The sequence below is a fragment of the Lampetra fluviatilis genome, chromosome 24, assembly GCF_964198595.1.
Source record: "Lampetra fluviatilis chromosome 24, kcLamFluv1.1, whole genome shotgun sequence".
NCBI lineage: Eukaryota > Metazoa > Chordata > Hyperoartia > Petromyzontiformes > Petromyzontidae > Lampetra > Lampetra fluviatilis.
In genome coordinates, this window is record NC_136298.1 from 3038030 (window position 1) to 3110118 (window position 72089).

Genomic DNA, 72089 nt, shown 5'->3' on the forward strand with positions numbered 1-72089 from the left:
TACACACATACACAGTACACACATACACAGTACACACACACAGTACGCACACACACACAGTACACACATACACAGTACACACATATACAGTACACACATACACAGTAGACACACATACACAGTACACACACAGTACACACACAATACACCCATACACAGTACACACATACACAGTACACACATACATTACACACACACACAGTACACACACAGTACACACATACACAGTACACACACACAGTACGCACACACACACAGTACACACATACACAGTACACACATACACAGTACACACATACACAGTACCCACACACAGTACACACACACAGTACACACACGCACAGTACACACATACACAGTACACACACGCACAGTACACATACACAGTAAACACACACAGTACACACATGCACAGTACACACACACAGTACGCACACACACAGTACACACATACACAGTACACACATACACAGTACACACATACACAGTACCCACACACATAGTACACACACACAGTACACACAGTCACAGTACACACATGCACAGTACACACACGCACAGTACACACATACACAGTACACACACGCACAGTACACATACACAGTACACACACAGTACACACACACACAGTACACACATGCACAGTACACACACGCACAGTACACACACGCACAGCACACACACACACAGTACACACACACAGTACACACATACACAGTACACACATAGTACACACACACACAGTACACACACAGTACACACATACGCAGTACACACACAGTACACACACAGTACACACATTCACAGTAAACACACACAGTACACACACGCACAGTACACACACACAGTACACACACGCACAGTACACACACAGTACACACACACAGTACACACACAGTACACACACAGTACACACACACAGTACACACATACACAGTACACATATACACAGTACACACACAGTACACACATACACAGTACACACACGCACAGTACACACATACACAGTACACACATATACAGTACACACACAGTACACACACAGTACACACACAGTACACACATTCACAGTAAACACACACAGTACACACACGCACAGTACACACACACAGTACACACACACAGTACACACACAGTACACACACACAGTACACACACAGTACACACATACACAGTACACATATACACAGTACACACATACACAGTACACATATACACAGTACACACACAGTACACACATACACAGTACACACATACACAGTACACACACAGTACACACACACACAGTACACACATACACAGTACACACACAGTACACACATGCACAGTACACACACAGTACACACACAGTACACACATACACAATACACACACACCGTATACACACGCACAGTACACACACACAATACACACACACAGTACACACATACACAGTACACACACAGAGAACACACACACACAGTACACACACAGTAAACACATATACAGTCCACACATACACAGTACACACACACAGTACACACACACACAGTACACCCATACACAGTAAACACATACACACTACACAGTACACACACAGTAAACACATATACAGTACACACACACAGTAAACACACACACAGTACACACATACACAGTACACACATACACAGCATACAGTACACACACAGTACACACATACACAGTACACACATATAGTCTGTGGGATTACTTACGCATACACACAAATACAAATTCAACAACATAGGACTGAGCGCTGTTTTGGAAACCTATGATTCCATAATAATACATTTTATTATTCGTATTATTATTTAAAGTCCATTGTCAATCCGCTGCTATATGAAGGCCTCCTCCCCACGCTGCGTCGGTCGTAGAGGGTTGCTTGACCATACTTCACCACTGTGGTCAGTACGGGTTCGTGAAGGGAGAGAGAGACCCATCGAACAAAGACGGGCACTGCATCGCGTGCTCTCAGATGCACTTCCGTGGCCGTCTGGAACGTTCTTCCTTCCAATAATAGGAAGCCGCTGGAGCGATGCACTTTTAAATTGTCTCGATTGAAAGCTCATTTCTTTAGAACTTATTTTTGTGTTCAGCTTATTGTATTTCACCCCGCACATCCGATTAGCACGGTTGTCTACGTACGGTGCGAAAGAAGTCCAACATACATCCGTATGTACATTCACCTGAGTTCGATTCCAGAGCCACGGCTATTATCAGTGGCGAGTGATGGAGATCGATCTGAACCGGTCCACCGCCCCCCGGCACCTTCACCAAACCGCATTGACCAGCGTGGTGAAGTATGGTCAAACACCCCTCCTGCCCCGCCAAGCCAGTGACCAACAGCATCCAAGAGTGAATTGACGAAAGGGGGCTACGAGAAATAAATTCGTATTATTGTTATAAATTATATAAATATATCAACCAAAAAAAAGGAGCCCTTTCAACTGCCAGGCGATATATTGTCGGGGATAATAGAGCTGGCTTCACGGCGAATTCTTCCTCTATTCAGAGGCGGCGAAGGGTAAAGCACACAGTGGGGCTGCCCTTACACAAACACCGAGCCTGCGATCACACCCCGAACGCTCCGGGTAATGAGCATAGGACCAGGCCCGCTCATTGCAGGCTGAACAGACCTACGGGGCGACAAGAGTAGGTGCGGGGATAGCAGATGTTATCCATGTACCGCGCCGCTCCCCGACCGCCTTTGTCTCTCCAGTTGGCTACTAGTGTTCGTACAGCACCAGCTACTTGACTGAAGGCTGAGTCGACCTCGGAGATTGCCCGGAACAATGTTCGTATACGACGTTCCACTGCACCACCGATCACCATACAAAATACAAAGATCCCCCATATAAACTTTAACAGACTGTTGGGGCAAGTGCTGTTAGCGATCACCTATTAAGGGTGGCCTGCACCACTCCCGACCGCCTTTGTCTCCCCAATTGCTGACGTGTATATCCACACACACAGCATCAGGTAATAATTTAAGGCCGAGTAGACCTAGTGGGAGCCCATGACCGGTTCAAATATTCGGCCAATGTTATCGGTCGTGAGCGTGCATCAATCTCGGGTCGCTGGGTGCGCTAACCACTGCGCCACCTATCACCATACAAAGATCCCCGATGTAGTCTTCAACAGACATTCGGGGGGCAAGTGCTGTTAGCGAGCACATTATCACCATACAAAGACAAAGATCCCTCGTAAAGCCTTGGCATACGTTCGGGGCAAGTGCGGTGAGTCGCACTCACACCTAGACGCGCACACTCCGTGCGACACCGCCGCTTTCTCGCAGGACATCGCGGTGGTGGCATTGCGCTCTGAACCCGCGTGGGGAGGCCCTCATCCAGCAGTGGATTGGCCACGGGCAGCAAGCTCTAAGTACCTCTAAGCAAAAGACGGAGGCGAAGATCTCCCGTTAAAACGCACAGGCTACCGGGGCAAGTGCTGTTAGCGAGCACCTATGAAGGCCGCCACGGCGCGAGAGGGAGTTGCCTGGCCGTCTTTGTCTCCCCAGTTCCGGTATTCGCAGCCTCCACCAGCTACCGCTCGCTGAAGCCGTGTTCGGTGATAGCTAGAACCCGTTCAGATATTCGCGCCCGAGGTTAGCCGAAACGAACTCGTCGGAGGGCAGTGCGCTAACCGCTGCGCCACCGCTCCCCCACACATACCCCTCCACACGCGCACGCAAAGAGACATACAAAGATCCCCCATATAGTCTCAACAAAGACAAAGATCCCCCATATAGTCTCAACAAAGACAAAGATCCCCCATATAGTCTCAACAGACTGTTGGGGCAAGTGCTGTTAGCGAGCACATAGGCCGGCACGGCACACGAGTGGGTGGGTCGCAAGCACTACGCCCGGCCGCCTTTGGCGATATATACGCATCGCTCCAGGTACTATTTTGAGTCTGAGTCGACCTAGGGGAGGCCCAGGACCGGTTCAGATAATCGTCACCGGCATTGACCGTGAGCGGGAATCTAACCCGGATAGCCGGGTTCGTAGCGCAGCACGTCAACTGCTACACTACCGCTCCCCGCACACACACAGACACGCACACACACAAAAACACACACACACAGACACGCACACACACAAACACACACACACACAGACACGCACACACACAAGCACACACACACACACACGTGTACGTACCTGTATCCATACCTATGGCTCGGAGCGGTAGGGCAGGGAGCACCGAGTGCTTCAATCATCCGCCCCGGCCCGCGTCTCCCACTCCCCGTGAGTCGTTTGGACGCTCAACGTTCGGTTTGTTGCGTCCACGAATGGGGCGACGGGTGTCCGCGCAAAGACAAAGATCCCCCGTATAGCCTTCACATACTTTCGAGGGCAAAGTGCTGTTAGCCAGCACCTACACGAGGGGGGGGGGGGGGGGTGGCCAGCACCACGCCCGGTCGCTTTCGTCTTCCCAGTGGCAATGTTGACACACCGCACCAGGTACTCATTTGAGGCTGAGTCGACCTTAGCGGAGGCCCCGGACCGGTTCAGATATGCGACACTGTTATTGGTCGTGAGCGGGCATTGATCTCGGGTCGTCGTGTTTGTAGCGCCGTGCGCTAACCACTCCGCTCATTATACCGGTGTACACATTGATCATCAGCCATGGTCAATCCACTGCTGGATGAAACCCTCCGCCAAGCCGCAGCCACCTCTCACGATCTTGCGACGCCGCAAGTTCCACTCAGGATCTGCACACGAACTGAGTTCATCACTCCATCTCCTCGGTGGAAGTTCTCTCTCTGGAAGAGTTCCATTCCTTGACAGGGCTCTCCGTTTTTCATCATGAGCATTGTCAATCATCCCTTCTTCTATACGTGACGTGTTCTGCCCATGCTCACTTAATGTGCTTAATAGGTGAGCGTATTTACGTATATGTATACACGTAAGATAATTACTGCTGAGTGATATAGCAACCTAATTAACAACGCTACATTTTACGTAAATAGTGTCTATGTGCGCCGTGGAAGTTATACACTTTCATAGGCGTAAGTGATATTACATGTCTAAGAGAGCCGTATCAAGTCTAAATACGAACACAGTGTGGGATACATATTTATATAATGGAGCTCTAGATCAAGAATAGCTCGATGAGTCTCAAGACTCGCGCTCAGGAGGGCCCTGCTACACTGGGATGTCTGGCTGTGAAATCCCATGCGTGAGAATTTGACGTCGAATTGGGAAGAGACCGGAAAAAATAACGCTTAAAAAAAAACTCTGCACAGATGGAATCAATAAACAAAAAATTCTGCACTGCCACCTTCTGACCACCTCGCTGGCCAAGTCTATAACACCGGGGAAGTACTGTACTGTGTGCCCATGTTGGTTGTAAGCCAGGCCCAACACTGCTTAGCTTCAGAGACCGGGCGCGTACAGACAGAGAGATTGATCGGCGCGCCTCGGCTTCCGTCACGGAACGATTTCAAGCACGCACGCGAACATTACATCCACGCTCATTTGAAATTATCGCTGTGCCAATCCACTGCTGGATTAAGGGCTCCCCACGCCGCGTCGGTCACGGTGTGGGGGCGGGAGGGAAGCTGTCTGACCATACCTCACCACTTTGTGGTCAGTTCCGGTCCCGTGCGGCCCGGTTCCGAATAACAAACGCCACGCCGATGATAGCGGTGACCGAGAATCGAGCCGAGGTTTACCGGGGATATGACGCAGCTCTGCACAGACCAAGATAACCTCGCGGACGAGACACGTCCACTTCACGTATCCCGTCTCTCTACACCAAAGATAATTAAAATGCCTCTGTCATATGCAACCCATCAGCCGCGCGGCCTTCTGAGAGCGCTCAATTTCAACAGCATTGACTCAAGACAAGCAACACTCTGGACCGGATTCGACATCCAGTGGTCTCTTCAGCAGTCAGGCTCGCTTGAATAAAACGCTGAAGTGCCGATCGTACTGGCAAGGAGCCTCCCTGCACGATACAGGATGACAATCGCTCTGCCGATAGTACTCCTGATTATTGTATCAATTTACGCAGTACTGTGTAAAATAGAAAAATAGAAAAAAACTAGCTTCAATTTAATAGAATCACATTCCTCGTTAGGTGTCCGCTTGACGTGTATGTTCGCTGATTTGGTAACAGTCGCGTAACAGACGCCTGGTGATGACAGTAAATAATCCGGCATTGTATTAATCACAGCTGGTATATTCACGTGACGTTGTACAACACGTGCAAGGGATACTGCCGGTAACGCCAACTACTCAAATTCGCTGGTAGTCAGTTTACAATGTGTGCGTACACATGCCAGTGATGTCTACCCATCCAACAGTGGGTCTAGCAACGGAGCCGTCAGTGATTGTCACTATGATTTAATTATGCAACGTCCTGTTGACTAAACTAAGACGTCATCAGACGAGGCATCTGTATGGGATGAGATGAGACGAGGGGTCTATATCGGATTGGATACGGGTTCTGGATTGGATCAGATGAGGCGACGATTCCATATCGGATTGGATGCGGGCTTCTGGATTGGATCGAATGATGCTATATATTCTGCGGTCGGACGACTGGATATAGATGTGCGCTCATTGTTGATATCATGATTTGATCACCCTTCTCAGTGACCTATTCTCACTCTATCAATAATGCAGCTGAATGCTTTGTTGGTTGTAGCTGATCCAGGCGGGTAATCTACACATCTGCGCCGCGGCTAAAGGCGCGCTTATGCACGAGCAAGTTCATTGTCCCATGCTCGCGGGGTCTGCATTGTACATCGTCGGTGCCATACTGGGCGCAATCGACGTGCAATTAACATTGACGCTCTGCAATTAACCCTAATTGATACCGATCACGTTCACGCAATTGCGAGTCGCAGTGTGCGCGCGTTGTTTACACACACGCGCATGCACACATAAACACAGGCAGATATATACAACAAGACAACAATCCCCCAGATGGCTTTAAAAGACTGTTGGGCCAAGTGTTGTCAGCGAGCACCTATTGAAGGCCGACACGGCACACGAGCGGGTGGGTGGCCAACACCACGCCCGGCCGCCTTTGTCTCCCCAGTGGCGATGTTTACACGCTGCACCAGGTACTCATTTGAGGCTGAGTCGACTTAGAGGAGGCCGGTTCAGATAATCGTCACTGGTGTTGGTGGCCGTGAACGGGGATCGAACTCTGGTGGCCGGGTTCGTAGCGCCACGTGGTACCCACCGCTCCACATGTATGAACACGCTGATACTTGGACACGGAAACAACATGCACACCGATACAAATGCACGCAGATTGAACGTTGTGTAAACACGGAAAATTGCGCATGTAGGCACTATACATGCAGCTTACGTGAGCATGTACACACGTGCGAATGTGCGTTTTATGGGATATTGTATGTGCATCGATATTTAATTTATACGCAATGTAGAAATGTGTGTGTAGCTTTTGTTCGCAGCGCTATTGTCATTGCCGCTTGAATTGTCAATGTACTTATGTACTTTATGAATGTAGTTTCTGAATGTACTTTGTGAATGTACTTTGTGAATGTACATATGCATGCCTAGCAGGGATGGCATTCGAATTGATTTAGGATTTATAGGGGAAATTCGGGAAATATTTTGACGGAGTTACTCTTTCGGATTACGCAGATGCACGTGTTTGTGCTCACAAAGCGACGTCACTCGACGCCACGTGACATTTTTTGGCGGGAACAGAGCGGAAGAAAAGCTGCGTTTGTGACATCACTTCAGTTTCCGAATCGCAAATTTCGGACGATCCGATCATTGCGATAAGGCAAGTGACATCACGACTCAGACGTCCGTTGTATTGTCGCCTCGCTAAAACCGTGGTCTCGAGTTGTGTGAATGTGTGAATATTTGGACACACATGTAGGGTGGACAACAACAGTAACTTTGAAAGTGTTGTTGTTTGGAAAAAATGGAAGGAACCGGGAAGAGCAGAAGACCTCGCAGAGAATGGCTTAAAGACGATGACATAAGAAGATATTGTTGTTAGGAAGATGTGGCCGCTGCTTTAGTACATTGGCACTTCAAGACGGAGAGGAAAGTCTAAATAAATGACGAAATGTTGCAGTGGACACCTACGGGGCTATCTGCCCCATGGATCGTGGTGATGATGATGACGGATGGCAGAGGTCATAAATCCGACTGTGTTCAATCCGACACTCATCGCTAACGTGTGTGCGTGTGTGTGTGCCGCTCCGTCACCTGGGTGATCTCCACCGACCCGTGCGATGTCCCCTCTCTCTCCGTGTCGCCGTGGATGCCGAGTGATGATCACCCCGCTCGGGTCTCAGACCCCCTCTCCCCGCGCGCCGCCCCGGTCCACGTTGACTCACGACTGCGTCTGCCTCGTTTGTCTGTCCGTCCTTTCTCACCCCCCCCCCCCCACCTCGGCTGCTCGGTAAAACGTTGCGTCGACGTTGAGCCAACGCTGCCCTGTGGTTAGGACCATTGGTCCAACGCTGGCAAAAGTTTAGCCCGCAGGCATTGATCATAGTCGGAGAGTTTAAACAATAGCAACGTGCACCCAGCCCCCCCCCCTCCTCAAGTGTCTGTAAACCCCAGAATAATGATGATGATGATGACTGCGGCTTGACAAGCCACTGAAGGCCTCTCCCTCCCTCCGGCGCTATCGGTCGCGGCGGTTGTGTTGACCATACTTCATCACGCTGCTCAGTGGCTAAGGCTGTCACCGGCGTGCCTGCAGACTATTTTAGGCGTCACTCGCCAGCGGAATAGACTTCACATCGCCCGAGTTCACAGCGCGAATCGCGCTAACCACTGCGCCACCGCTCCACCGCGACCAGCGAAGGCCGCCAAATAGGACCCCGGGTCTCCGCGCGTCCGCTCTCTGTATCCCGCAGCAAATGCCGCAGCCTCCCCAGTTTTCCCTGCCGAATAAATAAAAGAACCCCGGGTCTCCAAGTGCGCGTTGTGTCCTGCGGCTGCCTGCTGCGCTTCGCTCTGACGGACGGAGGCAGCGAAGTCCGTATCGAGTCTCGTCTCTCTCCCGATGAGAACTCCCTCTTCTTCAAAGCTAATGTTTGCGAGAGGCATCGATTTGGTAGGCGCGCGCACGCGTGTGTGTGTGTGTACAATACACACACACACACGCGCGCGCGCGTGCACGCATACACACACAAGGAGCGGTGGGCGCCCGGTTAGCGCCATTGCGCTACCAACCCTGCTACCATCTCAGTTAGATTCCCGGCCCATGGCTGACAAGAACGGCGGTGATACGTCTGAACCGGTTCATGGGTAGAGTTAGCCGCCTTTGAGTACCCCGTGGTGAGGAGTGTAAAACTTCAGCACTGGGGGAGACAAAGGCGGCCCGAAGTGGTGCTCGTCACACGATCCCTTCTTGTTCCAGCCTCGGTAGTTGTTTGCTAACAGCCCTTGCCCCAACAGTCTGCTACAGGTTATACGGGGAATCTTTGTCTTTGCATAACATTGAGAGTCGGATAGTGTCCATGACTTACGCAACAGCATTTGCTATAGCCATGTTTTAGTCATAGGCACAACATGCACGTGTGTTTGTATGTTCTATAGGATATCCGGTACTATATAATGCACAATTATGGTCTTTGTTTATACCCTGAGTCTCAAGACTCTTTTTCAGGAATGTCCTGCATTGCGGGGCATTTGTGGCCAATTCATCCCAACGTTGATTTGAAAATACTGCAGATTAATGTCGTAATTGTTATACTGTATATGTATCCACACTGCATTACTCGGCCACGAGTCGCTGTCGGCTGTCCCATGGCGGTGTATAGTGGCCGAGCCTGGCTTGCTGATGAGACCTAAAGAAGGTGAAACGCATTCCGTTGCTTCCATAGGAATTACCCCTCGGGCAATGGCAAATCTCACCGCGATATTTGTCAAGTAACTTAGCTTAACACATTTTTACGAGGGATGATCCGCACTTTTGCTTACAGTGGCGAGATGTTAACTACTTCGCCTGCTACGCAGGAGGTCGTTGGTTCGATCCCGACCCTGACGCCTGCTGTATATTTTTGGAGTTTGCGTGTCTCTTTCGCTGTAGTCGCGTAGGTTTTTTTCTCCTGGTCCTCCGTGCTTTTCCCTCCGCATTTAGAATCAACGTCACGCGTTTAGAGTATTTGGCTGCGAAACATGTCCACACGATAAGCCACTTCATTGAGTTATAATTTGTGATAGTCAATGTCGCTTCTGATAAAAAAAAATCTATATAGCTCAGTGAGCATTACCTGGTCAAATAAAAATGTGTTTAGTTTGACTACGTACGGTGCGAAATAAGTTCAACATACATAGATAATAATACCACTTTAATAACAGCACGGAAATAATGTGCATCGCGAGTTGGGTTCAGACATACTGAGTCGGTGACGCTGTTGATGCTGCTACTGCGTTGGCAGTCGCAGAGTTAACAACACAAACTCAACACGTTGCGTAAACAACAATGCGTGGTCTCAAAATTAGTTTATATTATAGGCGACGTTTCCGCCAATGATCCTTCTTCGCGATATCTTAATACAAAGGCATTCCTGTATAAGCGAGGGCATTATTTTTATTGTAGAGTATAGCCTATGGCCCCTCTTCACGGCATGATAAAGGACCATTGTCCAAAAACTTCGCCTAGTATATGTTTTAGGGCGGTGATTTTTTTTTATTCGATGAAAGTAAATGACTGTTAATAAACGCATACTCTAAAATGTTGTGCCGTGATAGACTCAGTGTGCCTCATCCTGCTGATGTTCCAAACCATCCTATTTGCTGGCCAACGGAAAACATTACAAAAAAATGGAAGTTTAAACAAATACATTTCACGTCGAAAACCCCCGAGAAATTCTCAACATAGATCCAGAGGAATCTGACACCCCCCTCACCCCATTCATATTCACAGAACCCTGGATCCCCGTGTCTCTTCCATAACTCCAGAAGCACCTCGCTGACCTTGTCAAGGAGCACAAACCACCATCGCACAAACTCCGGTCATCCTCGCAGCAGAAGGGGATTGCTCGACCATACTTCACCACTGTGGTCACTACGGGTTAGAGGCCCATCGAACAAAGACGGTCACTGCATCGCGTGCTCTTAGATGCGCTTCCGCGGCCGTCTGGAACGCTCTTCCTTCCGATATTAGGAAGCCACTGGAGCTATGCAATTTTAAATAATCTGGATTAAAAAACGAATTTATTTAGAACTTATTTTTGGGGGTTTTAGTTTGTTGTCCTTCCCCCGCACCTCCGATTAGCAGGGTTGACTACATACGGTGCGAAAGAAGTTCAACATACATACATACATACACATACACCTGTGTTCGAATCGGGGGCCACGGCTAACACCAGTGGCGAGTGATAGATATCGATCTGAATCGGTCCTCTACTGTTCACCTTCCCCCTCCACCTTAACCAACCCGCAATGACCAGCGAGGTGAAGTATGGTCAAACATCCGCCCCCCCCCCAATGGACGAAGGGGGGTATGAGAAATCAATTCATGTTATTATTGGCATTATATAAACACATAAGTACAACGTACATACGTGCACAGCAAAAGCGATGTTCTCAGTGAAGATGAAGCGACGTGAGCCGTGAGCTCCGAGTGGTTTGAGGAGCGAGACGGAGTTGTTAAACAAAGCCCCTTGGGACGCCGACGCTGCTGATGATTACGACGACGACGGTGACGAGCGGTGCGAGTGCAGAACTGAAACTTCTTCTTTCTCGGCCCACCGTGCAAGGGGAAATCATTCGGCTGCACGGACGAGGCTCCCGGGTGTGAACAACACACGGGGTGCTCTCACTCGACTCCCTTCCCGCTGCCGCTCGTCTTGTTACCCGTGAGTCGTGCGCCAGTGCCCGCAGCTGCGGTGGACGACGTGAGCGCGTGAGTCTTCGTGGCCACCGTCGCCCCCGTTGACGTTGGGCGCGCACCGCGTGCGTTCGCGTGAGCGCAGAGGCATGGGAAGATGCATTTGTTCACGGTCTCCGAAATGCGATGTTGTTGCCGCTATGATTTGCCTCTCTTAATAATAATAAAATGTTCAACACATTTGCCCGTAATGTTGTCCTAAAAAGGAGATTTACATAATAGACAACGTTTTGGGCAATCGCCCTTTTTCAGAAGATGTATGTGTTCTGGACAAGGGCAGTATGTGCATGATATGAAGCACAGACATGCTGTGAGGATGGGCCGTTACCCGAAACGTCGCCTATTTTTTTTTCTTTCAGGGCCATATAGTTATTGGCGAATGTGTTATGTGTGCTTTGGCACTACTACCAACGCAGCAATAGCAGCAAATAGCCTATTAATATAATTGTTTTAGTGGGGTATTTGTAAATTGTTGGCCGGGTAAACTTTATATGTACCGTATCATCCGGATTATTAGACGCTTTGGAAAGTAAGACGCAGCCAAAACTTGTGTTATGCAAACCTGGTCTCCCTTAATCACAACAACAACAACAGCCCCGCCATTCGACGTCACCACGGCGCCTTGTGCCAGGCCAGGTGCACTTTGAGGCTACGTGAAGTGTCGATGGCTCGCTGGCAGCAGGTCACGGGACGGGCCCAGGTGGCACGGGTTCACTCCACTCCTCACTCGCGTGTACACTTACACAACCTACAGGAGTTTCAGACGCACCCGATAATTCAGGATGAAAAAAAAGGTGCGTCTTATTGTAACGATCCAGAGAATACGGTAATGTGTGTACGTGCTAAACTGACGCTGGGTTTGACAGCCGGGCTGTTACTCGAGCGCGCACTCACACTCATTAATTTTCCATTACATTCCGAGCCCGTGTAACACCACCGCCCTCCTATTGTATATGATGAGGGCGTAATAGCGATGTTGAAATATATTTAATTGCCTTTTATATCCTTTGTCTCCCTTAAAAGCGTTTCCTTCACGTGCCCGAGCTGCTCGCACACGGCGCCGTCGTTTAAATGAACCGCGCAACGGCGCACGGAAATACGGGGCTCTGCCATGGGAATGTGGAATTTCCAACCCACGGACGGATGTGTGGATGGATGAAAGAATCTGGGGGAGACAACGTTGGGATAACTAACGCCCCCATCTGCGAGGGTGGAGCGGTGGCGCTTTGGTTAGCGCACCGAGCTACAGGATACGCGGCGTCCCCGAGTTCGATTCCCGACCACGGCCAGCATCAGTGGCGAGTGATATCCCACCCCTCCCCACTGGTGAAGTATGGAACAAACGATCCCCCACGTGGCGAGACCATCCAGCAGTGGATCGACAAAGGACCGTGAATGAGTTTTATGGGTAGTCGTAATACAGTTAATACAACATTAATTTGCATATAAATGCATTTTGGATTACATTGTTAATTGTCATTGCTGCCAATTATCCGCTAATGAACAGTTAATGTCTGCTTGGCGTGCGTGTGATTATTAGGCGACGATTGTTCATGCAAGCGCCATTAACGAGCACCTATTAAGGGCTTGCTGCGCGTACATTGTACAATCGTACCATGGGATACGCGTGCGCACACACGAGCACTCGTCCGCACGCGTATAAGACAAAGATCCCCCGTGTAGCCTTAACAGACTGTTGGGACAAGTGCTGTCAGTAGCGAGCAGCACCAATGAAGGCCGGCACGGCACACGAGGGGATGGATTGGGCATCACCACGCCCGGCCGCATTTGTCTCCTTTGTTGCGATGTTTTCACCAGGTACTCATTTGAGGCTGAGTGGATCTAGGGGAGGCCCAGAATCGATTCAGATAATCGTCACCGTTGTTGGCCGTGAGCGGACATCGAATTCGGTTCGCCGGGGTTAGTCGCGCAATGCGCTAACCACTGCGCCACCGCTCACCCCCTCCAGCACACACACGTGAGCCATATGAAGGGGCAGTACCTGCAGACCGCTGTGTTTAGTATTTTTGATTACGCGACGATGTACGCGCGCGTATTTATGTAGGTATCTCGTATTTAAGTGTGCGTGTATGTGTGTATATATACGAGTATGCGGGTGTGTATGTGCTACAGGGGATCTAATGTGTGTGTGCGTGCGTATGGGTGTGATACTGACCACCCACCCCCACGTGTGACCTGCCGGCCTTAATCTGTGCTCGCTAACTGCACTTGCACCAAAAGTATGGTACGAATATACGGGGGGGGGGGTCTGTGTGTGTGCTTGTGTCTACGTGCGTGTCTTTGTACAAACAAATATACAAATTCATATATGTACTGTGTATGTTACGTGTCAACGTATGTTTATGTTACGTATATGTGCATGCCTTAGCAATGTATGTACCCATCACGTGTGTGTGGTACGTGAGTATAATGGCGCACATGTATTAAAAACATAAACGTGCGTATGTGTGAGCTTACGCATGTACGTATCAGTGTACACATGTGTCGGTGGATGATACATATTTGTGTATATATAGTGTACGCGTACATGCGCGTACGTTCGTGTGTATCAACACACGTGATGTGTGTTTCTACGAATGTATGAATATGTGCTGTGTATGTGTCAGTGTACAATATGTTATCCATGTTTAGTACAAATGTATGCATGTGGTATACGTGTGTGTGTGTACAGCATAGAATGAGTACCTGGTGCGGTGTGTAAAACATTGGCACTAGGGAGACAAAGGCGGCCGGGCGTGGTGCTGGTCACCCACCCCCACGTGTGACGTGCCTGCCTTAATAGGTGCTCGCTAACGACACTTGCCCCAACAGTCCGCTAAAGGCTATACGGGGGATCTGTATCTGTCGTTCTGTATGCACACGTGTGTACTTTACATTGCCACGTAATTTTGCAATTTAGTTAAATTGCAATCTAGCAACACATTCATATAAATAAATAAACGCGCGCCGCTCGCGTTAGCGACACGTGCATTAGCATTCACTCATTCGGTCACTTGTATTCAGATATGTATTATTATTCTAATTGCAAATTATTATTATTACTACTTGAAACTTCGTCGGTTCACGGGGCCGACCAATCTGGTGGGCCCTCTAACGAGGACCCGGGGCCTCGCCAATCGCCGTCCACCCCCTCCCCGCGAGCTCCCGGGGCAGCCCGATGCTTTTGCAGGGAGGGGTGGTGGTGGTGGTTGGTGGTGGTGGGGGTGGTGGCCGGGATTCGTAACACAACAGAATGAATTGAAAGTAAAAGAGCTGCGCAAACTCGTGGGCTCCGGCGAGAGGTGTGCGAGAGGGAGCGAGCGATAGAGAGAGAGACAGAGAGACACACACACACGGGGAGAGAACGAGGACGAGAGATACACACACACAGACAGACACGCACACAGACACGCACACACACGCGCGCGCGCGCACGTTCACCACTGCGCAGGGCGCATCCAAGGGAAGAAAAAAAAACTTTGCGCGGTTCAAGAGTGCTCAGCAGAATGTAGCGATCGCAGTCATCATCGGCCGATACTGTCGACTGCGTGCGCATTGTTTTCGTCGTCTACTCGACCATCATCAACAGCATCGTCTACGACATCGTTAGAAGTAGCAGCAGCAGCATCCACATCGTCTTCAACGTAAGTAGTCGTCATCAGCAGCAACACCCATCTGTTACTGTTAACTGCGTAATCATAGATTTGTCTTTTGGCTGTTACCTTCATCATTCTTATCATCAGCTGCAGCTACTGCTGCTTCCTCCTCTTCATCGTCAGCACATCATCAGCAGTACCCATTTGCTCCTGTTAACTGCGTAATCATAGTTTTGTCTTGAACCTTCATTACCATCAGCAACAGCAGCTGCTCCCTACTCTTCATCATGAGTACCACCACCACCATCATCATCATCTCGTGATACTACTTTATCGTAATCCACACGTTCGTAATCATCATCATCATCATCACCACCATGCGTCGCGTGGCATGTGCATCGTCGTGACGACGCCGTCTATCGCGATGATGAGAGCGGGCGACGTCTCCTGCTCCACGTGCACGCGCCTGGCGAACGGAGCGCGCGCGTGGCGATGCGCGGAGATAGGCGAGCGCAGAGTGCGGGATTTTCTATCGATTAATCTCGCTCGTAAACAGTTGCCTGGAGATTACAGCATTCGTGTGTATATATAGTACTCGTTCACGTTTCGTTTTAATTCGTTGTGTGTGGTCGTTTTGTCTGTATGTTGAACTTCTTTCGCTAATCGGAGTTGGGGGACAACAAACCAAACACAATCAGTTCTAAAGAAATGTGTGTTCAATCGAGATGATTTAAAAGTGCATTGCTCCGGTGGCTTCCTCATATCGGAAGGAAGATCGTTCCAGACGGCCGCAGAACGAACTCTTTAAAGTGAAACAAATGATGTGGTGCTGATGTTGCGTTGGGCACTGCCTGTGCACAAGTAGAGTCAACAAAAATAACCCAACACATCTGACAGTCACATACATTGGGCGACGGTTCGGGCAATAACCCTTATTCATAGAACGAACTTCTTTAAAAGGCTTAGAACAGAAGAGAACTCCGGTAAGTTGCATTTGTAACAACGGATCAAGCTGGGATTTTTAATTAATAATCATGTTCATAATCATCACGTGCTAATAATGCGCGTGTACGTGTGTATTTGTGTTTAACTATAGATTTAGAATTACGGTCTAGACCAGACCTTTGGAAGTCTATCGCGAGTCCGTGGTACGCGCACGGTGAACATCACCACCCCACTGCACGTCGCGAGTTCGCTCAGCATCAGGGTCCCCGATACACACGGGGCCACGTGTTCGTTTGCGGCAGTCAACAAAGATATATATATATAAATACACATTTTGGGGAAATGTAAAACAGAAACGAATTATCACTCGCATACCAGAGGCGAACTTAGAAGGTTAGAACTACGTAGGGGTGGCGGTGTGAGAGAAGTGTCAAGCTCGCAATCCCACATTTGTCGCGTGGAGTTAATTCACTCGGTTGGTTTACCGCGTGAATGTATGAAACGTGCGGGCAGTACAACTTATACCTGAGTTGGTTGTAGTAGGGAGCGCTAGGAAGTGAAACTTACGCGTTCAACTTGCAGCGTTAATATGTTTATCAAAGGAAAAGCATGGAGTAGTATGTAGGATAACTATCACACGGCAGATCATTGAACACGCGAACACAACGCTATTCTTCTTAGCCAAGTGTTGTTAGCGAGCACCCATTCATACACACACACATACACAGGGACATAAATCAATTCCATACACGTACAGGCATATTAAAGCTTACATGAACATAGTTTTTTGTTTTACATAGATACACACATACAGACAGTACTCTAGACACAAACACACGCAAAGACAAAAATCCCCCGTACAGCCTGAACAGACTGTTGGGGCAAGTCCTCTTAGCAAGCACCTACACACACACAAAACAAAGACAAAGATCCCCCGTATAGCCTCAACAGACTGTAGGGGCAAGTGCTGTTAGCGAGCACCTACACACACTCACAGAGCCATCGACCCCACAACTCACCTCTGGGGACATCTCCGCCAGTCAAACCCACACGGCGCATCTCTCGCCTCCTAGGTGCTGCACTATGGACGGCCGGCCTGACCTGCAAACTCCGGTGTCGGCCGCCGCAGCAGCCGCGGCCGCCGCTGCCGGGCTGCCTTTGTCTCTCCTGAGCCGAGGCCCGCCGCACAGCCTCCTGCTGAGAGCCGCCGACAAGTACCAGCGCACGCCCAAGTGCGCCAGGTGCCGCAACCACGGCGTCGTGTCGGCGCTGAAGGGCCACAAACGCTACTGCCGCTGGAGGGACTGCCTCTGCGCCAAGTGCACCCTCATCGCCGAGCGCCAGCGGGTGATGGCCGCGCAGGTGGCGCTCCGGCGTCAGCAGGCACAGGAGGAGAGCGAGGTGCGAGAGTTGCAGCTCTTCTATGGGCCCGCCGAGGGTCTGGCCATCGCGGCCGCGAACGGCATCCTGGCGCCGAGACCCGCGTACGAGCTGTTCGGGCAGCAGCAGCAACAGCAGCAGCAGCAGCAGCAGGATGGAGGGGTGTTGGAGCCAGGTGAGTGTGCGGAGTTTGCAGGGAGCTGTGTTGCAGTTCCACTTTGGGAGTAGAGGCATTGCCGGCATAAGGCACTACAACGAGAGTACACGTCGCGCCTGTCTGTGATAGCGCTGTACGTTTTGTATTTAGATGTATAACATTGTACACGATATTCCTAGACGCATATGTATGTTGAACTTCTTTCGCACCCTACGTAGCCAACTGCGCTAGTTAGAGGTACGGGGGTGGGGAAAGATAACAAACTAAACACGCAAAATCACGCTGGGTGTGACGCGTTGCGATGCCATCGCTCTTGCGAAGTTCATCCGCGTCTCTAAAGTGAACAGCGGCAGTGCGCGCGAGACTCGCTCTGTCACTGGGAGTTGGGGGTGGTGGTGGTACAACGACTGTCAAGAAGACGACACAACGTGAATGAAACTTCACCACAGAGTGCACCTTGCTATTAGCTGCAGGGAAAAATCTTGATTTGAAGCTTTTGTGACTGCAGGAATCCATACTCCTTGGTTCTTTCAGTAAAGTCAAGTAGGTAGAAAAATTTAACAAAATAAAAATAATAAATCACGACGTTTCGATGACAACACAAGCGGTCGTTCTAGGGAAGATGAATTAATCGAGCAGTGAAATGTTTCTACCTACGTGGCTTTACCGAAAAAACCAAAGAGTTTAGCTGCAGGGATTCGCCCTACAGCGACAATATCCCAAACACCTGCAGAGACACGAACTCGGAAGCGCAATGCAATGAAAAAACAAAGATTCCTTTGCAAATACGCCTAAAGAGCAATCAACGGCCGGCTTACGTGCTGCCGATGAAATGCTTCCTCCGCTCGGCATCAGGCGACGAAAGCCTTCCCGGTGTGAGCGCGAGTTGGACGGGGAACGCCGTGGGTCTCGCGTCACCCCACGCGTCTTCGTGGTGCTTCCCGAACGCGTCGGTTACGGGTTGTGACGGCGCGTTCGGGTTCGTCTGAGATCGATTGGTAGCTCGGTGGTTCGGCTACCTCCTTGCAGGATGAGTTCGATTCCAGGCCACGGCTAACATCAGTGGCGAGTGATATCTGAACTGGAGCTGCATTCACCTCCCCCCCCACCACCACCACTGCCCCCACCAAAACAACCTTGTGATGAACGTGGCGGAGAATAGTCAAACAACCCCTCCTGCCTATGACCGACACGGCGTAGAGGAATTAATCCAGCAGTGGATTGAGATTTTTAAAAAAATACATAAACAGGGAAGTGATGATGTACAAACAAAATGTGACTAAACGCATTCGTCAATAACACTGCGGCCTTAAACCAAATGTTTAAATAGGCAACGTTATGGGCAATGGCCCTTCTACGAAGCACAAACTGCAGCGATGCGCCCGTGACGCCGTGACACGTGCCGCCTCCTGTGGCTGCCACTCCGTGGGTTGTCTCCACGACCGAGCGTGACATCTTTGTGGCCACGCTGTCCCAGCCCAAGCCCGCACTCGCTTGACCGGTTTGAATAACACACCTAACCTGCTGGGTGTGTTCTCGAATCCACGCGCTCTTCATTCTGTCCCTCAATGTAGTTCCAAGTGCGCATACACATCATGCGATTTGATCACCCCCCCCCCGCTGGCCCCCACCCTCTCTTTGCATTTAATTTCCGTAAAATTCTAAGGTTTTCAAAACATCCTGGGGAAAGTGTGAGTGGAGTGCTGGGATACAGAGTGGAAGTCGACGTGATGAGATAATATATATTTATACAGTGGTAGAATGTCTTACATGGAGGGCGTTATGGTGGGAAATCCAGGTCAGATCGCTTCACGTTTTAACCCGTGAAAAACACGACGCACAGATTGAAAACTTTCCGCAATTTGCTGCACGATTGCGAGGTTGCTTCTCGTGATCAAGTTGCTCCGCCAAATCACTCGTGCCCTGCTGTTGCTCTGCGTCTATTTCGCCACGAGTGGGATGAGACGGTGGGGCTAGTTTATTGTCATCCCAATAAATGTGATTAAATGTAATTGAGGTGACATGCGATAGACAGTATTAATCTTTCGTTCAGGAAGAGCCACTGATTGACAAAAATATGGGACTCTTAATCGAGGGTTTATATATGACAACCATATCAAAAGGTGTAATGACATGACGATGTTCTTTTTAAAAATATATGATAATCAAAATATAAGATTGATATGGGATGAGATGGGATAGATAATATTGGATGGAAGCGAGATGGATTTAGGCCAGATGGGATGTGACAGATAACATGATGCTGATGGGATAAAAACAGATGGAGTGACGTGAGATTATGCTAATGAGACAATGATGACGATGGGATAATTGAGATGAAGTTGGAATACGCTGTGATGATGTACGGTGCAATCAAATGAGATGCAATGGAAAGAGGTGAGATAACTGAGAGTGATGATGGTGATGATGGGTAGAATTAGATGCTCCAGCGTGAGATGATGATGATGATGATGACGATGGTGATTACTGATTGAGATGATATCGATGGAGTGACGGTGAGATGGAGCGAAATTAGATGTGATTGGGTGGGTAATGATGGACGTGAGATTATGATGATGGTGGTGATGATGGCATGAGACGGGGATGGGAGGTGATGGAGATGCGATGGTGATGATGGGATGAGACGGGGATGGGAGGTGATGGAGATGCGATGGTGATGATGGGATGAGACGGGGATGGGAGGTGATGGAGATGCGATGGTGATGATGGGATGAGACGGGGATGGGAGGTGATGGAGATGCGATGGTGATGATGGGATAAGACGGGGATGGGGACGCATGTAATCCCACCTGGTTCTCGCGCTCCCGTGATCTCGGGACGGCGCGAACCGTCACGTGTCACGCGCGACCCACGGAGAGTTGCGGCATCGCCAGATATCACATCACAAAAACTGCGTCGCACCGACGCGCACAGACGTGACTCGACATGCAACAACAACGTGGCATTGTTACGCGCTCACATGGACTGCCATGGGAGCGGCGGCGCAGTGGTTAGTGCCCTGCGCTACGATCCTAGGAACACCCCTTCCCCCCCCCCGCGGCGAACGCGGGGTTCGACTCCCGCTCGCGGTCAACGTCGGTGACGAATATTTGAATCATTCCTGGGTTTCCCCTAGGTAGACTCAGCCTTACAAATTAACACCTGGTGCGGTGTGTATATATAAATATGTCTCCCCAGTGTGTGTGTATATATATATACACACTGGGGAGACAAAGGCGGCCGGGCGTGGTGGTGCTGGCCACCCACCCCCTCGTGTGCCGTGCCGGCATTCATAGGTGCTATTCGCAAACAGCACTTGCCCCAACAGTCCGGTAAGGCTACACGGGGGATCTTTGTCGTTGTGGTCTCCGATGAACCAACAATGAAAAAGCACACAAATGTGATTAATTTAAAGTCCTCTGTCAATCTACTGCTGGATGGAGACTTTCCCTGGACGAAATCTGATGTGCTGCGTCGATGCAGTCCAATGCTCGATGAAGCGTGTATCTATTTGTATCTATTTGTATCTATTTGTATGTATTTGTTTATGTTTTTGCCTGTTTAGTATTTGTGTATCTGCGTACGTATTTTTGATTTGTGTGATAAATTTGTGTAATCGTATTTCTGTATGTATATACATCAAATGCGTATACTAAACGACACGCAGTATTATTATAAAGCATTGATGTACTGTCTGTGACTTTGTGTTTTGTTACATTATCCGTGGATTTATGTAATTTACAGTACATGCAGGTAAGACATTTATTATAATTATCATAATCATGTGAAATGTTATGTATTTACGCGTGCATGTATGTATGGTGTGTGGTTTGTTGTGAGCGGTAGGGCAGTGGTTCGCCGTTTGGTAGTGGTTAGGGGTAAGGTTAGCGATAGGCTAGTGGTGTGAGTAATGTTATTACTCGTGTAAATGGGTCCTTTCAAAACATATACATTTTATTATTCTAGTAATAATTACTTAAGTCATTATACACGTTTAAGCACTTACAGACACCCCACTAAAATAACACTGAAGCGATAAAAAAATATTTTGGTTAAACCACATTTTTATTTCTAGATTTTAAGCTTTCGTGACTGCAAGGATTCATACTCTTTGTTTTTTTCGATAAAGTCACGTAGGTAACAAATTTAATAAATAAATAAAAACAACTACATTAATTCACGACGTTTCGGGCGCAACACAAGCGTCCTTCTTCAGCGGTTGTGCTATCGTCTCTCCACCGACCTCAGTAAACTTTGTTCAATCTCCAATCCCTCTCCTCTGAAAGATACGAAGCCATTGCGAACACACCGTTCAATCAGCCGTTGAACAGAAAGTCAGACTGATCAGACATCAGCGGGCTTTCTGTAAAGGGATAACCATGTACACATCTGTGTACTGCTGCGTGCATGCAGGTTGCTGGGGGTTCGCTCCACTGCGTTTAGACCGATAACGACGATTTTTTTTTACCGTTCCTGGACCTCGCCTAGATCGATTCAGCCTTAAATGAATATAGTATTGTACCCTGGTGTGGATAATGCATTGGCACTGGGAAGACAAAGGTGGCCTTGAGTGGCGCTGGTATCACCACCCCCTCGTACGCCGTTCCGGCCTTCATATATATGTGCTTGCTAACAGCACTTGCCACAACAGTCTGTTAAAGGCTATAAAGGGGATCTTTATATTTCACTCCGTATTTAATTATTATGCTATAATAACTCGTTGACATAGTATAGTGTAGCACGTTCAAGCTAGACATTTTAGAATTATTAAAGGCCATATGTATGACGGTATATTTTTCTACGTATGTACTGTATATTTACATGTGTGTGATGCATTAACTCGTACTAAATATAAGCAAATGCAGTTGAGATATATATTAAAACCACATAACGCATTATGTATATATCCAGCAGTGGATCGACAATGTACAAGATAATGATCATGTATAAATAGAATGTTTAAATACATTTAACTTTGACATGCATGTTATGTGAGACTAATCTCTGTATATGCTGTGTATGTATGTTTTCTCACGCGTGTCAGTCGAATAAGTCAAAGTGATGTTCTTCTGCTCAAATGAGCATTGAGGCTTTGGTGCTCATGTCCCGTTTACAGCCCTGAGCCATTGGTGGAAATTCCTCATTCCTATGGCGGGGGCAAGTCTATCCATAGGACAGCCACTGTTGACTTCCCTACAAAGTGGTACATATTTTATCGACCCCCACCCCCCCCTGAGCGAAAAATAACATGCGTGTTTATAATGATATCACGTATGTTTGCACTGTTCATGCATGTATTTCTGTGAGCTTATATATATTTTAATGTTATGTTCCCATTCGTTTAATTGACTTAAATAGTTTCATGTATTTACTCCGATAGAGCATAATCTAGTGTATTACGTGATATAGTTTGTATTTATTTATAGGGATTTTGAATGTAAGTATGAACGTACGGTGGTTTAATCAATACAGAAGGATTATAATGAAGGTCCGTGTGTATGCGTGAATATTCTACAATAAGCAGACTTAATATGAATACTGTGGTAATAATATTATGAGTAAGATGATTATCATATATTATAATATCGTGATATAAACTATAGTTGATTGTATTATAACATATTTTAGACTATTGATAATCGTGGTACTATGCACTATATATGTTCCACTTGCTTGCATACATTAATTCATACACGTGCTTTATATGTATCATGTCAATCGATATATTGGGCATTAATACGTGAGTAGCATTCAAATGTTTGCTATAGAATTATTTGTGTGTTACGCACTACTGCAAATAAGTAACATCGAATTAATATAATTATCATCATCATTATCATCATTATCATCATTATCATCAGCCATGGTCAATACACTGCTCGAAGATGAAGACCTCCTCTGCCTCAGTAGATTAACGTACCTATCACACGCGATGCACGTGTTACATGCGAATTAAATCGCCAGTTAATTCACCCGTTCATACGTGCATCAATACGTGCATCTATTAATACAACTAACTCTCGTATGGCACGCGTTCTACCGTATCTATTTTATAGCAAACGTTGGGTGTGCGTCTTATAATCCGGTGGGAGTCCGTGAGTTTGATCAGATTTGTATACCTTTATTGAGTGCGTCTTACAATCCGGTAGGTATCCGTGAGTTTGATCAGATTTGTATAACTTTATTGAGTACGTCCTATAATCCGGTGGGTGCCCGTGAGTTTCATCAGATTTGTATAACTTTATTGGGTGCGTCTTATAATCCGGTATGTGTCTGTGTGTGTGCGCGACCAGCTCTATGTCACTGTATTGGCACTAGGAACACAGTTGAGGATGATGCGTTATGCTTTCAGGAGCGTCTTACGATCCAGACGATATGGTATGAAGTGCGTTATATATATAGATATGTAACGTACACGGTTGCTTAATTTAGGACATTGAATGAATACGCGGGTTACACGATGCAGTATATATGTGTATGTGTGTGCGCGCGTGTCCGTACCGATAGGCAAATATAACAACAACACACACACTTGGCATGCAGTGAACTCTACAGTGTACATCACAATTACGTCAACTTGTTTATGTATGATCACTCGTTAATTGGCTGAAGACACCTTCTTAATATATAGAGGAACGCAGAGCTTGGACAATTGTCGGTGACACCGGCTCATCGCCGCGAGCCACGCCACCACTGCCTGAAACGTTGCCAGTTAAATACAGGGTGCTTCAAAAACATGTTAACATTTTCGCGAATTTGCAACAATACCACGAGAAATTTGCCTCCGAGCTCTGGTGACCACCTAGAGAATATTCCAAGTATGTGTTGACAATGATGGCGAACAAATAGAGACTTTTTTACTTTTTTAAGCTATTAACATACATTTGTTATCACGTTACAGTGTATTATCCGTTCCTTTTCCATAAAAAAACGATAGTCGAATATAAGTGTAAATATTTTGAAGCACCCTGTACGTTATGTTTTAATTCAAAGATAAGAGTGTTATTGACGCAATGTGTTCAGTGATTTTTTAATTATTATTGCGTGCCCGTGATTGGATGGATGCTGTCACGTGGGGCCTATTTCGATTTAAACCTCACTGATTCTAATTAATTCGTTAATGCCCCCATCGCACCTCCTGCCTTTGACATCTCCTCCCCTTCCTCGAAGACACTGAGTGCAGTGGCCATCGACCGCATGAGAACATCACCAACAGGCTACATCCCCTTCGTAAATGGAAAATTAAGGACACGAGTCGCACTACTGAGGAGAAGGAACAGCATAACTACACGAGCTCTGTCTCTCTCCTGAAGCCCTCTAGCCGTGGCCACCAGCGTGCCTCGACATTGCCATCCGGCTCCTGAACACATTTCCATCGCAAGCACAGTTAGAATAGAATTCTCCCGTAGTATTAACCGGGGCGGCCTACGGCGTTCGAACGGCGGGAGAAAAAAAAACTCTGCAACAAGCGGCGAACGCGTGGGTGGATGTCATGTGGGGTGGGCAGCGGTGTTGAAGTGCTTCACAGCTCTACTGCTGTGAAGCCGGCGACTCCGAGTTCGATCACGGGCCACGGCGGCTGATATCAGTGGTGAGTGATGTCCTTTCATCCCGACCGGCACCGAGACCCCTGCGACTCCCGTGACTGACGCGGCGTGGGGAGGCGTTCATCCAGCAGTCAAATATGATTAGAAGTGTTAATGTTGTGAATACGTGCATACATTGTGTTGTATTATATAGTGGCGTGATTCACATTGTTTGGAGTTGGGGGAGACAAAGGCGACCAGTCACGCGTGCGGCGTGCCAGCATTAATAGGTGCTCGCAGAAATCACTTACTCACGGAGTCTATACGATGAAGCAGACGATACGTGTGTGTATATATATATACACACACACACACGATTGTACGTGTGCGCCTCTGTATCTGCGTGTGTGTCTGTGTGTGTCCTGGCCTCTGTATCTGCGAGTATCTATACATTTATGTATCTTCCGCACAAGGATATCCTGTACTTCTGTTCGTGTGTGTGTGTGTCTGAATGTGTGCTTTTGTGTGTGTCTGGACGTATGTGCATTGGTGTAATTTTGTGTGTCACTGCATATAAAAACATCCGTGTGTGTGTGTGTTTGTGGGTATATATCTATGCGTCTATGTATATGTTAATGTGTGTCTGTACGCATGTGAGTATATTGTGTACTTGTTTTTGCGTGTCTGTATGTACTCGTATCTGTATCTATATGTGTCTGTATTATATGTATCACTGATGTTGGTCGTGAGCCGGAATCGAACTCGGGCCGCCGAGGTTATCGCGCAGTGCGCTAACCACTGCGCTACCTCTCCCTGTTGTACCTGTCTTGGGTTGACTGAGCCTTAAACGAGTCCCTGGGGCTGTGTGTAAACATCAGCAGCGGGGAGACAAAGGCGTCCTGGCGCGACGCTATCCACGCCAGCACTTGCCCCAACAGTCTGAAGGCTATACGGGGGATCTTTGTCTTTGTGTGAGTCTGTGTGTGTGTGACGCATTAGTTTCGCTTGTTTATAGTGGCACGCGTCACGCTTGGCTGAGTGGAAGGAACGTGTCTGTGTGTGTGTCTGTGTGTGTGTGTGTCTGTGTGTGTGTGTGTCTGTGTGTGTGTCTGTGTGTGTGTCTGTGTGTGTCTGTGTGGGTAGCGGTAGTACAGCGGTTCGTGCGCTGCGCTACAAAACTTGCGACCCGATTTCGATTCCCGCTCACGGATAAAAACAGTGGCGGGTATTTGAACCGGTCCTGGGGCTCCACTAGGTCTACTCAGTCTCAAATTAGTATCTGGTGTGATGTGGAAACATCGCAACTAGGGAGACAAAGGCGGCCGGGCGTGGTCCTGGCCACCCACTCCCTCGTGTGCCGTGCCGGCCTTCATAGGTGCTTGCTAACACTTGCTCCTACAGCATGTTAAGGCTATACGCGGGATCTTTGTCTTGTGTGTCTATATCTGTGCGTGTCTCTAATTGTCGATGTGTGTGTGTATCTTCGTCACTTTCGGTCTCTGTGTCTATCTCTGAGTGTCTGTGTGTCTCTGCGTGTGTGTGTCTCTGTGTGTACACAGAGGCGTTTATCGTCTTATTCTTTGCGCGTACGTGTTTGTAACAAATACAAAGATCCCTCGTATAGGCTTCAACAGACTGTCGGGGCAAGTGCATTCAGTGAACACCTAATGAAGTGTGTACACAGTGTGTACATATCAAACAAAGACAAAGACCCCCGTACCGCCTTAACAGACTGTTCGGGCAAGTGCTGTTAGCGAGCGCCTCTGAAGGCCGGGACGGTACACGAGGGGGTGGGTGGCCAGCACCACGCCGGGCCACCTTTGTCTCTCCAGTGGTGATGTTTACACACCGCACCAGGTACTCAATTAAGGCTGAGTCGACTTAGGGGATCGGTGCAAAAAAAACCCGTCTCCGTTGTTAGTGGCCGTGAGCGGGAATCTAACTTGTGTGGCTGCGCTGGGCTTGTGGCGCAGTGCGCCAACCACAGCGCCACCGCTCCCCACACTCACCCACATACATTGCGTGTTCGCAACGTACACTACGTACAATGTATACTCATCACTCGGTGAACAAACTATTCGGGTGTGAAATACAATTACGACATTTTTTTAAAAACGAAATCATGGTTATTTGTTGTATTATGACGTTGATTTAAACGGAGCCTAGTTGAACTATTTAATTATATTTTACCGGGTAAGGCCCACTTAGCTACGTAACTCTTTTTCAGAAGCGACCTGGCCACCACAAATGATAGTTCAACCAAGTGGCTCATCCTCGTGTGGAAATTCATGATCGCCAAATGCTCTAAACGCAAATTTCTAAATGTGAAGGGTATCACCGGAGGACCCGGAGAAGAATCCACGCGACCACGGAGAAAACACGCAAACTCCAAATATACAGCAGGCGTCAGGTTCTAGAACGAACACACGACGTCCTGTATACCAGGCGAGGTAATTCACATCTCGTCACCCCCCGGCGTCTTGGTTATAATTTTCTAAAGTTGATAAATCCGCCCCCCCCCACCCACGCCTCGACTGTGAGACGTTGGCAGAACCCTCCTGAAAAATAGTCTTGAGACTCAGCTAGGCTCTCCTTGTGCGCCACGGTGGCGAGATGTTAACTACCTCGCCTGGTGTGCAGGAGGTCGTGGGTTCGATCCCGATCCTGACGCCTGCTGCTGTATATTTGGAGTTTGCGTGTTTTCCCCGTGGTCGCGTGGATTCTTCTCCGGGTCCTCCGGTGATACCGTCGACATTTGGAAACTTGCGTTTAGAGCATTTGGCGATCATGAATTTCCACACGAGGATGGGCAACTTCGTTAAGCCGTCATTTGTGGTGGCCAGATCGCTTCTGAAAAAGAGTTACGTAGCTAAGTGGGCCTCACCCGGTAAAAAAAAAAAGTTTAGTTCATAGTTTACACAATGGCCTGCATCTTGCGAATGGCGCCACGGGGCTCTTTAACGCGGTGCACTGCGGTTACATCAGACAGCGCGTTTTATGTTGTACTGGTTTCATAGTTTTCACTCGCAATCTTAATTACGCACGGCCCTTGTGCAGGATTCGAACAGCGAACCTCTGCAAAACAAAAGGGCGAACGCGTCTACCATGGAAATGTAAATATAGATGTACAGTGCTGTGTCGTCCCTCCTTTACTTAATCAGGGGAAGGTCCGTTGTACTGGACATCTGTTAAAAAGATAGCTCATCGGATTCCTCCAGGATAGATGCATATTTTGAGTCTGATTCTGAATTCCTTATTATCACGAGGACGCGAGTGTGCGTAATCACGCAGCTTGTCACTATTGAAGCATTGCCCACTCTATGCACCGTTGCACACTCGAGGAATGAGAATGTTGGTAAGATTATAATAACGTCGTTAATTTACAGAGGAAATACATTGCACGTCCAACACTCTTCCAAACACATCTGACCCACGTGGAAGAGTAGACCAAACACCTTCTGAAATTCGCTATAGAGGTTGCCCGTTCCACCACCAGTGGTGTGAGCGAGCAATTTCAGGGCTGCGCCTTTATTATTATTTTTATGGAATTTGCCTACCTGAGCGGCTGCAGTAGGAATGGAACGTATGCTTAAGTGGTTGAGTTGAATGCGTTGTCCAACCACCTAACTACTACATTTATTATAAGCCGCTTATGTAAAGAACCGCGAGCGGGGTCTGCGCGCTTCCTATCGGCTTTAGCGTCACACTCCACGGGAGGCGAATCACTGGGTTCACTGATGATGATGATGCAGCTCGTGCGTGTGTGACGAGCGTTCGGCGTCAGCTGCGGGGTGGAACTTTGGTCTCAGCCTGCCGCGTGTGAGTGAGACGGGACATCTGTGAAAGAAAGAGCTTCACGGCTCATCGGATTCCTCCAGTGTAAATAAATGCATTTTGTGCTCATTAAAACAATCAACTGTCCGAACCGTAACTTTTGGCACGCAAATTCGAAAGTGTAGGTTTAAAATTGTTATCGTTATAGCCTCGGCTACGTGTGCACTAAATGCGCAAGATGTCTCGTCCCGATACACCACCACCAGCATCTCCTTTGATCCCTCCTAGGAAATGTCATTATCATTCATTTTCTAAAACATCTTACGATACGGAGAAGCGTAGAACTTGGGCAATTGTTGGTTCGGGAGCGCCGGATCACCTCCTGCCTTTCCCCGCTCGCCTGCAGTGCCTCCTCGCGTCTCAGAGTCGTCCTTTCTCTCTCTCTCTCTACGAGAATGAACGCTCCAAATTGATATCACTATTGATGATGATGATATTACACGTGTGTATTACCTAGAGTGCTCTATGTGTGTGTACATTAGGGCAACGACCCGTGTTCGATTCACGCTCACGGCCAACACCAGTGACGATTATCTGAACCGATCCTAGGCCTCCCCTAGGTCGACTCAGCCTCAAATCAGTACCTGGTGCGATGTGTAAACATCACCACTATCAAGGAGACAAAGGCGGCCAGGCGTAGTGCTGGCCTCCCACCCCATCGTGTGCCGTGCCGGCATTCATAGCCGCTAATCGCTAACAGCACTTGCCCCAAAAGCCTGTGAAGGCTATACGGGGGATATTTACCTTTGTACATTATATATAATCAGTCGCCCAGTCTCAACGGTTGTGCTATCACATGCTATATATATACGACGATGTAATTGCTCCGATTGATTCTGCTAATGCCCCTCTTGTCATTATCCCTGATGCGAGCTCATATTTTCCACTCTCGTCACACGTGTGGACGCCGCACCGGGTGCACATTCATGGCTGAGTCAACCTAGGGGAGGACAGTGGCTGGGTTCAAATATTCGCCACCGTCGTGAGCGGGAATTTGAACTCGAGACTTCGGGTTCGTAGCAAGCGCAGGGCTCGTAGCGCCACCGCTCCCCACTGTTCCACATCTACCGTATGCGCGCTTACATCCACGCATGCATAGACTACATTAAAGGTCCCCCGTACAGCATTGCACAGACCGTTGGGGCAAGTGCAGTTAGCGAGGCCGGCACGGCACACAAAAAGGTGGGTGACCAGCACAACACCCGGCCGCCTTTGTCTCCCTAAGTGGCGATGTTTTCACACACCTCACCAGGTCCTCATTTGAGGTTGAATCGACCTAGGGGAGGCGCCGGTCCGGTTGAGATAATCGTCACCGGTGTTGGTGACCGTGAGCAAGAATTGAGCTCGGGTCGCTTGGTTCGTAGCGTAGCTGGTGCTGTGTGTAAAGATCGCCACTGGGGAGACAAAGGCGGTCGGGCGTGGTGCTGGCCACCCACCCCCTCGTGTACCGTTCCGGCCTTCAGAGGCGCTCGCTAACATCACTTGCCCGAACAGTCTGTTAAGGCTATACGGGGGTCTTTGTCTTTGTTTGATATGTACACACTGTGTACACACACACGTGTGAGCTGATCCTATCGCTCCATCTCCCCATGGGTCGTCCTCTGAGACGCGTTCCCTCCTTCAGCTGCCATTCCGTGACCAGTCTCAAATGTAGGATAATGTGAATACAATTCTCTACGTTAAAATGATTTATTTTAATGCATTTATTGTGTGGACATGCAATCGTGTTTATGTATTAATTATTCCCAACTATATCTATAGTAATATTACGTTATCTACAACACGATAACAACAAATGTAACAGTGATATCCTTGAAACGTATCACCGTATACGGATTTTTATGAATGCGTAAAAAATATAAAAGATAATAAATAATCAATAGACAGTGGGGAGTGGTGATGGCGTTGACACCGATTCACCCAGCAGGGGCCAGATCACTCCTGGTAATGCATAACACAACATCAGGGCGTTGATCAGCTAAAGTGAACTTATTTAGATTCTCAGCCGTCAAATTCAACGACCTAAATTAGTCCGAAGACTAATCGCGTCTCGTTAATTTCATCGTTGCAATCCCTGCTCTGAATTTGGGGACAAATGAGCGAATACGCTGTGATTAGTGACACTACAAAGTCTCGGTGGTCACGAATGAGCAATGACCGAGTCGGCACAAATCATCGTTTAAATAAAAACAACAGCTGTGCACACTCGTCAACAACACCGCCTTACGTGGAAATAAATATATTCGGGAACGTTTCGGGCAATGGACCTACCTCATAGTCCATGGAATAAAGTGATGGGACTTGTTCACTGAGCGCTTACATGGACGTGAAATACCGCGATCGTGGAATGATGCCTCAATCAGTCCCGGACCCCACAAGGGCGATGGATCCGACTTGAAGGACTCGAGTCCCGCGAGCCCAATGACGCGACTCACGGATGCCTCCACCCACGTTGACGACTCCGCCTCCCATGTCTGGCTGTCTCGTCTCATCCACACTGTCATCAACCACCACCACACTGTGTTCAACCACCACCACCACAGAGTGTTCAACCACCATCACCACCACAGTGTTCAACCACCACCACAGTGTTCAACCACCACCACCACAGAGTGTTCAACCACCACCACTGTGATCAACCACCACCATCACCACCACAGTGATCAACCACCACTGTGTTCAACCACCATCACCACCACAGAGTGTTCAACCACCACCATCACACTGTCTTCAACCAACACCACCACCACCACCACAGTGTTCAACCACCACCATCACCACCACAGTGTTCAACCACCACCATCACACTGTCTTCAACCAACACCACCACCACAGTGTTCAACCACCACCACCACCACCACAGTGTTCAACCACCACCATCACACTGTCTTCAACCAACACCACCACAGTGTTCAACCACCACCAACCACATTGTGTTCAACCACCACCACAACCACCAACCACACTGTGTTCAACCACCACCACTGTGTTCAACCACCACCACTGTGATCAACCACCACCATCACCATCACAGTGTACAACCACCACCACCACCACACTGTCTTCAACCAACACCACCACACTGTCTTCAACCACCACCACCACACTGTCTTCAACCAACACCACTACCACCACCACAGTGTTCAACCACCACCACACTGCAGGTCACAACACTTCTCTTACTGCTCGACTTTTAGAATTCCCTCTCGTCGACTCTGTTCCCAACATCCATGTAGTAACCCGCGCTCGAAGGTCGAGAAAACTCAGCGCAATCGTCAATACCATCGCGTGGGGTCTGAAACGGAAACTAAATGTATATTAATAGACGTTTCGGGCAATGGCCCTTCTACGTCACTGCCGACGTATCTATCAGCAGCAGCAGTTTCACTCGAACAACGTTGGCCAATTGCAGAAACGTGCTTCACGACAGTCTCTCACAACTTAAGTCGTGCTGTTTGTTGCTGGCTGCATGGCGTTTCGGCTCTTTGGGCTCCTGTGCTCAGCCCGACTGTTATGTAACAAGTAAATACGCAAACAGCGCAGAGAAAGTGTCTCATTCACGCACGGCGCTTCCCGGAGCAGCAAGTTTGCGTCTGATTAATGCGTCGAAGCCAGATCGTGAGTTTATGGACGTGCCGTCCTCCTAGTCACGCGTCCGACAATGCAAACGACGTCGGTTTAAATCGGTGTATATTAGGTATGTAAAGAAAGGCATCATCTTAATGCGAAACGACATATTTGCCAACACGTTTGCGTTAAACTATACACCAACTTCGCACAATTCACTCGTTACAGTCGAATTTTTTTTATAGATTTAAGAATCTGAGGTTAAACTTAAATGGTTGCAGGGCAGAACACGCATGCAGTGGTAACGATGGTTGCGCTTTACGATCTTTAATGAGGATGATTGCTCATTACGATCTTTAATTACGATGTTGCTAGTTCCGATCTTTAATTACGATGATTGCTCACTACGATATTTAATTGCGATGTTGCTAATTCCGATCTTTTATTTGGAACTGAGAACTATACCAACTCTACTTAGACTCTATAACACTGTTAACTCTTGCTACGCGATGTTGTTCATATTTACCTACCAGGGTTTTTTTTTTACTTGTTGCACTTTAAAATGTGTTCTGTTCTTAAATACAGTTATTTGATGAGGCTGCGTTGGCTTTGGTGCACAAGCAATAACTCTTCTTTTCTCTGGACCTCTGTTTGTGTGCTTTGAATTCGGGCCATTACCTGAAACGTCGCCTTCTTGTGTACACGGTTTTTAAAAATATTTTTTTAAAGCCACAGTGTAATTGCAGAATGTGAGTTCCCCCCTTCGTTTTAATGGTGATCACTGTATAGAATAATTGGTTAAATATGTGTAATTATTAATTATAGTGAATACCTTGTTATTAATTACGTATCGTATCTTACGTTATATCACTAATATGTTTTACTGTTATTACGTGCGATGTTAAGATGTTTAACTCTGTAATATGTTATATATGTGTGCATACATATCAACACATGTATGTGCCTATGTAATGTGGGTATGTGCGTATCACATGTGTGTACATGTTTAAATGTAATGTATGCAACATGTGTATATATGTATGGATGTGCTGCACGTAACGTGTATGTATACGTACATACGCATCTGTACACCACGTATATGCGTGTGTATATGTATACCTTGTGGGCACTTGTGTTGTGTATGAATGTTATAAACATACACACATACACGTGTATGTTTATAACATGTATGTGTGTATGTATGAGGACACGTGCGAACCGAGTTCGATTCCCGCTCACGGCCAACACCAGTGACGATTATCTGAACCGGTCTTGAGCCTCCCCTAGGTCGACTCAGCCTCAAATCAGTACCTGGTGCGGTGTGTAAACATCGCCACTGGGGAGACAAAGGCGGCCGGGGGTGGTGCCGGCCACCCACCACCTCGTGTGCCGTGTCGGCCTTCATAGGTGCTCGCTAACAGCGATTGCCCCAACAGTCTGTTAAGGCTACACGGGGGGGGGGGGGTCTTTGTATTTGTCTTTTTATGCGTGTACGTAACGTGTCCGTGTGTTTCAAAATTGATTTTCGGGTGAGATCGCATGAGCCAAATGTGTGTCGTACACCCTCCTCCACCCGACAGCCTCATTGATACTGTCACGTGATCAACGCACGTGCCAATTCATGACCGCTTCAGCAGCACCGCTGGTGGTGTTTTTGCTGTTGTTTTTGGAGTCCGACGTTTCGCTCATAGTTCCAAACAGCATTATCAGACGGTTACCAAAATTGTTCTCGCAACTGCCTGGCGATGCTTTATTAATGTGGCTGTGTCGGGTGGGGAAGGGTGTAAAACACATTTAATGCACGCAGTTAACCCACACGAAATGTATTATGACTCATAATATTGGACGCGAAGGCCTAGGTGTTGGATGTGCGTGCGTGCGCACAACACGTAGAAATCATTTGTGTATGCATACATGGTAGAGCATATGAATCGTGTATGGGCATCTATAATTGTACATCGAAGAATAATGTTAAAATATAAGCATAGTTGGATACCATATGACCGTGATGACATTCAAGTGTGTATCGTAAAGTCTTGGGACCAGCGGGCCAAATAACGAGAAGAGCTGCTATTTTAGAATTCGGTAATAAAAACGCATCATTTCAAGAGCCTCAATGCACGTGAATGAGAGCCGGTGGCCCTTAATGAATCACGGTCACGAAGCAGTTCCCTTGAAGAGCCGCAGGTGGCCGACCCCTTGACTCGAGTTGGTATCAATTAGCGGTGCAGGTTCGTGACTGTGGCGGGGCTAGACCGGTTCAGTTGTCACTCTGTGCCCGGCGTGAGCCGTGGCCAAGTCTGGAACTCGCCTCGGTGCGCTAACCGCTGCGCCACCGCTCCACGATAAAATAGCAACGAAACATTTGGCATCGCGACTCGCACGCTTGTACGTTGATGTCGACATTCATGCGTCTGTCACTCACAAAGACGATGTTCCCCCGTATAGCCTCAGCAGACTGTTGGCCTATGTCACACGAGGAGTGTGTGGCCAATACATTACCCGGCCGCCTTTTTCTTCCCCAGTGCTAATGTTTATACTCCACACCAGATACTCATGTGAGGTTCAGTCGACCTGGAGGAGGCTAAGGACCCGTTAAATATTCGCCGCTGTTATTGGCTGAGCGGTAATAGAACTCGGGTATCGCTGTTCCTAGCGCAGTGAGCTAAACCACTGCACCACCACTCACACACTTGCGTACACAGTACACACACGGTGTATATGTACGACTTGCTAATACACTCCTGCAATATTGATGCATGGCTATACATTGATAGACGTTGCGTGAACGTGTGTGTGCGCGTTTGGTCGATCCGGCAATAATGCACGTTGCTGAGACTTTAAACAATCCTTGTGTACATACTATTTGAGAAAAAAAAGTTTGACTGGCTGGCTGGAGAGACAGACGGACGACTGCGTCCCAAGGACGAACTGGGTGCTAGTGTCTGAAAAAAAAAACAACAACACGGATCGTGAATTGACCAAACGCAGCCGATATTAGAAACGGTGCCAGCCTCCATAACAGATGTGACATCTACAACCGGAATCAAGTGACATAAAGCGGCAATGTAGCAGTGGCGAAGCTCGTAGCAAGTTCTTATTCTCAATGTAGCTCTTGTTTAACCCGGTCACTCACACGGCTGTACGACCCCAGTGGCAATGATCTGTGTTTGACAGAGCAGCAGTGGAGTAGCAACTGCATTGTTAGCTCAGGGGGTGCGGCGATCGGTTATGTGGGGCCCCCCAATATTTGATTAGTCTCTCATGGTGGTTGTCAAAGGGGGCCTCAACTCGTAGCTTTGGGGACCAGGGGGAGGGGGGTGGCAAGGCCCCCCCTGCCCCCACGCTAATGACGCTACCACAGAGCAGACTCGCCTCGTTACTCTGGTGTGGCGCTTTACACGCGATGAGTGGCTCGCATCGTCGAATGCCACCTCAACGCGTGGGAGCGGGGCGCCCCCTTAAGTGGCAGCTGTCCCCGCGCGGCACACGCAAAGCGATTCGGCACGTGGCCTGCGAGGGAGCACTGGTCCTGTCAGTCTGGGGGCCACGATCACTCTGCTAAGTGGTTTCAATGTTGTTATTTGGCCGGCACACAATTTCGAATGCAGCGGTGGTGGTTGTGGGGGGGGGGGTTACTTGACAACTCACTGTGACGCAGCCGGCACGTGGTAGTAGCAGTCGCATCATCGTTATGGTTAATACACGCCACAGTATTAACGAGGGCTGGCCGCCGCATTTGAACCGCGAACCTCCAAAACAAGCGGGCAACACGCTACGGCTGGGCCCTGCATGTGTAAGAGGCTTAACCCTTCACTTACTCGGAGTTGTTTTTATACAATTCTGATGCTGGTTTCTTGGTATGAATTATTGTTTTACTTAAAACAACATATTGTATAAAGAAATGACGAAACACTCAACACGTTTGTCTATAACACTATGTGGCCTGAAAATATCATTGTATATAACAGGCGACGTTTCGGGCAATAAACCTTCTTCATAGCACATAGAGAGGCCACGAGAGACGTAGGTTAATTTTTATGACATAAAAATTACTCTGATGATCAGCTTTGTAAATTGGATCATGAATTGTTACACAAATAGTTGCTATTAAGCAATAGGAAACCCCTTAGATCGTAAAAAAAATACTCCGAAAGAATAAACTCATGTAAAAAATGTAATTGACAAAATGTTGCTGACACATTTCGTTGTGGGAAGCATAATAATAATAGTAGTCGTAGTCAGAATTTCCCTCGACTTCCGAGTAACCAGGAGCAGGCGAAGGTGGCTTTTGAGCGACTTTAGCGTCACACTCATGTTATAAACACCCCACCCCCCAAAAGAAATGCCTACGTTAGAAAAGTTCGATCTCACCCGTGACAACCTCTGATTATGCTGCCATCCAGTGGTGGCAAGATAGCATAGGGCAGTGTGATGCTTTAAGAAAGTGCATTTTTTTTATGTGGAATGCTACACGCGAAGTTGCACTCTATGGTTGCGATTAATCTTGCTGAAAATCATCTCGCTTTTTAAAAAAATATCATGACCGCCCATCCTCCTCTCCCCGCATCCAGCCAGCCAGCAAAACTTGTTTAATCGCATAGTACGATTTTAACTTGAAGCACGCCACTTGCACGAGATTCACTCGCGGGGAGGAACCACAGGCGGACGGGAAGGCAGCCAGGCAGTGAGCCGGCGCTACCAACCATGCCCCAAGCTCTGCGGTTCTCTATGTATCCGGGTGTTCTCGGCCACTTAATGAGTGTTTATAGGTGTAGGAGGGAACCGGAGCACCTGGAGGAAGCCCACGTGTGCGCGGAGGGCAACACTCTATCCAATGTAGATGGAAACAGATAGCGATTAGTTGACTTTGCTGTCCTGCCTTCTATTTGTTGTTTCACCTGGTGAAGCCCACTGAGCTGTACAGCTCTTTTGCAGAAGCCACCTGGCCACAAATGATAGCTCAACGAAGTGGCTTGTCATCATGTGGAAATTTCTAGCAGCCGATTACTCTAAACGAGTGTTGATTTTAAACGTGGAAGGAAAACAGCGGAGGACCCGGACAAAAACCCGCGCCACCATAGAGCAGGCGTGAAGGTCGGGATCGAACCCACGACCTCCTGTATACCAGGCGAGGTAGTTAACATCTTCTAGCCACCGTGATGATGATGAGCGAGAGAAACACGCATACTCCAAATATACAGCAGGCTTCAGGGTCGAGATCGAACCCACGACCTCCTGTAGACCAGGCGAGGTAGTTAATATCTTCTAGCCACCGTGATGATGATGAGTGAGAGAGACACGCAAACTCTAAATATACAGCAGGCATCGTCAGGGTCGGGATCGATCCCACGACCTCCTGTAGACCAGGCGAGGTAGTGAACATCTCCTAGCCACCGTGGCGATCGAGGGGCAAGGCACGTCTCCGACGCTCACGGAAGGGGAAACATTTTGCAACATCTGTGTGTGCGGTGTTCCACCAACTCTCACTGCTGCCTCCAACTGTGCTGGACTAGGGACCACGTGCGGCACTGCCGCCGTCTTATTTCCCAATAATAATCGATAGTATGTGATGTGACAATGTCTAAGAGATAGGATCAGGGACATTTCGACTACCGGGTGGCCACGCAGTGTTTATCACAGCTGTTGTAATGCTCAAGATTTGGCCCGAGGTTCACGTGTATGGATGGTCACGCTGACGAGTCCAAATGCTTCTGCATTCACTGCCGTGACTCGAGTTGACATAAAGATACTAGACAAGGATCGCCTGGGAGAGCCCTGCAGCCTGGCCGCTGTTAGCGAGCACTATTGAAGCCGACACGGCGCACGAGGGAGTGGTTGGCCAGCGCCACGCCCGGCCGCCTTTGTATTCCTTGTGTTTATACACGACATCTGTTACTCATTTAAGGCTGATTCTACGTGGAATAGGCCCACGGCCGGTTCAGATATTCGTCTATGATGTTGGCCCGGCCACCTTTGTCATCCTAGTAGTGGTCATGTTTACACACCGCACCAGGTACTGATTTGAGACTGAGTCGACCTAGGGGTGGCCCAGGACCGGTTCAGATAATCGTCACCGGTGTTGGTTGGTGGCCGTGAGCGGGAATCGAACGCAGGTTGATCTTCGGGTTCGTGTGGCACTCCACTGCACGTCCAGGATGTCATTCTCCCATCTCTTCCAAGACACTTGGCCAGCGTGGAAGAGTAGGCCAAATACCCATTTATACCCCTCTCTCTCTATATTGGTTGATTCTGCTGAAATCTCTAAATAATTGACTTCATTTGATTGATTATTCACTGTTTTTGCTTTTGGCGTTTTGCTGACAGTCCGGGGCATGTCACTCTTGCGAAAGAGGCTCCTGCCGAGGCCTCGCCACTCGCCACTTGGTTCCACAGAGGGGTGGGGACGCTCCACCAGAGCCCATTGCCACCCCTTATGCAGACAAGAGTACGTGGAGCACGTGGAGTCACGCACTTGTCACTGTCCATGCATTGTCCCCTGTGTGTGTGTGTGTGCGTCCCATCGTGGGGAGCGGTGGTGTAGCGGTTAGCGCGCTGCGCTATAAACCTGGCGATCCGGGATCGATTCCCGCTCACGGCCAACACCGGTGACGATAATCTGAACCGGTCCTGGGCCTCCCCTAGGTCGACTCAGCCTCAAATGAGTACCTGGTGCGGTGAGTAAACATCGCCACTGGGGAGACAAAGGCGGTCGGGCGTGGTACTGGCCACCTACCCCTTCGTGTGCCGTTCCGGCCTTCATAGGTGCTCGCTAACAGCACTTGCCCTTATACAGTCTGTTAAGGCTATACGGGGGATCTTTGTTATTTTTTTCTTTGTACCATCGCGAACGCAGAGGAGAATATTGACAAAACGATAATGCCGTTTCGTTTACGGAAGAAATACATTGTGTCATCAACACTCTTCCTAAAACGTCTGGCCAACGTGGAAGAGTAGACCAAATACCATCTGGAGTTCGGTACAGAGGAGGCCCCTTCCAACAGCAGCGGCGTGAGGAAGGAATTGCAGCCCTGCGCCTTCATCTCTTTTTAAAATGGAAATTCCCTACCCTGAGCGGCTGCAGCAGGAATGGAACTTGCGACCTCAAGGTGCTCAGTGGTTGAGTTTGACGTACTGCTCAGCCACCTGACTACCTTTTTTTTTAATCATAAATAAATATATATATAAGCCGCTTATTTAAAGGACCGCTCGCGGAGTTTGCTCGCACCCTACCGGCTTCAGCGTCACACTCCGCGGGAGGCGAATTACTCGGTTCGCTGACGAATTTGCAGGGTCTGCGCCTTTGCCCTGTGAGTAGATGCACAGGCGCGCACAGTCCTCTACCCCCCACCCCATCCCAACCGCGCAGGAGGTATAAACACAAATTATAAATAAATACAAATAGCGTCGGGGGTTGATCCGTCGAGATTAGCCTGCCCGTGGCAACGCAGACGCGAGAGGCCGTCGTCAATTTTGCCATCGCTAAATGCGCCGTGGCCTTGGGACCGCGCGCTGTGGCGAAGGGCGACAATGGCCTGACGCTTGCCAGTCGAGTGGTGATATCGGGATCGCTAATGATGGTGGGTGGGGAGCGGTGGCGCAGCGGTTAGCGCGATGCAATGGCTTTCAGCAGCTTCATATCCACCAGCAACCACCCGCACCGCAGATTCCATTGCGATTGACGGTGCTTTGATAATCCACTGCTGGATGAACGCAACCCACCACCAACCACCAACAACCACCACCACTCCCCCCCCCCCCCATACTTCACCACGCCGGTCAATGCGGGTTGGTGAAGGGGAGGCCCAAGTCGGGTCTAGATGCCACGCTGTGAACCCGCGGATCTGCGCTCAACCCCTGGGCATGGGTGGCATCCACGGCGTTTGAACTGCACCATAAGAACCCCTCTCTGTCACCAACCCGCACTGACCAGCGTGGTGAAGTATGGGGGGGAAGTGGTGGTGGTGGTGGGGGATGGTGGCGTTCATCCAACAGTGGATTATCAAAGGGGCCGTCCATAAATGACGTCACGCGATTTTTGACGATTTTTGACCCCCCCCCCATCGTCACACGGCGTCACAAAGTCAGAACCCCCCTCAAATATGACGTCACAAAGCTCTGCCCCCCCCCCTAAAAATAATATATAAAACATGCTTCAAATCGCTTTAAACTATTGTCATTGTAGTGCGTATTTAATGTGGCGCTGCACTCTGATGTTGTAGGAGAAAACATTTATTAAAAAGTCTATTTAATTAAGTAGAACGTGTTGTCTATATTTATTTAAAGTTGCGTGACGTCATTTATGGACGGCCCCAAAGCAATGCAAATCGTAATTAAGTTCCGGTGCGGGTTGCTGAATATGAAACTGCTGAAGTGACTCGTGGGGGGGGGGGAGGGAGGGGGGTTACTTGACCATACTTCACCAACACTGCTGGTGAGAGCCGACGGGTGAAGGCGGCAGGGATCACAGCAGACGCGTTGGGGGTGGGTGGGTGGGTGGGGTGGGGGGTGTCAGATAGAAGCGCAGTCCGGTCCAGTCCAGCAGTGGATCTTTATCTGCAGCGCCCTCTACAGGCCCAGGACGTAGCGCAGCCGAGCGTGAAAACAAAGGCGCTTCAGTGGCGGTCGCCCATCCGATCGCCTGTCCAGGCTCCAAACGAAATCCGCCGCTTCGCTGCCAAGACACCGGAGGAGACGTGGGGAGGGACGCGTTCCGGCCGAGTTGACCCATAGGCCTGGAGAGGATCAGCTGCTCTGTAGACGCGTGGTGCCACCACCACCACCCCCGGCCCGACACCAGAGGCGCGGTGGTTTGCGTTGGGGGCTGTGATTTCGTCGCCAACTTCTCTTGCTGCGGTTGATTCGCTGACGACGGAAAAAGAGCGGCCAGCCACTTGGAATTGTTACGCGAAATCACTGCGAGCGATAACAGATCAGAGGAGGGGATTGACATTGTTGTTGTTATTGTCGTTGTTGTTACCTGCCGCATCCCTAGTAGACGTCTGTCGAAAAGAGCTTCAGAGCTCTTCGGATTAACTCCTGCAGTCTAAAATAAAAATTCTGATAAAAAAGATTCTGAGATCCAGAGGTCCGGGGCACGGGCTGTGAAGGAGGATGGTGATGGGTTCCAGAGTTTGGCGGCACGGGGTAGCTGCGATATGGCAGTTTAGAAAGTGGGTTTCGTGAATCCATCTGTCTGGATCTCTAGAATGGTATTCCCTCTTGCTAAGGGGCTGGCTTTTATCTGGGAGCCCTGGGCCCCTTCCCCACGTGCGAGTCGGTGAATAGGAATAAGCCACGCATCCCAACGCAGGATCCCTACAAAACAACAACACAAGTTTTCTAATACCCAACAACACAGAAAGCTAACTCCAGAGAGAACAGCGCGGAGTCTCGAGACTCCTTTGCGGGAGAATCCTGCCTAGGGATATTTTGGCCTTTCATGTGTGTCGCCATGCTTTGTGTGTGTGGTGTGTGTGTGTCACCATGCTTTGTGTGTGTGTCGCCATGCTTTGTGTGTGTGGTGTGTGTGTGTCACCATCCTTTGTGTGTGTGTCGCCATGCTTTGTGTGTGTGGTGTGTGTGTGTCACCATGCTTTGTGTGTGTGTCGCCATGCTTTGTGTGTGTGGTGTGTGTGTGTCGCCATGCTTTGTGTGTGGGGGAGGAGGGGGGAAATGGAGTGCCTGGAGAAAACCCACGACGCATTTAAAGGGGACAGTCACCGCACTCACACATATAGCCTGCACACAAACCTAGTTGCTGTACTGCCTGCTGCGGCACGTCTCCCACTGCCGGTGTGTGTGTCTGTACGCGTGTAGAGCATCTGCCAGTAATCGCACTCATGTCTGTTCCGTGACCTCCTGCCAACGAGCCTTCGATACGTCGCGTGACGGCCTCAAAGTGCACCGAGCCTGGCACAAGCGCCGTGGTGACGTCAGCGCCGCTTAGTGCCGAATGGCGGCTGCTGTTGTTGTTGGTGCCGAATTCGCCGCACACAGCAGTGGGGAGCAGGGGTGGTGCATCTGTCAATCATCTGTCAATCATCAGTCGTCTGTCAATCATCTCAGTCAGTCCACACGTAGCACCTGGATTTGTTCCGTCACCTCCCGCCAGCAGCGAACCTTCCGCACTCCACGTGACGGCCTCAAGGTACACCTAGCCTGGCACAAGGGAGCTGCGGCGACGTCAACGCCGCTCAGTTGCGCACTCCGTGACTCCATCTTTGAGTGATCCACCAATCCCAACAAATGCGCATCGTCGCTCGACCTGCGAAATGAAACACGGTTCTTAGGAATTCAAACTTTGCTGCGTGGGGGGACTGGGGATCAATAGACACGCCACAGGGGGCGGTCGGTGAGCCGCACTGCGCCCTGAAGCCGGAGTTTGACTCTCCACCCTGGCCAACATCAGCGGCAGTGTTCGGTCTGAACCGGGGCTCTGCCCTCCTTGCTTTGCCAAACTATTAAACTAAACATTTTCATTTTGATTTTAAGCTTTCGTGACTGCAGGGATTCATATTCTTGGTTCTTTCGGTAAAGTCACGTAGAAGGGAACTATAAAAATAAAAAAATTGTATTGTTATTTATTGTTTTATATTAATATTATTTTATTATTTTCCTTCTAAGTGACTTCGCCGAAAGAACCAAGAATATAAACATTTTCATGTTTTAATTTTACCAGGAAAGGCCCACTAAGCTATATAGTTATTTTTTTCCAGAAAGGACCTGACCACAAATTATAGCTCAACCACGTGGCTTATCACGTGGAAATGCATAGCAGCCGAATACTCTGAAGGCGTGTTTCTAATTGTGGAGGGAAAAACCGGAGGACCCGGAGAAAAATCCACGCGACCATGGGGAGAGAGACACGCAAACTCCAAATGTACAGCAGCAGGCGTCAGGGTCGGGATTGAATCCACGACCTCCTGTATACCAGGCGAAGTAGTTAACATCTCCTAGCCACCGCAGTGAAGTATGGTCAAACAACCCTCACGACTGACACGGTTGTGTGGGGAGGTCCACATACGGCAGTGGATTGACGATTGGCTGTAAATTATTACTACAGAAATATAGTTGCTGTTGAGTAATAGGTCTTGCCTAATTTTATGATTCGTAATGTCGTATGGATGGATCTGCATCGGCGCGGAATGGCGTTGTTGTTGTTCGTGTTACACAATGCAGCCGTGTGCGTTGTAATTATAATTATTGAGCTCGTTTGTCCAGGAGAGCCTCAGGAGGATCCTGCCAAGCGTTCGCAGTCGAATGGGGGTTGTGGAGGGCGATGGTTGCTGTGTAACATCCCAAATGAGTAAATGTTTCCGGTTAAACTGTTCAAACGTTGACTGCGTGCTTCTGGCACGCAACGACCGCAAACTCTTGCGGATGGCGTCACGGGCTCTTTAACGACCACTGCGAGTGAGGCGGGCGGCGCGTAGTATGGCGTCAATATGGTTAATACACTCCGCAGTGTTAATCAGGGCGGCCGTTATGATCGAACCGCGAAACCTCTGCAACAACGAGCGGCGAATGCGCCACTTTCTAGGCCCGCGCCCGAGTGATTTTATGCTCGAATGAGGCATCGGTGCTCGGCTCGTGTTTACTACAGCCCTGAGCTGGTAGCTACAATTCCACATTCCTATGGCGGGAGGCGAGTCTGTCCACAGGACAATCGCTGTTGACTTCCCCGGCAAAGTGACTAATAATTTTATCGCCCCCGCCGAAGGGATGATGGGTTGAGTCAACCCCCACCCGGGATGTGAACTCGCAACCTTCCCGACATGCGAGCCGCTCGCTGGGCCACGTACGTGGGTACGTTTTGGTGAACTTCTTTCGCACCGTACGTAGCCAACCGTGCTGATTGGGGGTGCTGGGGAAGGACAACAAACTAAACACAAAAAGCAGTTCTAAAGAAATACGTTTTCAATCTAGATTATGTCAAAGTGGATAGCTCCAGGAGCTTCCTTATATCGGAAGGAAGAGCGTTCCAGACGGCCTTAGTTAGGCATCTGAAAGGGCGGCTGTGTGTACTAGTGTGAATACGTGCCGGCCTACATAGGTGCTAATCGCTAAACAGCATTTGCCCCCGCACAGTACGTAGCCAACCGTGTTAATCGGAGGCGCGGGAGCGACAGCAAACTGAGCACGTGACCGGCGGGACAGGCGGCATCACCTGGCATTGCTCAGATTGTGGAGGGCAACCGAACAACAACAAACAACAACAACAACAAACAGATGTTAGTGTGTAGCTGTAACACACAACCCCCGGGGGCTGCTTGCCTCCGAGGTGTGTGAGTGCACTCCCGACCCGAGCTCGACTACCGCTCACGGTCACCAACACCAGTGGCGATTATCTGAACCGGTCCTGGGCCTCACGTAGTGAGTCGACTCAGCCTTAAATGAGCGCCTGGTGCGGTGTGTAAAACATCGCCACTGGGAAGACAAAGGCGGTCGGGCGTGGTGATGGCCACCGCGCTCCCTCGAGTGCCATGCCGACTTTCATAGGTGCTACTCGCTAACAGCACTTGTCCCAACATTCTGTTAAGGCTATACCGGGGAACTTTGTCTTTGTGGGTGGGTGGGGAGTGATGGCACAGTGGTTCGTGCACTGCACTGCGAACCAGGCAACCTCAGTCAAATTAGATTCCCGGCCACGGCTAACAGCAGTGGCGAGTGATATCCGAGCTTGTTTCGTATATGAAGATATGTCAGCGATCCATCCGTGCGAGGAGACGTGTGTTTTTTGTTCTATTAGCCATTTGAAAATGTGCCTTTCATGAAGTCACAATTATTATCTCAGTTTGTGTTGCTCGATCTTTCTGCCGCGCTTGACACTGCGGGCCGATGGGGTCGCGTTCGAGAGACGAGAGAAAATTACTTTGGCATCACCGACATTGGCCCAGCGGTAGGGCAGCGTGTTGCAGAGATCCGCAGGTTCGAACCCTGTGGCACTCCCTGATTAATACTGCGGTCCATGTGTATCGGCCAGACAATATATACTACACGCCGTCTGATTCACTCACAGCGGACACTACTAGATCCCGTGACGCCATTCCAAAGGGTAGACCATTGTGTGCCGGCGTGATTGGCCCGACGTTGCCACATTTGAAAAGATTACAAATACTGAATTGGGATTTTGCACAGAGATCATCGCCACCCCCCACCTCCCACCCTCCCCTAGCCGCGAAAACGTGGCAGGACGCTGCAAAAAAGAGGCATGATGTGTAAACGAGCGGAATAAATAAATCACCATTTATTTACAGGTGATTTTTTTTGTATTGAATCAGATCGCGTAACTAGAATGTCGCGTCATAAACCCTCCATCCACACGACGCAATAAAGTCGTCACGTGATGAACACACGTGACAGCTAATTAGTGCTTCAGCAGCACCACCCGGCAGCGTTGGTGGAACGCGATCGAACGACGCCGAGATGGTCATTGCGGCAGCTGCCTGGTGATGCTGGTTGCAACGAGCAGCAGTGCGTTGGACTGTTGTGACATCGCTCTCCAAACACAAGCGGTGTCCTGCGATGATTGTTTTTTACATTTCTCGAGCCAGCTGGGCCAGGATTGGGCGAAGACTTAGCCCACTTTTAATTCAGACAACTGGAGATCAGCAGAGACTAATCGTTACTAACTTAACATTAAAAATATACGAAATAACATATTCAATTATCACAGTCAAGAGACAAAAAAACCCATGTCTACTATTAAAAAGGAGTATGAAATATAATTTCTAACTTAAAAATCTCATCAACGGTATTCAAACTATCCGGGACACTGTTCCAGTGACATACCAGGCTGCTATTATTATTGCATTTAAAATACCGTGATCATTAACTCAACGCCGCGAGGAAAATTTTACGTTTGCAATTTAAAAGCAGAGTATTTGTTTTTGCCAAACTTCCCTATTGTCAATTATATGAGCTCCAGCCGATTCACAATGCTGCAAAGACAAAAAGACCCCCCCACCCCCAGTATTGCCCCTAACAGACTGTTGGGGCAAGGGCTGTTAGCGAGGGCACTTCTGATAGCCAGAACGCCACGCGAGGTGGTGGTGTGTCCACCATCCGTGCCCGGGCACCTTTGTCTCTCCAACGCTGATTCTTCACTCACCGCACCAAGTCATCAGCTGCAGCCACACAGATGCCACTCAAGTCACAGCTTAAACCTCCCCGCCAGTATCCTGCTACAATCAATATACTTTTTTTTTTAATAAAACATTCTGCTTACTGTGAAGCTTTTTTTCAGAAGCGACCTGACCACAAATGAATGCTCAACGAAGGGGCTTATCACGTGACCATTTATAGTAGTAGCAAAATACACGACACACTGTTGACAGCCTTCTGCTCCTAGTGCCACCGTGAGTGCAGTGAACGCTGAATGTTTTGGTGATTCCTTGAAGTCGACGGGTGTATGTGTGTGTGTATGTTGAACTTCTTTCGCACCATAGGTAGCCAACCGTAATAATCGGAGAGGTGCGGGGTCTGATCAGGAGATGGCAAAGGATTGGAGTTGGAATGTTTCCTGCAGCTGGAAATCTCGTCATGAGTCACAATAGCGATTGCTGCTGGCACAATCAATCTGCTTGTTGGCACAACGAATCAATCAATCTGCTGGTGGCACAATCAATCTGCTTGCTGGCACAACGAATCAATCAAGCTGCTGGTGGCACAATCAATCTGCTTGCTGGCACAACGAATCAATCAATTTGCTGATGGCACAATCAATCTGCTTGCTGGCACAATTAATCAATCAAGCTGCTGCTGGCACAATCAATCTGCTGTAGGCACAGTGAATCAATCAATCTGCTGCTGGCACAATCAATCTGCCGTAGGCACAGTGAATCAATAAATCTGCTGCTGGCACAGTGAATCAATCAATCTGCTGCTGGCACAATCAATCTGCTGTAGGCACAGTGAATCAATCAATCTGCTGCTGGCACAATCAATCTGCCGTAGGCACAGTGAATCAATAAATCTGCTGCTGGCACAATCAAATTTGCTGTAGGCACAGCGAATCAATCAATCTGCTGCTGGCACAATCAATCTGCTGTTGGCACAGTGAATCAATCAATCTGCTGCTGGCACAATCATTCTGCTTGCTGGCACAACGAATCAATCAATCTGCTGCTGGCACAATCAATCTGCTTGCTGGCACAACGAATCAATCAATCTGCTGCTGGCACAATCAAGCTGCTTGCTGGCATAACGAATCAATCAATCTGCTGCTGGCACAATCAACCTGCTGTAGGCACAGCGAATCAGTAAATCTGCTGGTGGCACAAGCAATCTGCTGGTGGCACAATCAATCTGCTGGTGGCATAATAAATGTTCCGGCTGGCACAATCTGCTTGCTGGCTCAATCAATATTCCTACTGTCATAATCAGTCCTCTTCAGGCACAGTCAATGCACTGCTGGCACAATCAATATGCTGCTGGCACGATTAAAATAATCTCAGCAAAAATGTATTTCAAAACAGTATTGAGTAGGCTTACAATTGACAAACAAGGAAGGTCCCAACACGTGGAAGCGAAACGTCGGACATCGTGCCGGGCAAACACTGTGGCGCGACACCGGAAGTGGCAGCGGGGAGCATCGACAGTTTGGGGAGTTTAGCTTCTCCTTTTTTTTATCGTAAAGCCACCCCCCAACCCCGGGATAAAGGCGCTCATCGTTAACACTGACCCCCCCCCCCTCTAACGGCGAGGGGTAAGGGGAGGCACGCGGGTGCCCAGATGGAAATGCTGGTTGCAGCGGTCAGCGCACGGCACCGAAACCGTGAACCCGGTGACCGCTGACTTCGATTCCCAAGCCGCGGCTAATCGTGTCACATCCAGCGGCGCGGCGCGCGACATCTACATCGCTCGAACCAGGGGGTCGGCAACCCGCGGCTCCGGAGCCGCATGCGGTGGCTCTTTAAGGACCGCTTCGTGACCGTTGTTCACATTGCGTTGCGGCTCTTGAAATATTGATGGGGGTTTTTTTACCGAATTAAAAAAAAGACTGTTCTTGTCACATTGGTGGCCCACCCCTGGCCCAACCGCTTCTTCCCCACTTCACCAATCCCACACTTCTGACCAGCGCAGGGAAGTATTGTCAAACAAACCCCCATGACCAGCACGGCCTATGGAGGCCTCCATCTACAGTAGCAGTGGATTGACAAAGGGCTGTAAAATGTTATAGTTAATAATAATAAAATGTATAACAGATCTACTTGTATAGGAGAATAATGGTACGTACGGGTTTGCCCCATCATCTCCAACGCGCTTTAAAATCTCATCTTGACCATTCGAAAGCTGTAGAATGAGGACCTCCTGATGTCCGGTCTGAACGTGAAGCGGAGAGGGAAGTGTTGTGACCTGCAGTGTGGTGAGTGGCTGAGTGTGTTAGTGAGTGGCTGAGTGAGTAGCTGAGTGTGTTAGTCAGTGGCTGAGTGTGTTCGTGAGTGGCTGAGTGAGTGTGTTAGTGAGTGGCTGAGTGAGTGTGTTAGTGAGTGGCTGAGTGAGTGTGTTAGTGAGTGGCTGAGTGAGTGTGTTAGTGAGTGGCTGAGTGAGTGTGTTAGTGATTGGCTGAGTGAGTGTGTTAGTGAGTGGCTGAGTGAGTGTGTAAGTGAGTGGCTGAGTGAGTGTGTTAGTGAGTGGCTGAGTGAGTGTGTTAGTGAGTGGATGAATGAGTGTGTTAGTGAGTGGCTGAGTGAGTGTTAGTGAGTGGCTGAGTGAGTGTGTGAGTGAGTGGCTGAGTGAATGTGTTAGTGAGTGAATGAGTGAGTGTGTTAGTGAGTGGCTGAGTGAGTGTGTTAGTGAGTGGCTGAGTGAGTGTGTTAGTCAGTGGCTGAGTGAGTGTGTTAGTGATTGGCTGAGTGAGTGTGTTAGTGAGTGGCTGAGTGAGTGTGTTAGTGAGTGGCTGAGTGAGTGTGTGAGTGAGTGGCTGAGTGAGTGTGTTAGTCAGTGGCTGAGTGAGTGGCTGAGTGAGTGGCTGAGTGAGTGTGTTAGTGAGTGGCTGAGTGAGTGTGTTAGTGAGTGGCTGAGTGAGTGTGTTAGTGAGTGGCTGAGTGAGTGTGTTAGTGAGTGGCTGAGTGAGTGTGTGAGTGAGTGGCTGAGTGAGTGTGTTAGTGAGTGGCTGAGTGAGTGTGTGAGTGAGTGGCTGTGTGAGTGTGTTAGTGAGTGGCTGAGTGAATGGCTGAGTGAGTGTGTTAGTGATTGGCTGAGTGAGTGTGTTAGTGAGTGGCTGAGTGAGTGTGTTAGTGAGTGGCTGAGTGAGTGTGTTAGTGAGTGACTGAGTGAGTGTGTTAGTGATTGGCTGAGTGAGTGTGTAAGTGAGTGGCTGAGTGAGTGTGTTAGTGAGTGGCTGAGTGAGTGTGTTAGTGAGTGGCTGAGTGAGTGTGTTAGTGAGTGACTGAGTGAGTGTGTTAGTGAGTGACTGAGTGAGTGTGTGAGTGAGTGGCTGTGTGAGTGTGTTAGTGAGTGGCTGAGTGAGTGGCTGAGTGAGTGTGTGAGTGAGTGGCTGTGTGAGTGTGTTAGTGAGTGGCTGAGTGAGTGTGTTAGTGAGTGGCTGAGTGAGTGTGTTAGTGATTGGCTGAGTGAGTGTGTTAGTGAGTGGCTGAGTGAGTGTGTTAGTGAGTAGCTGAGTGAGTGTGTGAGTGAGTGGCTGAGTGAGTGAGTGGCTGAGTGAGTGTGTTAGTGAGTGGCTGAGTGAGTGTGTGAGTGAGTGGCTGAGTGAGTGTGTTAGTGAGTGGCTGAGTGAGTGTGTGAGTGAGTGGCTGTGTGAGTGTGTTAGTGAGTGGCTGAGTGAGTGGCTGAGTGAGTGTGTTAGTGATTGGCTGAGTGAGTGTGTTAGTGAGTGGCTGAGTGAGTGTGTTAGTGAGTGGCTGAGTGAGTGTGTTAGTGAGTGGCTGAGTGAGTGTGTTAGTGAGTGGCTGAGTGAGTGTGTTAGTGAGTGGCTGAGTGAGTGTGTAAGTGAGTGGCTGAGTGAGTGTGTTAGTGAGTGGCTGAGTGAGTGTGTTAGTGAGTGGCTGAATGAGTGTGTTAGTGAGTGGCTGAGTGAGTGTTAGTGAGTGGCTGAGTGAGTGTGTGAGTGAGTGGCTGTGTGAGTGTGTTAGTGAGTGGCTGAGTGAGTGGCTGAGTGAGTGTGTGAGTGAGTGGCAGTGTGAGTGTGTTAGTGAGTGGCTGAGTGAGTGTGTTAGTGAGTGGCTGAGTGAGTGTGTTAGTAATTGGCTGAGTGAGTGTGTTAGTGAGTGGCTGAGTGAGTGTGTTAGTGAGTGGCTGAGTGAGTGTGTTAGTGAGTGGCTGAGTGAGTGTGTTAGTGAGTGGCTGAGTGAGTGTGTTAGTGAGTGGCTGAGTGAGTGTGTTAGTGAGTGACTGAGTGAGTGTGTTAGTGAGTGGCTGAGTGAGTGTGTTAGTGATTGGCTGAGTGAGTGTGTTAGTGAGGGGCTGAGTGAGTGTGTTAGTGAGTGGCTGAGTGAGTGTGTTAGTGAGTGGCTGAGTGAGTGTGTTAGTGAGTGGCTGAGTGAGTGTGTGAGTGAGTGGCTGAGTGAGTGTGTTAGTGAGTGGCTGAGTGAGTGTTAGTGAGTGGCTGAGTGAGTGTGTGAGTGAGTGGCTGAGTGAGTGTGTTAGTGAGTGACTGAGTGAGTGTGTTAGTGAGTGGCTGAGTGAGTGTGTTAGTGAGTGGCTGAGTGAGTGTGTTAGTCAGTGGCTGAGTGAGTGTGTTAGTGATTGGCTGAGTGAGTGTGTTAGTGAGTGGCTGAGTGAGTGTGTTAGTGAGTGGCTGAGTGAGTGAGTGGCTGAGTGAGTGTGTTAGTGAGTGGCTGAGTGAGTGTGTGAGTGAGTGGCTGAGTGAGTGTGTTAGTGAGTGGCTGAGTGAGTGTGTGAGTGAGTGGCTGTGTGAGTGTGTTAGTGAGTGGCTGAGTGAGTGGCTGAGTGAGTGTGTTAGTGATTGGCTGAGTGAGTGTGTTAGTGAGTGGCTGAGTGAGTGTGTTAGTGAGTGGCTGAGTGAGTGTTAGTGAGTGGCTGAGTGAGTGTGTGAGTGAGTGGCTGTGTGAGTGTGTTAGTGAGTGGCTGAGTGAGTGGCTGAGTGAGTGTGTGAGTGAGTGGCAGTGTGAGTGTGTTAGTGAGTGGCTGAGTGAGTGTGTTAGTGAGTGGCTGAGTGAGTGTGTTAGTAATTGGCTGAGTGAGTGTGTTAGTGAGTGGCTGAGTGAGTGTGTTAGTGAGTGGCTGAGTGAGTGTGTTAGTGAGTGGCTGAGTGAGTGTGTTAGTGAGTGGCTGAGTGAGTGTGTTAGTGAGTGGCTGAGTGAGTGTGTTAGTGAGTGACTGAGTGAGTGTGTTAGTGAGTGGCTGAGTGAGTGTGTTAGTGATTGGCTGAGTGAGTGTGTTAGTGAGGGGCTGAGTGAGTGTGTTAGTGAGTGGCTGAGTGAGTGTGTTAGTGAGTGGCTGAGTGAGTGTGTTAGTGAGTGGCTGAGTGAGTGTGTGAGTGAGTGGCTGAGTGAGTGTGTTAGTGAGTGGCTGAGTGAGTGTTAGTGAGTGGCTGAGTGAGTGTGTGAGTGAGTGGCTGAGTGAGTGTGTTAGTGAGTGACTGAGTGAGTGTGTTAGTGAGTGGCTGAGTGAGTGTGTTAGTGAGTGGCTGAGTGAGTGTGTTAGTCAGTGGCTGAGTGAGTGTGTTAGTGATTGGCTGAGTGAGTGTGTTAGTGAGTGGCTGAGTGAGTGTGTTAGTGAGTGGCTGAGTGAGTGAGTGGCTGAGTGAGTGTGTTAGTGAGTGGCTGAGTGAGTGTGTGAGTGAGTGGCTGAGTGAGTGTGTTAGTGAGTGGCTGAGTGAGTGTGTGAGTGAGTGGCTGTGTGAGTGTGTTAGTGAGTGGCTGAGTGAGTGGCTGAGTGAGTGTGTTAGTGATTGGCTGAGTGAGTGTGTTAGTGAGTGGCTGAGTGAGTGTGTTAGTGAGTGGCTGAGTGAGTGTGTTAGTGAGTGGCTGAGTGAGTGTGTTAGTGAGTGGCTGAGTGAGTGTGTTAGTGAGTGGCTGAGTGAGTGTGTAAGTGAGTGGCTGAGTGAGTGTGTTAGTGAGTGGCTGAGTGAGTGTGTTAGTGAGTGGCTGAATGAGTGTGTTAGTGAGTGGCTGAGTGAGTGTTACTGAGTGGCTGAGTGAGTGTGTGAGTGAGTGGCTGAGTTAGTGTGTTAGTGAGTGACTGAGTGAGTGTGTTAGTGAGTGGCTGAGTGAGTGTGTTAGTGAGTGGCTGAGTGAGTGTGTTAGTCAGTGGCTGAGTGAGTGTGTTAGTGATTGGCTGAGTGAGTGTGTTAGTGAGTGGATGAGTGAGTGTGTGAGTGAGTGGCTGAGTGAGTGAGTGGCTGAGTGAGTGTGTTAGTGAGTGGCTGAGTGAGTGTGTGAGTGAGTGGCTGAGTGAGTGTGTTAGTGAGTGGCTGAGTGAGTGTGTTAGTGAGTAGCTGAGTGAGTGTGTTAGTGAGTGGCTGAGTGAGTGGCTGAGTGAGTTTGTTAGTGATTGGCTGAGTGAGTGTGTTAGTGAGTGGCTGAGTGAGTGTGTTAGTGAGTGGCTGAGTGAGTGTGTTAGTGATTGGCTGAGTGAGTGTGTTAGTGAGTGGCTGAGTGAGTGTGTTAGTGAGTGGCTGAGTGAGTGTGTTAGTGAGTCGCTGAGTGAGTGTGTTAGTGAGTGACTGAGTGATTGTGTTAGTGAGTGGCTGAGTGAGTGTGTTAGTGATTGGCTGAGTGAGTGTGTTAGTGAGTGGCTGAGTGAGTGTGTTAGTGAGTGGCTGAGTGTGTGAGTGAGTGGCTGAGTGAGTGTGTTAGTGAGTGGCTGAGTGAGTGTGTTAGTGAGTGGCTGAGTGAGTGTGTGAGTGAGTGGCTGAGTGAGTGTGTTAGTAAGTGGCTGAGTGAGTGTGTTAGTCAGTGGCTGAGTAAGTGTGTTAGTGAGTGGCTGAGTGAGTGTGTTAGTGAGTGACTGAGTGAGTGTGTTAGTGATTGGCTGAGTGAGTGTGTTAGTGATTGGCTGAGTGAGTGTGTTAGTGAGTTGCTGAGTGAGTGTGTTAGTGAGTGACTGAGTGAGTGTGTTAGTGAGTGGCTGAGTGAGTGTGTTAGTGATTGGCTGAGTGAGTGTTAGTGAGTGGCTGAGTGAGTGTGTTAGTGAGTGACTGAGTGAGTGTGTTAGTGAGTGACTGAGTGAGTGTGTTAGTGATTGGCTGAGTGAGTGTGTTAGTGAGTGACTGAGTGAGTGTGTTAGTGAGAGACTGAGTGAGTGTGTTAGTGAGTGACTGAGTGAGTGTGTTAGTGAGTGGCTGAGTGAGTGTGTGAGTGAGTGGCTGAGTGAGTGTGTTAGTGAGTGGCTGAGTGAGTGTGTTAGTGAGTGGCTGAGTGAGTGTGTGAGTGGCTGAGTGAGTGTGTTAGTGAGTGACTGAGTGAGAGTGTTAGTGAGTGACTGAGTGAGTGTGTTAGTGAGTGACTGAGTGAGTGTGTTAGTGAGTGGCTGAGTGAGTGTGTGAGTGAGTGGCTGAGTGAGTGTGTTAGTGAGTGGCTGAGTGAGTGTGTTAGTGAGTGGCTGAGTGAGTGTGTTAGTCAGTGGCTGAGTGAGTGTGTTAGTGATTGGCTGAGTGAGTGTGTTAGTGAGTGGCTGAGTGAGTGTGTGAGTGAGTGGCTGAGTGAGTGAGTGGCTGAGTGAGTGTGTTAGTGAGTGGCTGAGTGAGTGTGTGAGTGAGTGGCTGAGTGAGTGTGTTAGTGAGTGGCTGTGTTAGTGAGTGGCTGAGTGAGTGTGTGAGTGAGTGGCTGAGTGAGTGAGTGGCTGAGTGAGTGTGTTAGTGAGTGGCTGAGTGAGTGTGTTAATGAGTGGCTGAGTGAGTGTGTTAATGAGTGGCTGTGTTAGTGAGTGGCTGAGTGAGTGTGTTAGTGAGTGGCTGAGTGAGTTTGTTCGTGATTGGCTGAGTGAGTGGCTGAGTGAGTGGCTGAGTGAGTGTGTTAGTGAGTGGCTGAGTGAGTGGCTGAGTGAGTGTGTTAGTCAGTGGCTGAGTGAGTGTGTGAGTGAGTGGCTGAATGAGTGTGTTAGTCAGTGGCTGAGTGTGTTAGTGAGTGGCTGAGTGAGTGTGTTAGTGAGTGGCTGAGTGAGTGTGTTAGTCAGTGGCTGAGTGTGTTAGTGAGTGACTGAGTGGCGATAGCGACGACAACATTGTGGCTGGGAGCTTTCTCTTTGCATTTTGTTACACCCCGGTGAAACGTGGAACATTCGGCCAACGTTGACCCAACGCTTGATGAACGTTTGATGAACGTTTCGAACCACGTGCCAACGTCGGCCTATAGTTGCATGTTGACTTGGACTGTGGTGCTGTGAAAACATCGGCTCATTTGATAAGTGTGACCTCTTCAGGTTTTCGGAACTGATTTGTGATGTTAGTATCTTCCGGGCTTGTCCCCCTCCCGCCCCGCCGCCGTCATGGGAATGTGGAATTTCCAGCACTGGTGTCAGGTCGCCAGCTGAGACACTTGTTATTATTCTGACTCCCTAGCAATGGGTTGTCGTGTATGGATTGCCTGGCACTGTCATTGGAATGTGGAATTGTGACCATTCGACATTTCAATGAACTGTTCTTACAGCAATCACAGCGTTTAATGTTTGAGGTCTGGTTAAACCGTAACTGGAACTCTAACCATATCCCTATTGCCTAAAATGAGCCCTAACTTTAACCACAACCTTTACCCTAACCCATCAACCCTAACACCTAACTATAACCATGATTTTACAACTATTAACCTCGTTCATGGCACTAACCAATCACCCCTTACTTTCACCCAAGTCCAATTGTGATGACCCCTTTTAACCACTAAATTTGACTCGAACTCTAGCCAGCGTCAACCACACCGTCAACATTGATAACATTAACGTCGTATGTATCTACCAGTGGTTCTTAACATTTACTGTAGCCTTGCACCCCTTTGGTTCTCAAACGCTAAACAATGTACAATGATAATAAGTTCGTAGGTTCGATGAAACAAAGTCGTTGGACTTACATGCCCGTGCCTTAGTTGTGTTTCGATGATTTACCGTCTAAGCAAATCTGGCCATACCTCGCACCCCCCATGAAGAGCATCTCGCACCCCCAGGGGGTGCGTGCACCCCAGGTTAAGAACCACTGGCATCTAAAAAGGCTTCATTGAGTCTCGAGATTCATTTTCAGGAGGATCATGTCTTGAGTTGTTTGGCCAATTTCAGAAAACCCCCCACGAGCCTCTCACGGCGTGGGGAGGCCCTCATCCAGCAGCGGATTTACAAAACGGGATGTAAATCGTAATTATTATTTTTGCTAATGAATGGAAAATAACAAAAATCCGAGCCACAGTGGTGCGTTTGCGGTCATGCAGCCCACATTTCGGACCACACAGCAAACGTGACCGTGGTCTGCACTCCTTCGACGGAGGAGGAACAACAGAGCTGACAAAAACTCTTTCTCTCCTGTTGCCCTCTCGTCGTGCCCAGCAGTAGCAGCGGTAGACCTCGACGTTGGCGTCGAGCTCCTGAACATCGAGACCACCCTCATTAGGAAGCCACCGGAGCTATGCACTTTTAAATCGCCTGAATTGAAAACTCATTTCTTTGTAGAACTGCTTTTTGTGTATAGTTTGTTGTCCTTCCCCACCGCATCGCCGATTAGCACGGTTGTCTTCGCACGGTGCGAAAGAAGTCCAACATGCACACACGCGTACATCACGCGTACATCACGCGCACATCACGTGCACATCACGCGTACATCACGCGCGGGAACAACAGAGGAGAGTCGCCAGGCGGCCGCGGGACTAACTGTTTGCGCGCTGTGTCTCTCCGACCCCACAGACCCCAAACGTCAGAAGTCTGACCCCAGCTCCGCCGCGCTCCACGGCTCGTCCCCGCGACTGGACACCCCGGCCTGCACCGACACGGACTCGGCCACGGCGTCGTCCCCTGACCTCCTCCACCCGCCCACGTCCACCCTCTCGTCCCCGGAACTGCGGCCGCCGGCGCCGGCCTCGTCCACCTCTCCACCCCCTCACCCTCCCCAACCACCTCACCACGGCCAGCCGGACGGACTCGTCGTCTCCTCGTTAGAGGCCAGACTTATACAGGCGGCGGCGGCAGCGGCCGCGTCGTCGTCATCGTCGTCGTCGTCCTCCTCATCCTCCTCGCTCCTTCACCTCGTTCAGCGGCCAGCGTCCGCGTCGTCCGGGGCCGAGCGAGCGACTCCCGGGGACTCCACCCCGGCCGCTGCCTCATCGTACCTCCCCGCTTCCTCTTCGCCGGTAATCATCGGCAAGGATCTCTCCTCTGACCCCAACCGTTCACCGCTCTGCTCTGACAGCAGCGGAGGCGGAATGGTCGTGGTCAGGGACGAGCAGGCCATCATGAGCCGGGCCTACCCGTGCCGTGCGTCCGCCGGCTCCTCTTCGTCCTCCTCCTCGTCGTCGTCGTCGTCGTCCAACTCTGCGCCGTGCGCCGGCGGCCGCGCCCAGCTGGAGCTGCTGAGCCGCGTGTTCCCCACGCACCAGCGCGACGCGCTCGACCTGGTGCTGCAGGGCTGCGCCGGGGACGTCCTGCGCGCCATCGAGCAGATCCTCAACCACCGGGACCTCGACTTCTTCAAGGGCGCCGGGGCCGGGGGGCCCTCCAACGCCGCCAACGGCGGGATGGGCGGCGGCGGCGCCGGAAATTTCTCGCCGTTGGCCGCCGCCGCCGCCGCCGCCGCGGCCGCGTCGGGCCACCTGCCCGGCGGCGTGGGCACGGCCATCCCCGTGTCCCTGCACGGCTCCCACGCGGCCATGCTGAGCGCGCACCACCAGGGGATCGTGGCCGCTGCCGGCGGCGCTGCAAGCGGCGGGGTCGGCGGCGGCTGCGGCGGGGGCGGAGGAACGATCGGCGGCGGCGGCGGCATGAGCTTGGGTGCCACGGCCACCTTCCCGGGGCTCAAGTCGGCCTTCTCGCCCTTGCCGTCGCGGCTGGGTCCGGACGCGTCCGCCTACTCCCTGGGGGGACCCCCGCTGGGCTTCAGCCCCCTGCGGCTGGCGTACGCGCAGGCGCAGGGCCGCGGGCTGGCCGCCGCCTTCATGAACCCGTACTCGGCGGCGGCCGCGGCGAGCGCCCTGCTGCCCCACGTGGGACTCAGGCCGCAGCTCGAGTACCACCAGTTCCTGCCGCACGTGCAGGGCTCGGCGGCGGCGGCCGCGGCGGCCGCGGCGGCCGCGGCGGCCGCAGCGGCGGCGGTCGCCCCGCACAAGGAGGGGGGCGGCTACGTGAACGGACTGCACGCCGCGCTAGCCACGAGCCATCAGCCGCCCAAGCAGTAGCGGTGGCGGCGGCGGCGTTGTGCAGCGGCCGTGCTGCAACCTTCACCCCCTACCCCGTCGCCCCATAGTTCGTCGTGAAACTCGGCAACGTAAATGAAAGTGAACATGTAGACGCAAACGTTCGTGTGTACAAATGTGTAGCCCGATGCTCCCTCCGCGAACCGTGCCCCCTCCACCCCGCCGTTCCCCCGCGCGCTGTGATTGTGTTGGTTGCTTAACCATACTTCACCGCGCTGGTCAGTACAGGAAGGTGATCGGAGGGAGGGATTGAAGGGTCAGCCGAGGACCGCTTGAAGCGTCAGCCCGGGTGGGGAATCGAACCCGGGCGGCCGGGTTCTCATGTCGAAGCTTCTTGCTAAGCTGCTGCCCTGCCGCTCCCGTCCCCAACGCGGCACGTGAACACGGTGCGCTCGTGTTTGGTCCGGTGTCCACTTGGGTGAGTCTCATCGGCAGCCCCAGGCCAGCTAAACAAATGCTGTTGTGTAAACCCAGACGCGATTGGTGTTGTCTCAACCCAGACGCGATTGGCAAGGGCACCCCCTTAAAGGTGTGGATTCCGTTCAGCGACAAACATCTAAATTGAGATGTATTTTTTCAACACAACGCAATTTTAGGATCATAATTCTTACGAACCATTAGCGTTCATTCATCACGCATTGCTTCCTTCTTCCTGCTCGACCTCATAACTTTTAGACTAAACTTAAACTAAGCTCTTCTATTTTATCAGGTACGGCCCACTGAGCTGTTTGCTGATTTTCAGAAGCCACCTGGCCACAGACGAACGAAAAGTGGCTTGCCGTGTGGAAATTTATAGCAGCCCAAAATAATCTAAACGCATGTTCAATCTAAATGTGGAGGTAAAAACCCCCAGAGGATTCTGGAGAATATCCACGCGACCATGTAGAGAGAGAGAAAGAGACATGCAAACTCAAAATATACCACAGGCGATCAGGGTCGCGATCGAACCCACGAACTAACAGCATACTCGGCGAGGGAGATAACATCTCACGGCCACGGCGTATTACTCAATGCATACATCGTCACCACCATCACCACCATCATCAACTGCCTCTCGGTCTCGCATTGGTCTCCGACCTCTGGGTGCCACTGTCATCTCTGGGTCGCTGTGACTCGTCTCCCACCTCTTTCGTCACCGCCTCCATCTGTGACGTCGTCGCTGTCGTCTGCCTGCATCACAAGGGGGGTGTACATTGAGAGATCTGAGTGGCTCTGTGTTGGTGTTGTCGTTGTTGTTGTTGTCGTGGTAGGTGTTTTTGTCGTGGTGGTGTTGGTTGTGATTGTGGTTGTTGTTGGTGGTGGTGGTGATGCGAGGCTGATTGCGATGTCTGATTGTAATGTCTGGGCCAGTTATTTAGAAACGCACTCGAGGGCGCATTAATGAATGAATGAACGAATAAATGTGGAAAGGAATGAATTAATGAAAGCGACGGCCCAATTAGCACGTGGACGCATGGAACGGGATACGTGGACGAACGGACGATTGAATGAACGTTTGCACGAAAAACGCACGAACGAATGGAGCAACGGGCATTGAACGTGCGGGACAAATGGGGGAATGAATGCTGCTGATGCACGAACGAATGTGCGGACGTGCACACGCGAAAGGGAAGGATTCGCGCACACACGAGTTGGTGCACGAGCGAACGAAATAACCGACGGAGGAATGAATCGAACGCATGGGTGAACGAATCATCGCGGGAACGCAGTCGCCTTCTAACATGGACACATACCACACACACACACACACCGCAAACGCACGTGCCTCAATATGCTGCGCGTAACGTTGCGAGCACGCGTGCATCTACACGTACACACAAAGGTCCTCCGCATAGCCTCAACAGACTGTGGGCGTAAGTGCTGTTAGCGGGCACCCTATGAAGGCTGGCACGGCACAAGTGGAGGGTGGGTTGCCAGCACCACGCCCGGCCGCCTTTGTCTCTCTAGTGGCGATGTCTACACACCGCACCAGGAACTATACACTATATATTCACAAATAAATATGCAGTACATACGCGCGCACACACAAAGATATACTATATATACACACATACACGTGCACACACACATGTACTATACATATACATACGCATGCACACACACAAACATATACTATATATACACACATACACGTGCACACACATACATATACTATATATACACACATACGCGTACACACACACAAGCATACCAATTCATATCCTATATCGCAATACACATGTATTCATACTGGAGGAATCCGATGAGCTATGAAGCTCATTTTCACAAATGTCCAGTCGGAGCAGCGGTTCAGAACGTTACAGGAACAGCGACAAAACGATGCACATACAAACTCATCTTTACACAATTACACACATGTGTGTATATAGTATGTGTATATAATTACACGCGCATGCCTACACATACATACAAACATGCACTTACTTTATACACAAAGACAAAGACAAAGACCCCCCCCCCTCCGTATAGCCTGGACAGACTGTAGGGGCAAATGCTGTTAGCGAGCACCTATGAAGGCCGGCACGGCACACGAGGCTGGGTGGCCAGCACCACGCCCGGCCGCCTTTGTCTCCCCAGTGGCGATGTTTACACATCGCACTTGGTACTCATTTGTGGCTGAGTCGACCGAGGGGAGGCCCAGGACCGGTTCAGATAATTGTCACTGATGTTGGCCGTGAGCGCGAATCGAACTTGGGTCGCCAGGTTCGGAGTGTAGTGCGAGAACCACTGCACCACTGCTCCCCATACACACATGTACACACAAACACACCAACACAGACGCACGCATTCCGGATGATTTGGGCATATGCGTGCGTAAATGTAAGCATCAGCACTGGGGAGACAAAGGCGGTCGGATGTGGTGCTGTCCTCCCATCTTCAAAGCACTTGCCCCATCGGCCTGTGTAGGCTACACGGGGATATCGGTCTTTGTACTGTGTATACTTGACCGCACAGTGTACAATACAAATTGTATCTGTACATAACAACAACAACAACAACGTATACACTCCGATGTGTGTTACGGGATGTACCCGCGTGTTCGTTCGGCCATGGTGCCCGACGTTTCGGTGCCATCGGGAACAATTCGACACGCGGTACAAACCCCACACTCGGCAAACCCCGAGACTCACGTCGCCATAGCCGCATGCGGCTCTTCGGCGACTGATCCGTCACCTTTTTCTTGCCGAGGACAACACCGTCTCGGATTCACCGCCAGTGCGTTTGCGGCTCCTAAAATGTCGATGGTTTTTGTTGTTTGTTACCGAGTTCGAAAAATAGTTTTTTGGCTCGTCTCGTTAAATCTTGACTTAAAGCTTTCGTGACTGCAGGAATTTATATTATCTGGGTCTTTCGGTAAAGTTACGTAGATAGGTTATTTGATAGATAGATAGATTATTTGAATCTATCTATCTTTGAACCTATCTACGTGAATTTACCGAAAGTCCCAAAGAATATCTTCTCGTTAATTTTTGGCTTTTTATCCGATCCCTGACACGAAAGACGCGGACGCATGCCCGAGACGAACTGCGTAGCCAAATGAACACTCCGCACAACACGGAGACACGCGCGCTCGACGGACCGCACGCACGAGACGACGCTTTGGGACAAGAGGAGCCGCACAGCGTCACGGACGATAGGGGGACGGCTGCGTGGGGGAGAACTCGACACTTGGTGGGTGCATTTGTATCGGAAAACGCAATGGATAATCCATGATTCAACCGTGATTCGGCGTTGTCAGTGGTGCACAATTAACACAATTAGCACCAACTCACCATATCCAACTCAACAATTTCGTCAATTACACTTATGTGGTTAAAACAAAAAGGACACGTGGATAATTATCGGGGTAGAGTGACTCTCGCACATCGGCCAGGGAGATCGAGTGTCTCTACCTCTAGAGTGACTCCACCTCTCTGGTCTATGTGCTGTGAATAAGGGTCATTGCCCGAAACGTCGCCTCCTATATAATTTGTTTTATTTTATGTTTAACTCGACAATGTTGGCGACGAAAGTTTCCTATAAATTGATGTGCGTCAATAACAACACTGTGTGTGGCCTTATAAGGAATATATAAATAATAGACGACGTTTCGGGCAATTGCCATTTTCCATAGGTGCTATGAAGAGGGGCTATTGTCTGATGGAAATATACAATAGGCGACGTTTCGGGTAACGGCCCTTTTTCATAGGTGCTATGGAGAAGGGAAATATACTTTTTTTCTTTTCGAGGTCACAAGTATCAATGCCACCGAGTTGTCGTACATATTGCCATGATGTGTGTAGATGAAGAGAGACACCACATCCGAACGGTGCCCGGTTGCTTCAACAGCACAGAGCAGCGCGCGCCGCGCGAACAGAAAGCCGCGGAGATCCTGTCGCATTGCGCGACACCGCCACCAGTCCCCGTTGCCCGTCCCTTGGGCACGGGCGCTCAGTTGTATTTGGTGGCGATTTAAGAAGAGGTGACCAACAACGCAGTTCTTCAGGAACTGGTGGTTTTGCTTCGCGCGCACGGTTGAAAGCTCTCGTGCACGTCGTTGCATGTTGCTGACATCACGTGTGTGTGTGTGGGCTGGTGGATGTGATGCGTGTACGCGTACGGGGTGTATGTTTGGGGAGCGTGCATGTGGGGTGCGTGTGAATGTGTATGGTTCGTGTGCGGTGTGCGAGTGTGTGCGTGAGATTGTGTTGGGGAGCGGTAGTGCGGCGGTTAGCGCTGCGCTGCGAACACGGCGACCCCGAGTTCGATTCCCGCTCGAGGCCAGCAACAGTGACGATTACCTGAACCGGTCCTGGACCTCCCCTAGGTCGACTCAGTCTCAAAATGAGTACCTGGTATAGTGTGTAAACATCGTCATTCTGGACACAAACCGGCCGGGCGTGGTGCTGGCCACCCACCCCCTCGAGTGCCGTGCCGGCCTGCATCGGTGATGCTCGCTCACAGCACTTGCCCCAGCAGTCTGTTCAAGCTATACGGGGGATCTTTGTTTATGTATTGCTTTATGCCCGAGCCAGTCACACGAAGAGCACCACATGGATATCTTACAACCCTGTTATAATAAAACAACATCTGAATCATGAATACACTACATTATAATCTTATTTCACGTAGCGTACAAACATACAGCTCCAGCCCACTTGTCTGCTGCAGGCTCGTGAACGGAGCTCCGCCATCACTTGCCATTATTTGTCCCGACTTTACGGCCAATTCCCTACGTCTCAGCCGGGCATCGCAAGTCATACACATCGGTTTAGATTCCCCAGTGAACGTTGAATGTTGGTTCAACGTTCAGGTCAACGTTCGTCCAACCACATGCCAACGTTGGCCCGACGTCACCCGAACCTTACTGGGTTCTTCGATTCGGTTTTTTTTACTGAACGTAGCTCTGTTATGACCGCATCTCATTTCCATACCTGTTAATTCCTTATCAGTGCCCTGCCTTATTGCAGACCAACTCAGACCTGATTGGTCACCCCGTGCCCTTATAGATCTCAACGTTCATCCTACAAATTCCCATCGCAAGCGAGAAACACAAACAAATAGTCCAACACATTTTTGTTAGCCCGTAATTGAAACGGCTGTACGCCGTATGGACCTAGAAACTCAACTTCCCTGTGCGGGAATACGGAGTAACGGGTACGGGTTAGAGACACGGCGTGCGTTAACTTCACGTGCGGCGTCTTGAATTGTTAAACTGAGCTCACACAAAGACTCGGACCCCCCCCCCCCGTCCTCCCCCTACGATAGCCGCACACGCTCTGGGGGGGGGGGGAGTTCCGTTCGCAAGGACCTCAAGGCGCGGCCGTCTTTGTCTCCCCATTGTTGATTTTGATTACACGCACCACGACCGGATGCGCGTGCACGGCTGAACCGACTTGGGAACTGAGTGTCAGGGACCGGTCCTCGCAATCGACAATGACGTGAGCCGTGGTGGGGAATCGACACTCGGGCGGCCGGGTCTGGAGGTACGCTGCGCCAAGCCCTGCGCCACCGCTGCCGGACCTCCAAACACAAAGCCGTAAAGACAAAGGTCCCCCGTGACGGATCTACAGACTTTTGGGGGCAAGTGCTGTTAGCGAGCATCTGTGAAGGCCGGCAGGGCACACGAGGGAGGGGGGGGGGGGTGGTGGTCGGCACCACGACCCGGACGCCTTTGTCTCCCTAGTGGCGATGCTTACACACCACACCAGGTATTCACTTGAGCCTGAGTTGACCTAGAGGAGGCCCAGTACCGGTCCCCACACACACACACACACACGTGCGAGGATCTTGTGCACACCGTACCGTACGGCTAACGTCAGCTTACTAATCTCAACGTGAAGAGCAGTGAGTGTGGCTTGTTAAAAGGTGGGGGGGGGAGGACATTCCCACCAACTCGCGATGACCTCTCCGCAGCCCGGGTTCACGATCGAGCGACCAGCCGCACTTACGGCGATCAAATCGCTCTCGCGCAATCCTCGCAACCTCATCGATCGCCTGCAACTGCTTTGTCCGCCCACGCCCCAGCGAGTAGTTGCGCACCGCGGAAACCGAGCGGCGCGCTGAGCATTGTAACGCACTCTACTGTATGTATGTTTGTTGAACTTCTTTCGCACCGTACGTAGACAACAGTGTCGCAGCCCAGTCATAGCCTGCTTGCTGCCTTGCTGCTGCTTCCGTTGCTGCCTTCCAGCGTGTTCCCCTGTGGGTTCCCTCTGCGATTGTGAGATGCAATTTGCATGAACGACGACGACGATGCTTTGTGCATACAGACCTGAGCGTTGTTAATCATCATCATTATTATGGAATACGTCGCTACGGGTCGCTGAGCGGAGATCGATGCTTTGAAATGCGAGTCTCGACTGTGAGAAGTAGCCGGTTTTTAGTATCGATTACAGAGGCGTGCAGGTGTGAGCCCGGCTATAGAAGACCCGGCAGGGCGCATTGAAAGGGGTTCGAGAATGAAGCGAGAGACTGGGTGCCTGGAGCATGACGAACCCAGTAAACATGCGAACGTTGAGCCAACGTTGGCTCAACGTTGGCATGTTCACTGGGTGGTTTGGAGGTTGTACGCACCAGAGGGCGAACGCATTTGTCAAGGAAGTTTGCGAGTCGGTTGCATAAATTCGTGGAATTTTGCATGCATTCTCAGGCAGTGGCAGATGAATCTTCAGGCGATGTGAGTTGAATTTTTTGTCAGCGTCAGATGAATATTCAGACAGTGTCAGTGAGATTTTCAGGCAATGTCAATTGAAATTTGCAGGCGATGTCAGTTGAATCTTCTGGCAATGTCAATGGCATTTTTGTTTCTTATTTCAGTTGAATTTCCATGCAGTTGTCAGATACATTTTAAGACATTGAACCCGCATTTTGAGTCGTCCTTGAAACTCCTGAATAATTTCAGGTGCTTTCCCTGAAATGTATTTTTAGAGTGTGTATATATACAGTATATATATCATGAATAAACAAATAAAACACGTGACGTACAATTACTGACACGCAAAGGTCGGAATGTTTATTTTTCATTATAAGCCGGGTCTGTAAATCAAGGGACAACCTCCTCCAACAATATATCTCATCCGTGTACTCCTCTGCGTTGTGTTCATTATGTACATAGTGCCTGTGTACACATTGTGTCGACGGTGATGATGACATTCCACGGTCGGTGATTAAAATAAATGACTATATAATTCGGAACTTACGCTCTAAATACCGCATATGAACGTCGTTTTTAGGTATATTTATACTCAAGTCGTGTTGCAAAAGAAATTACCGAGATGTGTGTGTGTGTGTTTTAGCGATGGAGAAGTTACGATTTTTCAACGTCCCCGCGTGTGTGTGTGTGTTTTACATCTCTCTATAGACCAGGATGGATCGCGCACACACACGCGCACGTACATTCACGAAAAAGCCATTCTGTATATAAACAAAAGCAAACGCATTATGATCTCATCTTTGGGTGTACAGACGGTCAGGTTATACCTAAAGACGTTTCGCAAAAAGTTGCCCAATATGAACGGATGTGTGTGTGTGTACCTATGTGGATTTGGAATATTGCTGGAATAACTGTTGAAACAAACTGTCACTGTTTATTATCGTTACGATTACAAATGTTGAGAATTTAACTCCTCTTTCCACGTGTAATATACGAAAACGCAGTACGGTATATACGTGCATTATATATACTGTAATTAGCGCTGCGTTATATTATTTATTGAATAAATGTCACTGAAAAAATATGTCCATGGCGTTTTGCGATTTGTATTACAATATTGTCCAGTCCGCCGACACTCATATAAAGAAAATATATCTCTGGTTACCCAAAAGTCAGAACGCATAGGGTTATATTTATTTTAACAAATCACAACTTACTTGATTTTAACAAATGCCCATACTGACTCTTCGTGTTTAGTCCATTCTCTCTCAACATTTTGAATGGAATCTGAAAAGCAGGAATGCAAATACATATTAATAATAGATAGAATATTAACTTTAAGAATAAACAATATTTTTTTAAGCCAATGTTAATACATTAAATAACACTACGTGTCCTGACTTTTGGGCAACCCTGTATAATATATTAAAAGACAACGATCCCCCCTATAGCCTAAACAAACTGTTGGGGCAAGTGCTGTTAGTGAGCACCTATCAAGGCCAGCACGGCACGCTAGGGAGTGGATAGCCACCACCACGCCCGGCCGCCTTTGTCTCCCCAGTGCCGATAAATTGACAACACTACACCAAGTACTCATTTGAGGCTGGGTCGACGTAGGTGAGGCACAGAAACGGTTTAAATATTCTCCAGTTATTGGTCGTGAACGGGAATCGAAGGGTTCGATGCGCAATGAAATACGCAATACACGTATACACACACACACATCTAATATGATTGTATACACATAATACACGTAACTTTACGTGTGTGCATTTACTGTATATGTATGTATACATATGTGTTTCTACAGGTTGTGTGTGTATGCATGTTCATGTGTATGCAAACTTAGACACATATGCATTCGTGTATATGTGTCCATGCATGCGTGCGTGTCTATGCCCGTACATATATTTCTAAGTGTTACACTTCTATGTGAATGTGTGCGTGTAAACGCTCCCTATATATTGAATACAAATAAAACAAAAACTAATATACAGCCCACGTCAAATCCACTGCTGGATGAAGGCCTCTTCCTTCCCAGACCTTGGTCCGTCATTGGGGTTGTTTGACCATACTTCACCACGCTGGTCAGCAGTGTGGGTCGATGAAGGTGGGTCTGTCCATGACCAGTTCAGATGTCACTTGTCACTGATGTTAGCCGTGGCCGAGGATCGAACTCAAACAGCCCCGCCCGCTCAGACGCGATTACAGAGTGCGCTAACCACTCCACCACCGCTCCCCAAAACAGTCTCTCTGCGTGTCGACAGTATATGTGGAGCGGTGGCAGTGTGGTTAGCGCGCTCCGCTACGACCTGTAACAGACTGTCGGGGCAAGGACTCTTGTTATCGAACACTTATGAAGGCCGGGATGGCACACGTAGGGGCGGATGGCCACCACCACGCTCGGCCGCCTTTGTCTTCCCAGTGACGATGTTTACACCAGAGTTTTTATTCAAGGTTGAGTCGACCTAGGGGAGGCCAAGGACCGGTTCAAACATTCGCCACTCTTAATTGGTCGTAGGCGAGATGGAGCTCGGGTCGCCGGGTTCGTAGCGCAGAGCAGTGCTAACCACTGCGCCACCGCTCGCCACACGTACACAACACATTTGACATTTTCTGTTAGGGGAATCTGTTATGATTCTGCTCGCTAACACACAAACACACGCACGAACGTATGCGCACGCATACATACAAAGATAAAGATCGATAGTGTAGCCTTATAGACTGTTGGGGCAAGTGCTGTCACACCGAGCCCCGAATAATGCGAGGCACGGCGCACGAGATCGACAATGGTTTGACTCAACACTACCACCCCGGCCGCCTTTGTCTCCCCACTGCTGACGTGTAAACATCGAAGCAGCTATAGACCGAGGAGTCGGCAACGTGGGGCTCATGATCCGAAGTGCGGCTCTTGAAGGAGCTGCTTCGTCGCGTTGTTTATTAAGGAAGCGACGTCTCGTACTCGCCGCGGTGCATTGCGGCTCTTGACACTTTGAGTTGGTTTGACCGAATTCGAAAAACAAAAATTGCCTCTTCTTGTTATTTTGGTTGTCGAGCCCTGAGCTACGCAGTACTCATTTGAGGCCGAGTAAACCTAGGGGGAGCAATCGCAGCACATGATATCCGTGACCGAGAATTGTACTCACAAGCACGCACACTGCTTTCTTTCAAACTGCAGTTCGTTGTGTTCCGTTTGTTGTCCTTTGCCCGCACCTCCGATTAGCACGGTTGGCTACGTACGGTGCGAAAGAAGTTCAGCACACACACGCACGTGATGAGCTCTGCTACTCGTGAAGAGTCAATGACGGGTGAACAAAGAGAGGGGTCGATTGGCCTCCACGAAGGGAGCTTATTCCGGGGGTGGTGTGGGAAGAACGACGCCGGGCCGCGTGTCTCCCCAGCGCTGATGTCGATGCACCAGCTACTCAATGAAGGCTGAGTCGACCTAGGGGAGAGCCCAGGAACTGATGTTGGCCGTGAGCGGGGCCTGACCCCGAGGCACACGAGCACGCGCATGCATGAAACAGCCAAAGCCGCCACTCGCCACTCGGTAGCGGTGACGTCTGCACCACGGCGCTTGTGCCAGGCTACGTGCACCTGGAGGTCACGCGAAGTGTCGAGGGCTCGCTGGTAGCAAGTCACGGAACAGACCCAGGTGCAATGGGTTGACAGAAATGACTGGCAGTTGCACCACCTGTGCCCCCGACTGTGCGCGAAAGTGATGCATTTTAGAAGCCAGCCGCTCCGCTCGTTGTTGTGAGCGTCGCTCCTCTGCTCTCCGCTGACTGTCTCCAATTACCGATCCTGACACCGCTGGTACCCAGCCATCGGCAAGTCCACTCAGCTCCACATCCCCCGTTAGCGCATCAGCTCCATCAATTCTCCAGCCAGTACCCCGCATCCCGTTTACCCCCCCCCTCTATCCGGCCAAACAGAAGCTGCCCGGCCACGCGGTAGCCGGGTATGCGTGCGTGCTGCGTAACCCGGCGCCTCGCCCCCCTCCAGGAGGAGCTCACACCAATGGGTGGGACACGAACAGTCTCAGACGCACGCGTACACACAATCAGTTACCACCGTACGCGCAGCGACGCAGACAAGCGCGTACGTACACAGGCTGGTGGTCGTGGCGGGCGATGTGTTGGTGTGTCCGTTGGGGGAGGGGCGGGGCGCTGTGCAATATGAAGCAAATAAACTCGAAAGAAAAAATAAACTATCCCCACATAAATAAATAAATGTCCCCCCCCACCCCCACCCCATCCCCTCCCACCACTTGCGTGTGCTCCGCGCAATTAAAAGGGAATTAGCGGAGGCGAGAAGTCGTAATCTCTGGCGCGGTGTGTGCTGGGAGGTTATCTCCAATTTCCCGCAGATAAATCTTGCAATATGTATAATGTCACTCGAGCGTAAGCTCCTGCGAAGCGCTGACTTACACGAGCCCATCATCACCCGGCGGGCAGAACCCATGCGCCTGGTGAGCGCACGCGCGCTGTTCCGACCTCAAAAAAAGGGTGCTCGCTAACAGCAACACGGGGACCAACCTATACCTGTGTTTGTGCGTGTCGTGGATTGCGTGTGGGTGTGTGGGGGGAGCGGTAGTGTAGTGGTGAGCGCGTGCTGTGCTACGAACCTGGCGACCCGGGTTGGATTCCCGCTCACGGCCAACACCGGTGGCGATTATTTGAACCGGTTCTGGGCCTCCCCTAGGTCGACTCAGCCTCAAATGAGTACAAGATGCGGTGTGTAAACATCGCCACTGGGGAGACAAAGGCGGCCGGGGGAGGTGCTGGCCATCCACCCCTCGTGTGCCGTGCTGGCCTTCATAGGTGCTCGCTAACAGCACTTGCCCCAAGAGTCTGTACAGGCTATACGGGGGATCTTTGTCTTTGTGTCGGGGGGGGGGGGGGTTGTGGGTGGGGAGCGCATTGCGCGACAAACCTGGCGACCCCAGTTCGATTCCCGCTCACGGCCAATAAAATATCAGTGGCGAGTTGATATCAGAACCAGCAATGGGCCTCCCCCGAGCAGTTCAGTCAACTCGGCCTTACGTGATGAGCACGTGGTGCGGGGGTTTAAACATCAGACGTGGGGGAGACAAAGGCGGTCGGTTGTGGTTCTCTCCACAACCGCATCCATTGTCGTGTGTGCTGCCCTTAATAGGGGCTCGCTAACAGCACTCGCCCCCTCCCCCATGGCCGACAAGGCTAAACGGGAGACGTCTCGGATCTTCCCTGTGCATTATTTGTTCAGTCCGAGGAGTTAAAATGAAGGCGCGAGTCGCGGTGGCCCTGACGCGCGCGCGGATAAACTGGGGCTCAGCCGGCCAGCGGAGCAGGCGGGGTCATCTGAGGTTAAAGCGAAAATGCTGCCCCACACAGCCATTAGCTCCCCAGCCCCGCCTCTTGTACTCACAGCCCCCCCCCCCCCACCATACGAGCGGTGTGGCCAATTCTCCACCTACCAGCAGCACCGTCGCCACCACCAGTGCCGGATGAAGCGTATGCTACGAAGGGGCCCTAAATAAATAAGAACACGTAAATATTAAGACACATTTTTTTTACTTGCATAGTAAAGTCATTGTTTTTTTCATTTTCTATACAGACAGATAATACGACAAATCGCTCACCTTAAACACCCAGTCGTTCATAATAGTTGAAGGCAGTATAGTACTATAGTAATAGAGCAAGTGCAGAATCACTGAATCGGAATTGATCGCTTGAAAGCATTTAACGCGGGGCACTTAGTTTTGCTACTCGGATAATCCGGCACTGACCACCACTACCACCTGCAGCACAACAACCACCACCACCACCACTACCACAAAGCAGCACAACAACCACCACCACCACCATTACCACCTGCAGCACAACAACCACCACTACCACAAAGCAGCACAACAACCACCACCACCATTACCACCTGCAGCACAACCACCACCACCTGCAGCACAACAACCACCACCACCACCTGCAGCACAACAACCACCACCACCACCACCACCTGCAGCACAATCACCACCACCACCACCTGCAGCACAACCACCACCACCACCACCTGCAGCACAATCACCACCACCACCACCTGCAGCACAACAACCACCACCACCACCACCTGCAGCACAACCACCACCACTACCACCTGCAGCACAACCACCACCTGCAGCACAACAACCACCACCACCACCTGCAGCACAATCACCACCACCACCTGCAGCACAACCACCACCACCACCACCTGCAGCACAACTACCACCACCACCACCAGCAGGAAGGGGCGGCTAACGAACGCAAACGCTGGGCCGCCTTTGTCTCCCTAGAGGCAACGTTTACACATCGCACCAGCTACTCATTTGAGTCGACCTAGGGGCAGCCCCGCACCGGTTCAGATAATCGTCACTGGTATTGGCCGTGAGCGTGGGAATTGAACTTGAATCGCCGGGTTCAGTAGCGTAGCGCGCTAACCACTGCGCCACCGCCCCCCCACCCCTTTATCACCACCACAATGACAACCACCACCACCATTATCACCACCACCACCATCATCACATTCACCCCCCCCCCCATCCTCTTCTTCCGCGCGCCACCTCCCACCGCGCCAGCGTCCCCACTGCGGGTGATTACTCCGCCAGATCGCTATCTCGTGCGGGCGAGAGGGACGTTAAATACCAAACAGCGCCGCGCGCGCCGCCGCGGTGTCGTCTGACACGGGCAGCCAACGCGACGAGGGCCCCACAGATGCACGTGGCCCAGTCCCGCCGCTCACGTGGCGTGATGCGACCCAGTTTGACGAATT

General features: G+C 50.0%; 1 protein-coding gene across 1 annotated transcript; it reads left to right on the forward strand.

Annotated features, from left to right (window-relative positions):
• Positions 1–17471: 17471 nt before the first annotated feature.
• DMRTA2 (DMRT like family A2) lies at positions 17472–58147 on the forward strand. The gene is made up of 2 exons (XM_078867848.1): positions 17472–17943; positions 56664–58147. The coding sequence occupies exons 1-2, from the start codon at positions 17472–17474 to the stop codon at positions 58145–58147; spliced, it is 1956 nt and encodes a 651-aa protein (XP_078723974.1).
• Positions 58148–72089: the final 13942 nt, after the last annotated feature.

What these genes read in the sequence shown, in the direction of transcription:
- DMRTA2 (XM_078867848.1), top strand. Translation starts at nt 17,472, where the DNA reads ATGGACGGCCGGCCTGACCTGCAAACTCCGGTGTCGGCCGCCGCAGCA. An exon ending in TGGAGGGGTGTTGGAGCCAG is followed by an intron (nt 17,944 to 56,663) that starts GTGAGTGTGCGG and finishes CCGACCCCACAG; the next exon opens with ACCCCAAACGTCAGAAGTCT.